Genomic DNA, 72,089 nt, shown 5'->3' on the forward strand with positions numbered 1-72,089 from the left:
AAGAAGCAACAGTTAGAACTGGATATGGAACAACAGGCTGATTCCAAATAGGAAAAGGAGTATGTCAAGGCTGTATATTGTCTCCCTGCTTATTTATCTTATATGCAGAGTACATCATGAGAAATGCTGGGCTGGAAGAAGCACAAGCTGGAATCAAGATTGTTGGGAGAAATATCAATAACTTCAGATATGCAGATGACACCACCCTTATGGCAGAAAGTGAAGAACTAAAGAGTGTCTTGATGAAAGTGAAAGAGAAGAGTGAAAAAGTTGGCTTAAAGCTCAAGATTCAGAAAACTAAGATCATGGCATCTGGTCCCATCACTTCATGGCAAATAGATGGGGAAACAATGGAAACAGTGACAAACTTTATTTCGTTGGGTCCAAAATCACTGCAGATGTTGACTGCAGCCATGAAATTAAAAGACACTAGCTCCTTGGAAGAAAAACTGTGACCAATCTAGATAGCACATTTAAAAGCAGAGACATTACTTTGCCAATAAAGGCCATCTAGTCAAAGCTATGGTTTTACCCAGAGTCATGTATGGATGTGAAAGCTGGACCATAAAGAAAGCTGAGTGCCAAAGAATTGATGCTTTTGACTTGTGATGTTGGAGAAGATTCTTGAGAGTCACTTGGACTGCAACAATATAAAACCAGTCAGTCCTAAAGGAAATGAGTCCTTCAAATATTCATTGGAAGGACTGATGTTGAAGCTGAAGCTCCAATACTGTGGGCACTTGATGTGAAGAACTGACTCATCTGAAAAGACCCTAGTGCTGGGAAAGATTGAAGGCAGGAGGCAAAAGGGACAACAGAGGATGAGATGATTGGTTGGCATCACTGACTCAAAGGACATGTGGTTGAGTAAACTCTGGGTGTTGGTGATGGACAGGGAGGTCTGTCATGCTGCAATTCATGGTGTCGAAAAGAGTCAGACATGAGGAGTGACTAAACTGAACTGAATACACTCAAATAATTCCTCACTTCAACTGGCACATGAATTTCCTCTTCACCAAAAGGCTCTAATCTCCCTAAGATGGGTAATAAAGCTTTTATAGTAGATTTTTTCTCATTACTAAAATGTTCCTATGATTATAGAAAATACTTTAAAATTTCCTATCCTTAAAATATCTTCTTTTGATATTACATTCCACTCTAGATATTACCCATTTTTCTCTTTTCTTCACAGAAATTACCTAAAAGAATTATATATACTCATTGTCTTGAATTCATTTCTCTTTGTCCTTTCTTGAATTTGATCCACCACACTTTCACCCCTACTGTTCACTGGAACTGCTAGGTATTCAAAAACACCTAGGACCTCCCTGTGGCTTAACCACTAATGAATCTCGCCTTCCTCTAACTTGACTTATTGGCAGCATGAGCGTTAGCAGCAGCAGCTAATTCCCTTCTCCTGCATCAACTTTCTCTCTCAGCTTCATAAACTTCTAGTTTTCCTCCTCCATTTTTCAATCTCCATTGTTAATTCCTTCTCATCACCCCAATATTTAAAGGCTGCAATCCCAGGGTACAGTTACCAGAATTCTTTTCTCTAGTTGTACTCATTTCATTGTAAACTCATCTGTTCTCATGGCTATAAGTACTGCTTATATCCTCACAATCCTCACATTTATATTCTGAACCTGGACTTCTTCCCTGAACTTCAGACTTATCTCTCCTCTTGCCAACTAAAATTTTTCCATTTGATTGTCTAATTACAATCTCAACTAAATATGCCCTAAACCAAACTCCCGATCTTTCTTGCAAAAGTGGTTCTGTCACTGTTTTTCCTATGAAGTGCAGCTCCCAATTCTGGGTTCTTAGGCTCATCACTTCACATTCATACTTGAATCTCATCTTTTTTTCTCAAACCCTTATTTAATCCATCAAAAATACCTTCAAAATACAGACTCACACCATTTTTCTTCACTTTCACCCCTATCATCCTGGTCCAGCCATTCCCCCCTGCCCCTGCCTCCTAGATTACTTCAATGCATCTTGACTGCTCTATGCTTGCATTCTGAGCTATTCTCTATCTTAATGCTGAAGTAGCATTGTTATTCTCGGAGAAGGCAATGGCAACCCACTCCAGTACTCTTGCCTGGAAAATCCCATGGATGGAGGAGCCTGGTAGGCTGCAGTCCATGGGGTCGCTAAGAGTCAGACAGGACTGAGCGACTTCACTTTCACGCATTGGAGAAGGAAATGGCAACACACTCCAGGGTTCTTGCCTGGAGAATCCCAGGGATGGGGGAGCCTGGTGGGCTGCTGTCTATGGGGTCGCACAGAGTCGGACACTACTGAAGCGACTTAGCAGCAGCAGCAGCATTGTTATTCTACTCCTTGTTATCTCACCTTGCTGTAAGTATAAATCAAAGTCTTCATCAAATTATTATTATCTTATTAATAGTTCAGGCTCAAAATATTGCATGGCACTCAACAAAAGGCAAAACAGAAAATCCAATGACAAACTCTTTCTATTCTCCTGTTCTTTTTTTTCTTTTACCATGTAACTTCACTTAAACTTAAGAGAGATACTGCATGGCTGTTACAAACACCTCTACTACAACATCTCATCCTTTGGCAATGATGGTGGGGCCAGATGAAAAGAAAAAGGTGAATAAGAGATCAGAGAGACTACAACAAGTCTAGGCAATAGAATAACATAAGTAACAGTTAATAACAAAACATTCTTGGGTTTATGCTGTCAAGATGTAGCCTAAAACAAGATAATTGTTGCCCAAAGGCCACTTAGGCATGTTTCTTTCATGTTCCTTTACACAGTTTTGGCAGTTAACACGCTGTCCATTAAAAACAGCATCTGTTAGAAAGCAATCACTGTTTTTAGGGATACTTACATTATATTAAGTTTAGCCCCCAAAATTTGATTTGTAAGTATTTTTTTCACCCAGGAATTTTTGAGTCCTTTTCTCTGCTGATGGAAGAAAGGCAGGAGGCAGATGGCTGAGAACACACAATCTGAAGTAAGGCCGCTGAGGTCACACAAACTCGAAACAGAAACAGACTATTTGTTAACATTCCATAAGATTGCTGGGAAATGATTGTGATTGTTTTCTGTAAACACAGAAGACCCTCTCTTCCATTTATCTTCTTAAAATAATTTTGTACAAACCATTTTCTTCTTCAGTCTGGCATCCTCTAAGCTTACACTGGGAGTAATTCAACAGAGATTGTAAAAAATTGTTGCTGGGCTACTGTGTCTGAAAATGTGTATAATGCTCTTGATGGTAACAACTTCTGTCCAAGGATCTCAAATGACAAAAGAGGCAACAAAACTCATCCTTCCTGGACACACAGTCTGCCAAACATGAGCCTGGAAGATTTGAAAACATTAACTCTTTCTGTCCAGGCTCTGTGGATGTTCACACCTGGTAGCAGTCCAGAAGTTTCTCCCATTATCTCTCTCCCCTTAGCAGTGACTTCAGAACTTACTCTGCTCAGATTTCTGACCCTGTCATTTTTCCCTACTGTGGGAAATGACTCTGTTGTCGACTATACCCCCAAAACAGAACTTATAAAAAGGAACTTTTTCAGTTGTCTTCCACTAAACTAACTTGAGCACATTCAATTCCTCTCCTATTTTATTCTTTTCTAATATTAATACTCTCCAATTGCTACTTGATTAGAAAGCATCAGCATGAAAACATGCTCAAGGGATCTTTCTCCTTATAGAACTTTCTCCAGCAAATAGACGAATAGATATTCAAACCTTTTCTTCTCTTGTCTGTATCTCTTTATTTCCATCCAAAGCCAAACTTTCTACTCGTAGTCTCTATGTCTTCACCTCCTTCCTTGTGGCCGCAGCTCTACTTTCCCCAAGGCCTCCCTCATTTGACCTTCTAATCACTATTTTGACCTTCTAATTGAACTTGTCCTTGTCCCTAGGTTCCTTGATTTCTTAGTGTCATTTGGCCTCTCTCTTCTTAAAGAACTCTCTTGCCCTGACTTTTGCAACTATATATTCTCCTGATTTTCCTGTGGATGGCTTTTCTTATTCTCCCTTGTGTAACTCTTTTTCTCTGTCCTGTTTGATGCTGTATTGATATTTCTTGGGGTTCTTGCCTAGAGCCTCTCTTTTCAATATATGTATTCCCTGGAAGTCTCACTTCAGCAAATAAATTTATAATATTGTTTCTTTTTCTTTTCCCTTTTGTTGCCATAAAAATTTATGTGCAGGGAGCCTGACTCTCTTGTACACTTTGTGAATGTTTCTGGAAGCCTTCTTTATATTAGGTGGAATTAATATCCTTTTCTGATTATGAAAACAAAAATAGCATCTTCTTGGATGAATTTTGGTTTGGAGGACTCTTGTAGGTTTGTCCAAATCAGTTCTCTTTAGGTCTTACTTCAGTTTCACCTCTCTTTTTCCTTTGGGATAGGTTTAGCATGAATGATTTAGCACTTCACCAGCTTACTGCACTCACTGTGTAGATTACAGCAACAGATATGTTTCCAGCCATACAACATGGCAGACAACTTGTCTTGATGGATTTTCAGGAGTATGAACTGAGGTTCTTTTTAAGGAGACCATACTCAGAGTTTTGACATAATGTATCAATACATGATAACCCTGTAGTCAGAGGAGGTGGGATGAGATGTGTGGACAGGGGGTCAATAGTTTAAATGAGTTGTAACTTAACCTTTAGGCACAAATTCATAAACTGGGCCTGAAAGGTGAACTTGTTGATCTTAGATATTGATAATTGTTTTGTAATACTAATACTAAACTAGCCACATTAATTAGTGGCCCTCAGTGACGCCACCTAGCATAAAGACCTTCCATTGGCTTTACTCAGTAAAGAACTCACTCATGAGAATGAGTTTCCTTTTTGCAAGACCTTGTCACAAGGGGCCCCTTGATATGGATTAAAAAGCTATTGAAATAGAAATAAATGACCTTCTGAGCACATCATAAACACATAGATCAGGTCTTCCAAATACAGGCTTACATTTTTCACACATTACCATATGTTCTTCACACATTGTACACCTCTTATTCAGAATCTTGGCCACCACTCAATTCCTCTCACCTGCCTTAAACTCCACAAATATATGTTTTATACTTTTATGTATAGTGCATGTACTTAGGCAAGCCAATATCCCCCTTTCAAAGAGATTTATTCACTTGGGGGAGGTCTAACTTCCATTCACTGAGTGTGCATAACTCAAATGAAAGCTAGGTTGGGTTATGTTTTTATGTCTTGGGAAGAATAAACTTCTTAAATGCTTTACAAGGCTTTTACTTTGGCACGGGGACAGGACCACCTTGTGCACTCCAAGCCTGTAAAATATGAAATCGTTGATTCATTTTGGTTTTTGAAGGCTTTTTTTTTTTTTAAACAGAAAAAAAAAGGATAATCTCAGCATTGTGATGTACTACATACCATAGTATAGTCAAGGTAATTAGCGTGTTTGAAATGGAGGCCACTAGTAACAAGAACTTTAAATTGAGGGAAAAAATGTCTAGTGTGGAGCCAAAAGCTATTGTCTTGTTAGGAGCCAACACCATCTATTGTTTCAAAAAATGTTCAAAATGGTAGTATGTGAGAGAAGGAGCTGAGTTTTGTTAACAAATGAAGTTGAAAGTGCCTGTTTCATGTAGCAAGTGAACCTGAGATGAAAAGCCCCACTGGGGTGGAGAAAAAGGTAAGTTTTCCACATGGCTGTACATATTTTTAATAAATAAACTAAGGTAATTTATTCTTCTTGTGTTCCAATAGCCACCTCTCTGCCACCTTGCAGTTCAATTTACAGAGACTCTGTGACACGTTATTTTTATCTTTGTAGTGCAAACATATAGTGGCACAAGGCAGCAATAGAAATGCAAAATCACAGCTTTTCTAATCCAGATACTTAAAGTTTAAAAGTGTCTGGGGCTTACTTTTCTTAGAGACACACTATACTTTATGGCCAGCAGCAGGAGGTACTCCTGCAGGAGAGCCAGGAGAGGCTATAGGTCTTCTGACTTCTTAGATGTCCCTTCCATCTGAGCCAAATAATTTCTCCTGAAGCCACCTTTTCCACCAGCTTCACATTTGTCTGCACAAGGAGATTGGAGTAAGTCTTGAATTAGATGGTAAATTGGTGAATTGACTCCCTCCTATTTTATTTCTGAACCTAGGCTAAACAGGCTCAAGTTGTTCATTGTTTTGGAATTGATATATGCAGGTTTATAAGACATCTGTGTAACCTATACATTTGAGTCAAACAGATCAATAGAGTAGAGGGGTAGAAAGTAAAACCAAATAAATTATCAGCCAACCTATTATTTTCAACAACCAGAGGAGTCAGACCTCAGCATCTGGTAATCCTATGTAAACAAGTCCACGGAGTCTTCAAATTTGACCTGGAATCTACCACTCTAAGGAGAAGGGGCTCATGTAACATTCTCACACATCAGCCAAGCACAGCTCACCTCACTCAGAGACAACCCTGTTGTGGGCTGTATCATTCACATCCATCTTGCACAGGTATACAAATAATAATTTTCACTGCATAATATGACCACAGCCCCAGTCAAATAAACCTTTCACATGACATTGTCAATAGCCATGAAGCCTGCTTCATATAGACTGTGGGAGTCACCCAGGGAAAATGAGGAGAAATTAGTTTATTTTACATATTACCAAGACTGGCATGTACTCTTTTTTATGACATAAGTGTTTGTGTGCCATGATTCTTGGCTACATGAACATTAAATTCCTTTATAATTATGCTTTTTATGTATTCATGTTGGGGAGTAGCTCAAAATATTTGGATTCACACATGTTGTACAAAAGGTGGCTTTTCACACAAAGAAATGCTCTAATTATATACAACGCCTGTCTCAGATAGGTGGTATGAAAGGCGATGAAAAGAAGCTATTGCTTGCTTTCTTAGGATTTATTGTACCCATTGGTCTATTTCATCATGAAACGTCTCTGTGACCAGAACATTAGGGGAAAGGAAAAAAAGTATGTATTTCAAAGTGTGTTTCCCAGCTAGGGAGAGGGCATCCTCTACCAAATAAATCTTAGATCAAAACCATCATGAATCCTCTTGTAGATGGCAAACTCAGAGAACTATGCTTTTCAGCTAAGCAGAAGGATGTCTATTTCTCTAAAACAACCCTTGGTCCAAGTGGCCTATGAGGATGGATTCAGACCTGCCAAGTTTCCATTGTGCCCTTGGCTTTGTCATTTTGTCATCCTCTGGTTGACATTCACTCAGCAAGGAACTTTAGATTCAGATTTGCCCCTGCAAGGATTTGGCGACACTCCTTTGCTACCCTCATGCATTTCCTTGGCCACACTGAAATACTCTTGCTGAAGGAACTAAGTCTTGCCCATTCTTATCTCCAGCTTTTGGTCTGATTTTTCAATCATGTGACAAATATTTACTGCATTCTTATTATATGCTAGGTAATAAAGGCTGAGAGTACAATGATGAACAAGATATAGTCTCTAATGGAAATGATTATCTGGCAGAGGTTACAGGTAACTGCAAAGACAGTTATCATACAGTATCATAAGTGTCATGAGAAGACACAGTTTGGGTTTTATGTCAGCAAGGAGAACAGACACATAGTCAGGAATGGGGCCATTAGTCGCGAATGTGTGCAACAGAGTATTCCTGGAGAAAGAGCCATAACCTTTGTGTCGAAATAACAGGATAGACTCTGGACACAGTCTGGAGCTGTTATACTGGACTTTTTATGACCTTGTGAACTCAACTTCCCATTTGCCACACTAGTTCATTTTCAAACATTCATTCTCAAACTTCACTGCTCCTTCTTCCCTAAGTCCTATGATAAGGTACTTAGTTTATTGAATTACCCACAACTTTACATTGAGAACAATGGCTCATGTAACACAAAGGAGACTGCCATTGTGAGGCTCACAACAGTGGCTGGTAGGGTATCTGGGCAAAGTACCAATATCTCCTAAACTATGGTCTTCCTTTTCTCATTCATAACATAGTTTATGTGTCTTCTCTATCTTCCTCTTCTATTTAAATACTGAATATCAAGTTTTCCTGATTTATTAAAACAAATGTTTAGAGCAGTTTTAGGTGTACAGCAAAATTGAGAGTAAGATTCAGAGATTTTTTCTCATATATCCTCTGCCCTCACACATGCATAGCTTCCCCCATTATTAACATCACTCACCAGGGTGGTATATTTGTTGTAATTGATGAACCTTCATTGACAAATCATAATTGCCCAAACTCTGTAGTTTACACTGGAGTTTAGACTTGACAGTGTAAATGCTTGGACAAATTTACAAGGACATGTATCCATCACTATACTATCACTCAAAGTGTTTTCACCTCCCTAAAAATCCTCTGTACTCCACCTATTCATCTGTTTTCCAACTCTGATCCTGGCAACCACTGACCTTTTACTGTCTCTGGAACTTTGCCTTTTCTAAAATATTATAGACTTGGAATCATACAGTTCAGATTGCCTTCTTTCCCTTAGCCATATCCACCTGAGTTTCCTCTGCATCTGTTCATGCTCAGTAGCTCAATTTCGTTTAGTGCTGAATAATATCACACTGACTGGATGTCCCAGTTTATCCATTTGCGTAATGAAAGACATCTTGATTGCCTCCAAGTTTTGGCAGTTACTCACAGAACTGCTTTAAACATTTGTGTGCAGGTTTTGGTGGTCACTAAGTTTTTAACTCCTTTGGGTAAATATCAAGGAACACAATCACTAGGATTATATGGGAAGACAAAGCAGAGCTTTATTAGAACCATCAAACTGTCTTCAAAAGTGACCACATCATTTTACATTCCTACAAGCAATGTATGAGAGTTCTGTTGCTTCATATGCTTGTCAGTATTTGATATTGTCAGTATTCTAGATTTAGGAATAGGTATGTAGTAGGAGAAGGCAACGGCACCCCACTCTGGTACTCTTGCATGGAAAATCCCGTGGACGGAGGAGCCTGGTGGGCTGCAGTCCATGGGGTTGCGAAGAGTCAGACATGACTGAGTGACTTCACTTTCACTTTTCACTTTGATGCATTGGAGAAGGAAATGACAACCCACTCCAGTGTTCTTGCCTGGAGAATCCCAGGCACGGGGGAGCCTGGTGGGCTGCCATCTATGGGGTCTCACAGAGTTGGACACGACTGAGGAGACTTAGCAGCAGCAGCAGCATTTCACTATTGTTTTAATTTACATATCTCTAATGACATATGATATATTAATAGATTACCTTTCATAAACTTATTTATGACCTGTATATCTGTTTTTATAGTTCATTTCTTTTCTCAAATAACCAGTTTTGGCTTTTGTTAGTTGTCTCTTTGTTATTTTTGTTTTCAGTTTTCAGTTCAGTTCAGTTCAGTTCAGTCGCTTAGTTGTGTCTGACTCTTTGCAACCCCATGGACTGCAGCATGCCAGGCCTCCCTGTCCATCACCAACTCCTGACAAACTCATGTCCCCTGAGTTGGGCTTGCCATCTAACCATCTCATCCTCTGTCACCCCCTTCTCTTCCCACCTTCAATCTTTCCCAGCATCAAGGTCTTTTCAAGTGAGTTGGTACTTCGCATCAGGTGGCCAAAGTATTGAAGTTTCAGCATCAACATCAGTCCTTACAACATTCAGGACTGATCTTTAGGATGGACTGGTTGGATCTCCTTGCAGTCCAAGGGACTCTCAAAAGTCTTCTCCAACACCACAGTTCAAAAGCATCAATTCTTCTGCACTCAACTTTCTTTATAGTCCAACTCTTACATCCATATATGACTACCGGAAAAACCATAGGTTTGACTAGACGGACCTTTGTTGGCAAAGTAAGGTTTCTGCTTTTTAATATGCCCTCTAGGTTGGTCATAATTTTCCTTCCAAGGAGTAAGCGTCTTTTAATTTCATGGCTGCAGTCACCATCTGCAGTGATTTTGGAGGCCCCAAAAATAAAGTCTGACACTGTTTCCACTGTTTCCCCATCTATTTGCCATGAAGTGATGGGACTGGATGCCATGATCTTAGTTTTATGAATGTTGAGTTTTAAGCCAACTTTTTCACTCTCTTCTTTCGCTTTCATCAAGAGGCTCTTTAGTTCTTCTTCACTTCCTGCCAGAAGGGTGGTGTCATCTGCATATCTGAGGTTATTGATATTTCTCCTGGCAATCTTGATTCCAGCTTGTGATTCATCCAGCCCAGTATTTCTTATGATGTACTCTGCATATAAGTTAAATAAGAAGGGTGACAATATACAGCCTTGACGTACTCCTTTTCCTATTTGGAACCAGTCTGTTGTTCCATGTCCAGTTCTAACTGTTGCTTCCTGACCTGCATACAGATTTCTCAAGAGGCAGGTTTATTTTTTCTTGGGGTTTATTTTATTCTTTAGACTGTTAAATCATTAATTCTCATTAATTTTTTATATAACTTAATGTTATAAATCTCCAATGAATATTGCTTTTACTGTATGTTCTAGGTTGTCCATCCATATTTTTTGCTGCAGGAGGAAACATAACTGGAAGGGTGTACTTGTCTAGTTTCTGGTTCCTTGTTGTTTTAGTCACCGATTTTTATTTGACTTTTATTCTGAATTTTTTGTCTGGCTTTAACTGGTCAAAACCTTCATGTTTGGGGATTTCCTTTGATTTATATTTTTTATCTCTTTTGAATCACTCCTTCATCCAAGGTGGACTAATAGTCAACAGCTCAGTTCTAGTCTTAGGTCTAGATATGATTGTATTAGTTTTCTAATGCTAATGTAACAAGTTTCCACAAACTGGCAGCCTAAAACAACACAAATTTACTATTTTATATTCTGTCAGTCAAAACTTTGACTTCTTACTGGTCTTAATGGGCTAATAGCAAAGTGTCAATAGGACTGCTTTCCTTTTAGGAGTCTCTTAAGGAGGATGCAATTCCATGCTCCATTGCATTGTTGGCAGAATCTAGTTCCTTAAGGTTGTAGGACTGAGATCTCATTTTTGTTGCTCGCTCTTACTGAGAATTGGGGCTTCTCTGATGGCTCCGCAATAAAGAATCTGCCCATCAAAACAGGAAATACAAGAGATGCGTGTTTGCTTTCTAGGTTGGGAAGATCCCTTGGAGTAGGGAGTGCCAATTCCACCCCGGTGTGCTTGCCTGGATAATCCCGTGGACAGAAGAGCCTGGTGAGCTACGGTCCATAGGGTCACAAAGAGTTGGACATAACTAAGTGACTACACACACACTGAAAATTGCTCTCACATTTATAGGATACTTACATTTCTTGACCAGTCATCCCCTCTCAACCATCTTTAATACCAACAATGAGTTTTATTCCTTCATGCTTCTAATTTCTCATGTTGCATCTTCTGTTTCTTCTCTCTTACATTTTACTTTTAAGATTCTTCACTTTTATTATTCAAATGAATAGATTAGGCTCACCTTGAAAATCCAGAATAATCTTGCCATTTCAAAATCTGTAACCTTTCACGTATCAGCAGAATCCCTTTTTCCATATTCACAGGTTTGGGGGCTTAGCGTCTAGATGTCAAGGGTGGAGGGGATTGTTCTGCCTGTCATAATGATTTTTACCTCTCTCTGCCTCAGTTTTTTCATTTGTGTAGTGGAACTGGCATGCTGCGATTCAGGGGTTTGCAAAGAGTCGGACACGACTGAGTGACTGAACTGAACTGACTGACTGAGTGGAACTAATAGCTCTCATTTACATTGTTGGGAAGATCCACTTACTGACTTGTAAGGATCAATTGATGAGCTTTATATAATCTGTATACTTGAAAGTAATATACAAATTTGAGATACAAATAATATTGCTAATAATATACTTGGTAGACATTGGGTCTTATTTGACATTGAGTCTGCAGTGACTAGCAAAGGCCTTAACTCTCAATAACTCTTTGCTGAGTGACAGCATGCATAATTGTTCTTATCATTATCCTTCACTGGGACAGATATCACTTTTGTGGGACTTTAAGGTTTTCTAATGTTTCATTTCAGTTCAGTTCAGTTGCTCAGTCATGTCTGACTCTGTGACCCCATGGACTGCAGCACACCAGGCCTCCCTGTACATCACCGACTCCCAGAGTTTACTCAAACTCATGTCCGTTGAGTTGGTGATGCCATCCAACCATCTCATCCTCCCACCTTCAATCTTTCCCAGCATCAGGGTCTTTTCCAATGAGTCTGTTCTTTGCATCAGGTAGGTGGCCAAAGTATTGGAGTTTCAGCTTCAGCATCAGTCCTTTCAATGAATATTCCTGACTGATTTCCTTTAGGATGGACTGGTTGGATCTCCTCACAGTCCAAGGGACTGTCAAGAGCCTTCTCCAACACCACAGTTCAAAAGCATCAATTCTTCTGTGCTCAGCTTTCTTTATAGTCCAACTCTCACATCCATACATGACTACTGGAAAAACCATAGCTTTGACTAGACGGACCTTTGTTTGCAAAGTAATGTCTCTGCTTTTTAATATGCCGTCTAGGTTGGTCATATCTTTTCTTTCAATGAATAAGTGCTTAGTCCTAAAGTTCAGTGCCTTCTTTAAGATATAGAGTATAAAATTATTCATGCAAAACTAGGTACATGGCCTTGGAAACACCTTTGGAAATGAGGAGCCCCAAGATTTAATTTTCATTAGTTTTCTCCCAAATCTGCCTCTTATCTTTACTGTTGTTCCTTTTGTCCTTTCTTGTCCCACTGGTTTGCTCTTATACTTTATTCTGGCTTTATTTTTTTTTTATTGGCGGGGGGTGGTTTATCTTGGCTTCAAACCTCATTCCATTGATTTTCATATTGTTTCTGGCTCGGTTTGACAGTAGCTATGTAAGAAATGAATATATAATTAATGTTTTTAGCATATATTTGTTAAGTGCCCCCAATATGCCAGGTGTTGGGCTCAGAGCTATGGGCACTATGATGACACCTTATGTCACATTTCATAAATTTCCAGGTTTCAACTGAGCGTAAGATAAATCCTGAAAGCAGAGGGTCCCAGGCAGGTGATTTACTTAAAGTAGTGAGGAAAACGAACTCGAACAAAATTAGATCTATAAGAAGATATGACTCAAATCCAAACTGGCAGAAGTATAAGCAAAAATGGGAAAGGAGAATATATATAAAAGTCTAGAGGAATGGAAGCAAGACAGACCTTGGACATGTGAGGAGAGGGTACAGGAGCTCCAATCAGAAATCAGGTCCTGAAGGGTTAGGACAAAAGGTGAAACCAGACCACATGGTGCGCGGGAGGCAGTGACTGAAAAGAACTTCACAGGGCAGCATGCCAATTCTGAAGTTGCTCTTTATCAACTTACCTTGAAATCTTAATTTGACATCAAAATCTCTTTCCAGAAATTTTCATCAGTCTTTTCACTTCGAGTGTCAAGACAAACTTATTAATCTCTCATAGACATTGTGATGTTTGACACATATTATATTACTGGGATAAATGGAATTATTAATAGAAATTCCAGGGAACTTGAAGTCTCCTGGGAAATATATTTAAAATGAGGAGACAGGATTACTTTATTTTCTGGAAAGCCTTTTAATAAAGTCACAAGAAGCACACAACATATAACCTTGGCTGTATCTAACAACACACATTCTATGCGTAGTCTATGTTGGCACGCAGTATGTACTTGTTTATTAATAATTGAGTGGGGTTTCATATATCTGAGGCATTTTCACATGTTTTAAAATTCTCAGAGTTAAGGAAGGTGGCATTTCTTATTTTGCTTGGAGTTTGCTCTTGCTATCAATGATTTATTTTCAGAAGTCCTGATACTATTTTGTTCCAGAAACTGTGCTATATGAGGAGGACACTAAAACAAGGAGATTATAATCCCTGCCTTAGAGATGTCTCCAGCACAGATCATCAAATAGAGGAATGCTCCATGTCTGGTGAAACATACTCTCAAGAAGGAAAGGCCCTTCCGTCTAGAGATTTGGTGGAAAACTTTCCGAAGTCTGACATTTTGGTGTTATGTCCTGAAAGGTGAGTGGGCATTTGTCAGGTGGACTTAGTGAAAGTGGTCATTATGTAATCAAGGTGAAAGGGGAATGGGATTGGGGAGCAACCGTATGAATGGGCATACTGGTGAAAATTTGCAAGTAGTTTAGGTATTTGGAAGGACAGGAAACGATGACTGTGTAACAGATGATAAGGTTACAAAGGTTAAGGGCTTGACGTGGTGCCAGATCTCGGGGACACTGCTATCAACTCTTTCCTCTTCTGACACTGGACTGCTTCCTAACTGGCTTGTTTGTCATAATGCCCCTTCATCCTTGGTGTCTGGCGTATCACGGGCACTCAGATATTGCTGTGGAAGGATAAAAGCCTGCGTAGATGAATACGACACTGCTTCTGAACTCCCTGAAGTTTCTTTTTCTACTTTAGGGCAGTGTGGACAGATCCATTTATTTTTATGTCTTATTGTCCTCTCTGCTTTATCCTCACATGCTTTCTCTCTCTCTCTCTCTCTCACACACTCCCACACACTGGTTACCATCAGCGTCCATTCTGATTGATAAATTGTTTATACTTCTCAACTGTAAGTGCACTCAGGAACTTTAAGGCCAGTTAGTCAACACTCTCATAATGAACTCTGGATGTGTGAGCTGGAGAACACGTGAACAGAAAATTCTAGTTGCAACTTTTAACAAGTTCAAATCACCCATAGTAATTTTGACTGTATTTCAATAATCATCTCTTTTATGATTCAGCTCAACTAAACTAGAAATGCTGAGGAAGAAGCATAATATCTCCTCTTTGGAGACCTTTCCTTAGAGCTATTTTTTTCCATTTGATTAAAGCAAGACAATGAAGAAATATCTAAAAATCAAATCTAATTATCCCTTAGACTGCATTAACTTTGATTAAAAAGAGGAAACTTGCTATATTTAAGAAAACATTAGATAATCTCTTTGTAATTTTTCTGACTGCAACATTTCAATAATACATTGGAAAAACCTGTTTTTTTCAGTGAGTTGTTTAGCTACCATAAGGAACAATGAATATTTATAATCTATACATTCTTTGTGTAGAAAGGAGACACTCTGAATATCAGTTGATAAAACATTTTGAGTGCAGATTTGAATAAGTTTGATGGTTGTTTGCTCTCTTTGTTAACTCTGACTTCTCCAGATAGCAAGTCTTTCTTTAGGTCTTGTTCAGCCTTCCTGCAGTCATATTTTGCTATTTTATATCCCAGTCCCTCAGAGTTTTGCTCTCAGTGGAGTAATGGAATTCAATCTGTAAACAAAATCATGTTACCTGGTGGAAGCACGTAAACATGTAAGCTGTCCATCTGAAAACCCAGAGTCACAGCATTCACAGTGGGAATTTGATGTTCTGCTTAAACAGAGAGAAGTACACCTGTTTGTCTATAAAGAAAGTACTTGTCTCCAGCTGATGTATGAATGAAAAGAAGAGAATCTGGCCACGGCTTCCAGTTTTAGGGACAGATGGAGGTACATGAGCCATTCTCAGACTGTAGACCTTAGAATTGTGTCTTCTTTTGCCCCCTGAGGAGTAGAAATTTCTTTTTCTTCCTCTGGAAGACATGTTAGACCTCAGAAAATATCTGTGACCCTGTGGCATTACCATATTTCCAACGATGTTTTAACTTATACAGACCATCTGAAAAGATTCCTTTACGATGATCTTTCCAGCTGCTTCAGATGCACACAAAAAAGATAGATGAATCACTCTACTAACAAGGGTATTTTCTTAACAGCATGGATTGAATGGGAAGGGTGGAGGGAGGTGGCAATGAAAAAAGAAACTTGATTGCTTCTGTTTGAAATAACTATCTGATTAAAACAACAGCAACAATAACAACACTGACAAAGAGGAAAATATACTTTGCCACCAAAAAAAAAAAAAAACCACAACAATTTTCACTTTGGATGGACCATTTCCTTTGAAATGAAAAGAAAAAATGAAGCAGTTACACCATGGGTGTCCCTTGCACAAGATGTATCCAACCTATAACTTCTGATTACTCAGAAATTCAGGGAAAGTAAATCCAGATAGGATTAAGAAAGCCCCCAGGGACTAACAAGTGGGAGAATATTTACTTGTTTGTACCAAATAGTTGACTGAATAAGAATAACTATTAGCTTAAATTGCAATAAACACAGTTATTTAACTGAGATCTAACAGTTGCATTTTTTTTTCTCCTAAGCAGCCTCTGAACAGCATCTTCAGAGTATCTCATAAAAAGGATGACTATGATCTCTATATCTGAATAAGAGATTTGTTTTCTAGCATTTTTCTAATCCTTTCTTTTGTTCTATAAGATGCTACTTGTTAAAATATAAGAACAAACACTCACAAAATCATCTCCCTCTATTTGCACAAGAGTAAAGGTTTACTTTACCTAGAAATACTTAAGTCTTTTATAGTAAAGTGATATTTTTAGAAACAGAAGACCAGGTTCTAACTCAGAATTAAGTTTTGCAGTCATTGGTCATCTTCACCCTCCCCTCCTCCTATATCCTCTGGGAGTGAATCTGTTGATATTAAGGTCTATTAAGTTAGATCAACTGTACATTTAACTTTTTTTCCTTATTATGCTTTCTCTAGGATATCTCATTAAATAATTTTTTAGTCAGAAAACCACCTAGGACTTCTAAGAAGCAATTCTTTAGAAGAATGAACGGGACCTTCTGGACTATATATATATATATATATATATATATATATATGATAGTAGGAAGAAGCAAGAGGATCTATTTGGAGAGAATGGAATGGAAAGAGATATTTGTGAACAGGGTTTAGGATATTAGTTTCACTGAGAGTAGGGACAGACCCTGTAGAAAGGGTTGTAATTATATCTTTTGTGTCCAGATGTATCTAGGTTAATAATTAATAGTACTAACCTGGAATCTTTTTCTCCCTAAATTATCCTCTCCTCCTTTCATCCAGTTCATGGAAGAGGTATGAAAAGGCAGAAAGTAGAAATAGTCAGCTAATCTTTGGGGCTTTTTACTTGCCAGTTTATCTGTTTGATTTTTAAGCACCCCATAGAGGAGAGAGAAAAGGCAGCTTGGATAAAATGCCTTAACTAGAAGCAGTTGACAGAGCTGAACTCAATCTCTTAAGACTAGAGAGATGTGTCTTAGCCTGGAAGGAGAAAGCAAGATTGCATGTTCAAACCCCTATGGAGTAGGTATTGGGGCCTCAGTCACCAACTGGGATGGTGAACAGGGGCAAAAGTCTCAGAGAGGAAAAGGCTATGAGGGGTATTTGAAAAGGTGGTATTCACAGATAAGCTCAGGGAAGCATTCCATGTGTGAAATCATGAGAGACTCAGCAGACTAGAAGGAGTCATGTGGATTAGAGCTGAGGGTATCTCAGTGACTTTCTGTATAGTAAAAGCTTGAGGAGCAGAAAGGTCTCAATCCTGAATTCCAGATTGCTCTTCAAGTCCCCAAAAGGAGACAGAAACTTACAAGTGGGACTGAGCTTAAGTTTTCCATCATCTCTGTGGTAAAAATGAGTCTCAAAATAAAAAATTGAGTTTTACAATACATGGGATTGTCTATTCCTTGATCAACTGAATTTGTGTGCTGTGTTTCACACTTTCAACAGGATCAGAAAGAACAAAGACTCTAATATTGGAGTGATGATACAGGGAGTGGAGTTGAGAAGGCAAAACGGAAAAGTACCCCTATGATGTGGCAGGTACCTGAACCATCCTCTCCTGATGCTCTTCAGTCAGCAAACACCTTGAGTTGAGTAGGTCAGAGACTGAAAGGATTGAGCACTAATTGCTTCAGTCAATATTGGAAGGTGAAATGTAGCCCTGAGGGTACAAGATCAGTGCATTTCTTTGAAAGTCAGCTGGGTGGCATGTAGACCAGTGAAATAATCACAGCAGGAGATCAGCATTGACTAGTAAACTGTGTGGGGCCAGTCTTCATCATCCACTGTGTTGCATCAGACGCAAAGGTGGTTATTAGAGACACTGGATTTCTGTATGCTTGGGACTGAAAATCTGTAAAATCTTCTTTTTAGTTTGTGCAAACTGCCATGATTGTGAACAAACTAGGGAGGGCTGTGGAACACCAAGAAGAAGAAACTGGGCTTATTTTTATAAGACAAACAATGCCTGAGCTACTGATTGGAAATATGTTTGTATCTGTACTCAGATTTTGTGAAGCAATTCATATAGAAATAATTCGCACAAAGTGGTTGTCTTCAGAGAACTCTGTTTCACATGGCAGTACTGATTTTCTGAATATCAGAAGATCTATTTGGGCCAGTTGGCCTTCAATTACTTCATATAGCAGATAGAAATTGAGTTCATTTTAAGGTTGTTGGCTTTTTGAACCAAGTAAAGATTTGGGGTTAAGAATATTAGATTGGAGACTGGGCTTCAATTTTTAGAAGTCGGATAATTTTGGGCATGATCTTTCTGACTGCTTCCATGTTTGTGAAGTAGACATAATAGTATTGCATGGTGATGTAGAAAGGAACTATGAGTACAGGTTGACATTTTGGTCTCCAAGGAAGTATGATGGAAGTACAGAGGAGGAATCATTAATTCTTCCCCAGGGACAGAATTAGAGTAAGTGACAATTGACCTTGGGATTAAAGGTTTTCTAGAATATCACTGACCACCACAACCATAATCACAACAACAAAAAGAGGCATTTTTCACACACATAACAGATTAAGCAAAGCAACAGAGGTATGTATAAATGAGACCATGAGCTATGTGCACTAAAACAGTCCTGAATCAGTGCACACTCATCTGTGTTTGGCATTCAGCAATCCAGTAACATGCATTCTATCAGAAGCACCCATAACTCTGCTGAAGACATTGTATCTGTTCATGTGTGGGACAGGCTAAAATTGCTAGAGAGTGAAAGCATCCAGCAGCAAAATACCTCTTTGGAAGCAGGTGGGATTGGGCATTGGCTAATAGGGAGGAGAGTTTCTCATGGTATTCCAGGATTCTCCAGTGAGACTGAACCTTAGTTGCCCTATTTTAAAAACTGCTTTATAATGCATATCTTACTGGTTCTTCCCTCCGCCCCCCGTCTCTTCTTTCCTGAGTGTTTGTGGTGTTTTCTGGGGACATCTTCAAACAATAAAGCAATTGCATACAACTCTCTGTCTTGTGATGTGAGAACATTGTGTCTATGTTCATGAGAAATATTGGCCTGTAGTTTTCTTTTCTTGTAATATCTTTGTCTGGTTTTGATATTAAGTAGTACTGTTGGCCTCACAGGATGAGTTAGGGAACACTTCCTCTGTTTCAGTCTTCTGAGAAAAATTGTAGACGACTAATATAATTTCTTCCTTAAATTTTTCATAGAATTTACCAGCAAACCTATCTGGGCCTGGTGCTTTCTGTTTTGGAAAGCTATTCATCATTGATTCCATTTCTTTAATAGATATAAGTTCATTCAGGTGGCCTATTTCTTCTGTGGAGAAGAAGATTTTGGTAAATTGTGTCTTTCAAAGAATAGGTCCATTTCATCTAAGTTACTATATGATCAGGCCACCCAAGATGGCTGTTCTGTTGGTTTCTACACATATCCTGTTCAACCAGTCCCTGCTTCACCTACGCTCTACTCACAAGACTGACCTTCCCTCTCAGTAATTGGCTATGTACTTGCCCTGGATCCACCTAGTGACTGTTCTAATTGTTAGATCAGAATGTCTCCACTGTGATAATTTATCAAAGGATCAGTGCAGGGCCTGCTCCTAGTTGGTTTCTCTGGTAAACAATGAGCCAACCTGATATTAATTCCCCCCGTAACTGGTAATTTCCTTCTTCTTCTGGTAGAAGAAGATTACTGGCACGTCCTGCCTGTCATCTGCCAACTATGGGGCAGAGTTTTTCCAGGATCCTCCTGCTTTCCAAGTGTAGGATCCTCCATCTCCTAAAGCACTGATTTCTTTGTCACTGACTCCAGGCTCTTTCTTCTATCTTGAGGCTTGCAGGTCTGCCGTGTGCAGACCAACTGTTACCATATCTGTGGGTATTTTGCTTTTCATAGTAGTAGTGTTAGTTGTTCAGTCATGTCTGACTCTTTGTGACCCCATGGACTGTAGTCCACCAGTCTCCTCTGTCCATGGGATTCTCCAGGCAAGAGTATTGGAGTAGATTGTCATTCCCTTCTCCAAAGGATCTTCCCAACCCAGTGATTGAACCTCAGTCCCCTGCATTACAGGCAGACTCTTTATCCTTTGAGCTAGAGGGAAGACCTTTATAGTATTCCTTTATTATGCCTTTAATGTCAATGGGATCTGAAGTGATGCCCCCTCTTTCCTTTCTGATATTGGTAATATGTGTCCTCTTTTTCTTAGTTAACCTAAATAGAGGCTTATTGGTTTTATTAATCTTTTCAGAGAACCAGTGGATTGCCATTTCTTTCTCCAAGGGAAGGATTTGTGGTTTTCCTTTGTTTATTTCATGTTTTCAATTTCATTGATTTTTGTGCCAATTCTTATTTATTTTCTTCTATGTAGTTTGGATTTAATTTTTTCTTCTTTATCGCACAGAAATTTAGATTATTGATTTTAAATATTTCACCTTTTCTAATATATACATTCAATGCTATAAATTTTCCTCTCAGCATGACTTTCACTGTATCCTAGATATTATAAATTGTATTTTCATTTAGTACAAAATGTTTTAATTTTTTTCTTGATATTTTTTTTTTGACCTATGTGTTATGTTTATGAGCACATTGTTTAATATTCATATATTTTGGAATTTTCTAGTTATCTTTCTGTTACTGATTACTATTGATTGATAAATTATTGATTGATAGTGTAATTCTATTTTGGTATAAAAGTGGTCATTGTATGATTTCTATTCTTTTATATTTGTTAAAGGGTGTGTATGGCTCAGAATCTGGTCTGTTTTGGTGTATGTTCCATGTGAACTTCAGGAAAATGTGTATTCTGCTGTTATCTGATCATGTTTATCACATCCAGTTTATGGGTGGTGGTTTTGAGTTCAAATATTTTCTTACTGATTTTCTGTCTACTGGATCTATCCATTTCTACTGGATCTATCCTTCAAAGAGGATATTGAATTCTTTAACTATGCTAATGCATTCATGTATTTCTCCTTATAGTTCTATCAGTTTTTACCTCATATAGTTTGACATTTTGTTATTAGGTGCTTATATGTCATTAGGTGCTTATTATATATTTTTGTCTTTATCACTGTCTGATGCCCTTCCTTACCCCTGATAACATTCTTTACTTTAAAAATTGTGTCTGTAATTAATCTAGCTACTTCTTTCTTTCGATTAGTATTCAGTTCAGTTCAGTTCAGTAGCTCAGTCATGTCCGACTCATTGTGACCTCATGAATTGTAGCACACCAGGCCACCCTGTCCATCACCAACTTCAGGAGTTCACCCAAACTCATGTCCATCGAGTCGGTGAAGCCATCCAGCCATCTCATCTTCTGTCATCCTTCTCCTGCCCCCAGTCCCTCCCAGCATCAGGGTCTTTTCCAATGAGTCAGCTCTTTGCATCAGTGGGCAAAATATTGTAGTTTCAGCTTCAACATAAATCCTTCCAATGAACACCCAGGACTCGTCTCCTTTAGGATGGACTGGTTGAATCTCCTTGCAGTCCAAGGGACTTTCAAGAATCTTCTCCAACACCACAGTTCAAAAGCATCAATTCTTTGGTGGTCAGCTTTCTTCACAGTCCAACTCTCACATCCATACATGACCACTGGAAAAACCATAGCCTTGACTAGATGGACCTTTCTTGGCAAAGTAATATCTCTGCTTTTTAATATGCTATCTAGGTTGGTCATAACTTTTCTTCCAAGGAGTAAGCGTCTTTTAATTTCATGGCTGCAATCACCACCTGCAGTGATTTTGGAGCCCAAAAAAGTCTGACACTGTTTCCACTGTTTCCCCACCTATTTCCCATGAAGTGATGGGACCAGATACCATTATCTTAGTTTTCTGAATGTTGAGCTTTAAGCCAACTTTTTCACTCTTCTCTTTCACTTTCATCAAAAGGCTTTTTAGTTCCTCTTCACTTTCTGCCATAAGGGTGGTGTCATCTGAGGTTACTGATATTTCTCCCAGCAATCTTGATTCCAGCTTGTGCTTCTTCCAGCCCAGCATTTCTCATGATGTACTCTGCATATAAGTTAAATAAGCAGGGTGACGATATACAGCCTTGACGTACTCCTTTTCCTATTTGGAACCAGTCTGTTGTTCCATGTCCAGTTCTAACTGTTGCTTCCTGATCTGCATACAGGTTTCTCAAGAGGCAGGTCAGGCAGTCTGGTATTCCCATCTCTTTCAGAATTTTCCACAGTTTATTGTGATCCACACAGTCAAAGGCTTTGGTGTAGTCAATAAAACAGAAATAGATGTTTTTCTGGAACTCTCTTGCTTTTTTGATGATCCATTGTATGTTGGCAATTTGATCTCTGGTTCCTCTGCCTTTCCTAAAACCAGCTTAAACATCTGGAAGTTCACGGTTCACGTACTGCTAAAGCCTGGCTTGGAGAATTTTGAGCATTACTTTACTAGCATGTGAGATGAGTGCAATTGCGCGGTAGTCTGAGCATTCTTTCGCATTACCTTTCTTTGGGATTGGAATGAAAACTGACCTTTTCCAGTCCTGTGGCCACTGCTGAGTTTTCCAAATTTGCTGGCATATTGAATGCAGCACTTTCACAGCATCATCTTTCAGGATTTGAAACAGCTCAACTGGAATCCATCACCTCTACTAGCTTTGTTCGTAGTGATGCTTTCTAAGGCCCACTTGACTTCGCATTCCAGGACATCTGGCTCTAAGTGAGTGATCACACCATCATGATTATCTCGGTCATGAAGATCTTTTTTGTACAGTCTTCTGTGTATTTGTGCCACCTCTTCTTAATATCTTCTGCTTCTGTTAGGTGCATACCATTTCTGTCCTTTACTGTGCCCATCTTTGCATGAAATGTATTAGAATGATATATTTTTCTTCACTCGTTTAGCTTTAATCAATGTATGTTTTGGCCTTCCCAGGTGGCACTAGTGGTAAAGAATGCCTGTTAATGCAGGAGATGTAAGAGACGTGAAGACGCCAGCTAGAAATGAATCAGTGGCTGAATTGTGTTTTGAAACTCAAGGAAAAATACACACACAAAGAACCACATTTATGCACCATCTCACTTCTAATTATTTCTTTCTTCCCTCTCTCCCTCCTTTTTCCTTCCTTTCTTCTTTTTTTTTGTATTATTTCAATATAATTTACCTATCAGTAATTTTGTTTCTTTTTTTCCCCAACTAGAGGGCATATAGAGTCTTGTCAGGATAAAGTATCAAATTTCTCAGTTTGCTGATAGTTCTCGTGAGCCTTTATGTGTGTAACTGAAATAATACCATTTTTGAATCATTCGTCTTTTTGAACTTCACAACTTTTTGAGTCCTGGTTTTTAATAATTCAAGAGATATGGGATATTGGTCAATGTGAATGACATAATTTCATAGTTTTTACCATTGTTGTAATAGTTTTTAAAAAAGGTTTTGTGACTAAAATTTATCCTAAGTTATTCATTCCTAATATTGCATATGCTTACAAACTTCACTCAAACCCAAATGATCTCTTTCAGGATATTTGCACAGCTGTGACAATTTGACATATATCACTTCTCCTTGATTTATAATTTTTGTTATTTCTTCAGTCAATCAATCAAGTTAGTCAATAAGTATTTATAGAGTTTCTATTTGTAATGACAGGTCTCTAGGCTTAAAGATCAGGCCTGCCAAGGGAATCCTTCACAGGGCAACCAAAATTCTGATTTACCCACACTTTCAATAAATCCTCCAGCAGGTTGCTGGTTGCTTGCTTTTGGTGAGCAAGCACAGCCATAATGAAGTCCCCAAACAGTTTACACTGGCAAAGGAACACTTCTCAAAGAACCAGATGGGATCTTGTCCTTGGCAGCTGGGGAAATTATATAGGATTTAAGGCCCTCAAAGCTTTGTCCCTTATCTGTATCAGTCATTCCTCTGAGAAGATAAAAATGTAAACCTTAGCCACATTAAAGATATTTGTATTTTGGGGGAATGCTGGTGCCTTTCTGAGAATCACATCTTCATCAACCATGTAACAATATATAACACACGTTTTGCAAAACTTGGCATAAACACTAGAGATACAATGACATGGAAGGCACTGAACTATGGACATCTCAGAATCCAGGGGCATTCAGTGTGTGTGGTGTGTGTGTGTGTGTGTGTGTGTGTGTGTGTGTGTGTGTGCTCAGTTGTGTCCAACTCTTTGCAAACCCATGGATTGTAGCCCGCCAGGCTCCTCTGTACATGGAATTTTACAGGCAAGAATACTAGAGTGGGTTGCTGTTTCTTCCTCCAGGAGATCTTCCCAACCCAGGGATAGAACCTGCATCTCCTATCTCCTGCATTGGCAGACACATTCTTTACCACTGAGTCACTTGGGAATCCCAATCAGGATTGAAGTGCTTCTCAAATGTTTGGTATCAGGAACTCTTTACAGTCTTAAAAATCATGGAACACTCCAGAGACTTTTTAAAATGTAGATCATAGCTACTTATATTTACCATATTATTAAAAAAATGAGGACTTCTGAAATGTTAATCACTAATATATTTAAAATAAAAATAATTAGTCCATTACAAGTTAAATGTGATACCCAGGAAGCCAAAAGAAGTGCATGAATAAGGAATATTTGTCAAGTGGCATGAAATATGAGAGGCCTGCAGTTGGGTCGTAAGATTTACCAACCTAGTGGTTATCTATGACCTTCACAAGAGCAGTTTTGGTGAAAGAGTGGGTGTGAAGGCCTGGTTATAGTGGATTTATGAGAGATTAGGAGGATTGAATAGACTGAGTACAGACCACCCTTTCCAGGTACTCTGTTACAGAGGCTAGAAGAATCAGTGTAATAGCTAATAGGAAGAGCAAGTCCACTGAACGGTGTGTTTTTTTTGGTTTAGATTTTGGTTTTTAAGATGGGAGAATTAATAGAATGCTTACATGTTGATGGGGATGAGTTAGTGAGGAGAAAAGGCTGACAGTGTAAAAGAGATGCGAAAAATGTATTCATGCCCTAGAGAATGCAACAGGGCTTGGGGTCTAGTACGCAGGTGGGAAGATTGGCTCAAGAAAGACCACAAAAAATATGTCTTTCAAAACACCCAGGAAGGCAGACTGAGTATGAATGCCAGTGATGGGTGAGGAAAGGCAGTGGTGGAGTCTAAGCAAGTTCTCTTCTGATTGCTTTGCCTTTGTCAGTGAAGGAGAAAAATCATGAGCTGAGAATGGAAATGGGCATGTCAGTGGTTTAAAAAAAGTATGTGAGGAAGAGTCATCTAAGAGCATGGGCTAGGAATGAACTAGAACAGTGATTTTCGAAGGGCGATCCTCAGGCCAGCAGTATTTACATCACCTGGAAACTTGTCAGAAATGCAAATTCTCAAGACTTATTTCAGACCCACTTCCAAACCTTCTTCTATGGATGAACTTGGCAAATCTTCCAGAGAGTCTGACGTACGCTGACATTTCAGAGCCACTGTATGATTTTTGAGTCACCCTAACTACCTTGAATGTCAAGAACATGCAAAGTGAGACCAGTCAGCTATTGTATCGTAGGTTTTTCTCCAGCCAAAATCAGATTTTTTTCTTCGTGGAATAGGTAAATAGTTGGACTTACAGGTTATGGTCATTGTTTTCTAAAATATTAACTGGCAAGTCTATAAAAATTACAGTAATAAATATTGTTATGGGCATCCTCCCACCAACATTCATGTTAAAAGTCCTAACTCAATACCTCAGAATGTGAGTATGTTTGGACATAGAACCTTGAAAGATTTAATTATGACATCATTAGGATAGGTTCTAATCCAGAATGACTGGTGTTCTTAGAAGAGTAATTTAGGAGACAGAGAAACATGAAGAGGAGAGCATGTGAAACACAAGGTTTATACGGCTATTTATAACCAAGGACAGAGGCCTCAGAAGACATGAGCTCTGCCAACACCTTGATCTTGCACTTCCAGCCTCAAGAACTACGAGGCAATAAATCTTTGTTGTTTAAGCCACCCAGTCGGTGGTATTTTGCTTTGGCCATCCAGACAAATGAATACAAAGATGCCAGGAAAAGATTTCTTTTTCTAAATACTTAAAGTAAAAATCATTGACTTCACTTACCAGATCAGTACTTTAGCCAACTGACTTACTTTAAGTATCTTTAATCCTTTCTGTAAAAGGGAATTATAATAGCATCTATGTCAAAGAGCTATTATGGAGGCAAAATGAGATAATTCATGTAAAGCTTGAGCTTAGTAAGTAACCCACGAAGTACTCAAAAATATCAGTCTGGAAAAAAAAAAAATGACATCACCTCGCAAAAGCACGTGTGCTTGGCCAGGAGAGTCCTTGTCTACAAATCCACAGTCAGAACTCAAATTGCAAAGTCCCTGGAGGAATCATCTGTCAATCTGAGGTGTGTGTTCCCGAGCCTTGTGGCGCTGCCCTTTTCTTATTCTCTGGGATCGATTTCTGAAGCAGCCTAAAGGCCACCAAGCAGGGTTGGGACACCTGGATTGATTTTCTATGGGGACATGGTGGGCCAAGCCCTGTCTGGTTTCTAAACTGATGCTATATTATTTCCTGGTCTCTTATGAAACTGAGCCAGGAAAATAATTTTTATAGGACAGTTAGATTTTCTCTCGTGTAGGTTTATTTAGGGTGCAGGGGAGGGGGACAGAGAGGTACTGAGAGTGACTCCTTTTCATTTCATTTCAAAGCGTATTTTGTATTTCTCCATTTCAAAGTGTCATCACTGAGAAAATACTTAATTGACAACATGATAGTTTCTTATAGCAGACTAAGTCTACGCTTGGGGTGCTATTTACTGTGATCATCACTTCCAAGTGTGGTGCCTTGTTGTATTTTTCCTCCATGAGTGGTTATTTGTTGGTAATGGATTTCTGTAAGCCAAATTATATCCTCCCTTTAAGGATCATTTTGACTGTGTATCTACAACATTCTTTTCAGAAAGGGCTAATTATTATTGACAAGGATGGTAGAGAGACAGATTTTCCCTGTTCTGGGCAATTAAATAACCTTTTGTCCTAGATTACTTTGCACAGGCCTGTCATTGAACCAGTATCCTTGATTTGTGTTTAAACTGAAATAAAAATAAATGTAGGAAGTCTCGGTTTATGCAGAGACCTGTACTCCTATGATCTTAAAACCTTTAAAAAATTTGGCAAATATACCGTTTGTAGATTTCAGACTACTCTTAGGCTCACTTTGTATAAAATAATTATCTGTAAATGCTGTATTTGTCCATTAAGGCAGAAAACCAAACCAGTGGCTTATGACCGATTCAGTACTGGATGTCTGAGAGCTTTGTTCACTTACCAGAGTTTTAGTGATTTTCTTTTGGTTTCATGAAACCTTGGTTTAATAAGGATCTCCATCCAATATTTTCTATATTTGCTCAAAATTTCTTTCCAAGGTAGTATTGGAAAGAAATTTAGCTCTATTTTTGATATTTTCTATTTATGATATTTTCTAGCGCTATTTATGATATTTTCTACAGTGATTAGTGCAATGTTTCTATATTCACAAATCTATTTAATTTTCCTTTTTGATGTAAGATCCAGATTCACATTGTTTTACCCCTACTCCCAAGAGCTCAATTATTATTTCCACAGTGTTCTGTTCTTCCCTGATTTGAAAGGCCTTTCCTACATAGTGTTTTCTCATTTATGCTAAGTAATCTATATCAGATGTCAGCCTGGTTCCACGATTTGTAGCTCTATACTTTTATCACTACCATTCTACCTAGGAACCTTATATTTTTATATATGGTAAGGAGAATCCTCTTCTATTACTCTTTATCAAAACATGTTGTTTATTCTGAGCTGTTTATTATTTCAAATACACTTTGACATTATGATTTCTTACATAATCCATGTTTTTGATTATAAAAATTATCACATGTAGAAGGTTATCAGATTAAAATTGAACAGCCTTTTTAATGTTTTAATCCTATCCTAGGATTAAACAATGAACAATTCTGTGAGGGTACTTATGGACCTTTTTCTAAGCATTTGCATATTATGTGCTACCAAAATAGAGATTTTGTATTTACATGAATTATAATAATATACAAACATATTTTTTTCAATATATATCTATTAAACACTTACCCATTATGTACCAGGTACTTGGATACATCAGTAACAAAGACAAGCTGAGGTCACTGGGTTGTAGGGCTTACATCCTAGTGGAGAAAAGCAGGCAATTAAACAACACACATAATGTACAATGATGCCATTTAATATTGTAGAATGTGTTTAAATGCTATGGAAAAGCAAAGTAGAATAAAGAGGGTGAGAAGTTATTGTATGTGGAGTAAAAAGTGTTGCAATTTTAAATATGATGTTCAAGCCTCTCCCTTGAGAGAGTCAGATATGAACAAAGACCTATAGATGGTGTCTCAAAAGTTGGTATTAGCATTTATATATTGAGGTATTTTCTTGTGGGCACATGTTCTTTGCATTGCTCTTTAATATTTTACACTAACTAATGGAGTACAGAAGATATAAAAGATACAGTGAGCAACATTTATTTACTAAACATAGAAGTATATAATCCAAATTAAGAATATATTCATTATTTTCTAACATTAGGGAGATATATTGATTTTATTCTCTTTAAAGCCTAAATGTCTTATAAGGTTTACTACATAATTTTTCTTGGAGTTATTTGCTGTTTAAGAGAAGATTTAAGCCAAAAGAATAAATACATAACCGTAGCGTTGTTTAATCATTTTGCCTGGTGGTGAGCCGGTTTGCGTGCTGTGGGTGGTAGGAAAGTAACCCTTTCCATTGTTTCCCAAATCTTATACTCTGCCTGTTTGTAATCTGGCCATGCTCAGCAAATAAACGTTTGCATACATTTCAAGAGACACAGTTTTTTCTTTTTGAAATTCTGTGAGGTTGTTCATTTTCTCTCCTGAGTATTTGTGTAGACTTTGTTTATTTGTTTGTTTTATGTCCTCTCTGCAACATTAGTGTGCCATGCTGCATTCAACAAATGGCGAGGGAATTCAATATAAGACTTTTCCAAATTCAATATTTTATGTGCAAATCATGGATAAGCATTCTCTCGAGCATTATGTAGAACACTGGGGATTTGTCTGAACTCTTTGCTCAGTTTAAGATTTATTGATACCCTTCCCACCACGTTCTCTCAGATTTCCTCATTCACTTTCTAGATGCCTGTTTTTACAAAGACCAGCTAAGTATTGCCTTCTCCACAAAGTCTTCATTACCTCTTCAGACCCAGAAATCTCTTTTCTCTGAACTCATGTGCGTGCATGGGTGCTAAGTTGCTTCAGTTGTGTCCAACATTTTGCAACGCTATGGACTGTAGCCCTTCAGGCTCCTCTCTGTCCATAGATTCTCCAGGCCAGTATCCTGGAGTGGGTTACCATGCTCTTCTCCAGGGGATCTTCCCAACCCAGGGATTGAACCCAGGTATCCTGCATTGTAGGCAGATTCTTTACCATCTGAGCCACCACTACACCCAGACCACATTTCCAGTGACACCTTCCAGAATGCCATTTACTGCTTATGCTTTGGGGGATTGCTATTTTGAGTGGTGGCTCTCTGACTAGATTCCAAGCATTTCTATTTATATCTAAGATGACTTTTTATTTCCTTGCCCACATCATCCAAACCTAGAGATCCTTCTACAGAACAGCTGCTCAACAATCAGTGTCCATTGTTTAGGGGGTGATGCCTAGTTCACACTTTCAGGGAAGGGTAGGCAGGGTGGCTCTTGTGTTCTGTTTCAGGTAACACATGAGTTTCTGCTCCACTCTGATTCCCTACCTTCTTATACTTAAGTTTTTAGAGTGATGTTGGCAAATATCACAGCTGTGCCTGGTGGGCTATGGTGAATGCATAGTCCACTATGAACACAAGCATTTCTGAAAAGAAAATATATCAGGAAGAAGCCCAGATTCTTCTCCCTTCTGTGCTCAGATTCTTTACAAGATGGAGCAAATGTGCTGTTTTACTTAATCTACCCTGGAAAGGAAAGTGACGCTTTAAAGTTGATATTATAGTGTCTCAAAACCCATTGATCCAGAATCTACATCACTTTTATAAATCAAATCTGCTAGCAAATCATTATCCCCTGACATTATCAAACAGATTTCCAAAATTCATGTTAGTTATATTTTATCAGATGGGGTCTGTGTTTTGAAAGAGTTTATTATAACTATATTTGATAAAAACAAGTATGTAGAAATAGCATGTTTTGAAAATATATTTTAATGTTATGGCTTCATTATATAGATCAACAGATCATATATAGTAAACAAATAGCTACTTTATAATAACACTCAAGTGTTTTTACTAAAATTTAAATAAAATTATATTTTGTTCATCATCCAGGTTGCAGAGATGTAGTACTTTCAATATGATTCTGAGGTAAGACTTTTATTTTGCTGTCAGATTTTATACAAAACTCAGTTCAGTTCTCTAATTCCCAGGGAAGGTGGAAATCTCATTGGATTTGAAATTTATGGATGAGTTTTTTTTTTTTAAGTTTATGGGAAGTTTGCTACAATCAGATTAAAATAAGATACCCAGGAAAGAATTCTGTGCACAGTCCTGAGGCTTGTTTAATACAACATATATACAGCTCTAATTCTCAGAGGATAGCTTAGAAATGTAAGAAAGTGAGACCTACAAACCTCTTTTTAAAATGATACTGCACCTACCTTAGAATTGTATCCTTCTGGAAGATTATTTATTGAAATAATTGTAGAAGTTGACAATTTTTTCCAAGAAAGTTAGAAAAGTTTCTTTTGTGTTTTATTTATAGTAGAGACAGTCTGAGAAAAAGGTCTCCATTGACCTAGATTTGCTGTTTTCCTCTATGCCAATAATTCAAAGAACCCAAATTTATGCTTATGACACCATCTCATCATAAATAACAATATTCCTGCATGCATACTACAGTGCTCTTCAAGAAGCACAAATCATTTTCACACACATTTTCTCATTATCTTCCTACGCTATTACCCCTAAATTTCAGGGATGTGGAAATTGAGGTAGAGAGCATAGAGAGTAGTGGAATTACTTACCCCCAAACCTGTACTATGCTAAGTGAAAAGCTCTGGAATGAATTCCCTAAGTGCTCTCTGTACTGGCAGTTCTGTTCTTCCCCATAGCTTTGCTGGGATGTGTTTCTGTATAAAGTACCCCATGCTTTAAATAATTGAGTGTATGTGTGTATATATTTAGGCCAATTGAACACTTACCTAATTTATTTACCGTAGCCACAATGTCTCATTTGGGAGATTAATACCTCACCAATGCTCATCCAGGAAATGTAAATTATTTTGGTTAAAGGAAAGCTGCTTCCTTTATGGATTTATGGAATTTGACTGTTAGAATCACAACCCTGCCATCTTTACCATTGGCATGGGCTTTGTTAATTTATTTTGCCAAGGGCAAGATTTATACACATGAACCACTTTTATTCTAATAATGAATGCATTACTTTCCCTCAAATGTACAGTGAAAAATTACTATGAAGTCATTACACTGGCTCAGCTGATGGAACTGAGGTGAGGAAATAGTTCTTTCAAAAAAAATTTTTTTTTAACTATCTTAAGTGCTCAGTCTCTTACAGGTGTGGGAGTTGTACTCACAAGCCATTCTGAAGAGAAATCTCATTCAACCTTCTGAGGAGACATCTTACTTACTCGCCATTTAACCCTTTTATGTAAGTAATTGGCAAGTTAAAAAGTCCAATTCCTAGACTCCTTTGCAGCTAGTTTCTGTCTCTTAGACACTCTTAGATGAGATCCAGAAATCACAAGCAAGGCAGGGGCCATTTTCTTGCCGGTGTTGCAGCTGGCAGATAAGTTCTGACAGTTGTGAGGGGTCATAGTGGTGCCACACAACATTTTAGGGTCTAGCTGTCAGTGTCCTGAATGGGAAGGGCTGTAGTCACTGCAGTGACTAGAATCAGGAGCAGTAGCTGCTGCCTGTCATTTAGGTTTCATATATAGTGGCATGACCTTAAAACTGAAAGTTTAAAAGTAGTCTGTTCTTCCAGCCCTTCCAAAAATTTTGTAAGCACACGGATCCTTGATTGAAATCACTTTCTGCTTGATATGTTCTCAGTGGTTTTGGAACTTGACTGAAGCAATAACTGTTCTCTCATTTGTAAGTGCTGAGACGTAGATAACAGAGAGCTGGGTTATTTTAGTGTGGAAGATCAGGCCTATTTGGGTACAAGTCCAGGTTTTGCAGGTTAACTCTGAAATTTTGGCTCTATTTTTCATCTTAAAAATGAATCTCAGAATGCCAACTTTACAGGGTTTGTGAATACTATAAAATAATGTTTATAAAGTGATGAACTAGTTTGACTTGGCTATGATAATATTTTAAAAAATATTTTTACTAAAATTAAGTTATAAGAATACTTATCATCACAAATAATTGGAAGGTAATATGTAGGATGAGCTCCAGAAAGCAGCATGGCTTAACTATGTCAAAATGACTCAATGATGTAAACAGGCCAATGGCTTTTTCTGAAAATAAAACTTTATTGAATTCTGATGACTTTTGTGCTACAATGGCTGAGGGTTGTCACAGAGATTGTGGACCATCAAGTCAGCTAAGCTACTCTCTGGCCCTTTGCAGACAAGTTGTCTCTCTAAAGAGTGACACTGCTCTCCTTAGCAGTCATTTCATTCTAAGGAGGGATTCCTTCATGTCCACAAATGGGTGCCAGCAATGATCAGAACGAGAGAGAGAGAGACAACTGTGTTGCCCAAGTATGGCACTGTCTGTCCCTTCGGTTTGAATGCACCAAATTAGATTGCACAGTCACTCCTGGACCAATAACTGTTGTCAGGAGTTCCCTTTAGCATGAATGGCTTTGGACGAAACAGAATTCCACTCTGGAGCAAATATTGACTGTGTAATTTCTTATCATATTTACCTGCATTCTTATCATTATAACACATTGTCACTAAGTTGTTTTTACATCATTACAGACTCTTCTGCATCACCTGTTTGAAGAAACAGGCCCCCTTCTCTATTAGCTTGGTGACTGATGCACAATAGATATTGAATAATATGTTTTGGAAAATTGGAGGTCCTATAAAAAACCAGAAATGTTTATTCAGCAACCATACTATTTACCACAACACCCAACAAAGTTGTTGATAACATCATAGGTACTCAGTCAGTATTCCTTTCTTTGCTCAGCAATGATGATGCTTACTTGGGTAAAGCCAAATGAGCACCTGGCTGGGAGTTGGAAAACATGTCATTTCATACCAACTCAAGCTAAGTCTAGAAGAAATTAATTTCTCCACTGATGTATAAAGGGCTATGGTTTAGAAAATATCTGAGGACTATTCTGACCATTAAATAAAACTATTCAATAATCAAAAGTTTTATATTTGTCTAGTATCTTAGAAATATATATATATTTGTCTAGTGCATTAGAGTTTTCAAATTGACTTCCATGTGTATTAGTAGGAAACTTGTTTATTTCTTGGTAGATACTAGGAATGAAAGTCAACCAGAGGTGGTATATAAACACTGTCACAGAGCATCTTATTCATTTATTTATTCAGCACATATTATTCAATGTCTACTGTGCATCGAGTACTGAGCTAAATAGAGAAGGGGCCCTGATCTTGTAAGAGTTTCTTTCAAATAGATGATGCAGAAGAGTCAGTAATGATGTAAAAGCAACATAGTGACAATGTGCTGTAAAGATAAGAAAGCAGGTAAATATGAGAAGAAATTACAACAGATCAGAGGGTCAAACTAAACCTCTGTGAGGGCATCTTTCATCTGTTAAGATGTGAACATGTAAATCTAGAGAAAGAAAGTCCCTTTCCTTTTTATATATTTTGCCTGATTTCTAGGTTCCATTGGCATAGTTATAATTTTACATTTCTCCCCTAAGAGTTTTCTCTGTTAAAAAGCTCTTACAAAATCTTCCCTTGGGAAAATGTTATTTGTTGGAAGAAGGGAGGTTGGGGAAGGGGAAATTTTAAAGTGGTTTTTGAGTTAATAATTATAGAGCTATGTTTCTGAAGGTTGTAAATTCATCTTCAGCCATTATAAAAGTTAAGCTCATGTTTTCTAATTTTGGGAGCATATTTTAGGCAGTAGAAACTGAAGTACCCAGAGACCTATAGCAATATCTTTATTTGCCAGTCAGATTGCATGAAGAGTCACAGAAACAGCCAATCCTGGGTAACATGATTTTTTTAAGCTCCAGAGAAAGGAACAAAGTAAAAGAAGCAACAGTAGTATCTTCCAGTGGGGAGTCTAAACCAAAAATGGAGTACTCATTTGTGGAGTGTCCCTGCATTTCCTGTTTTCTCCTCTTTCCTGAAATGTTGTTGATGATGTTACCATTGAGTTAATCCTTTTGTCTCAAGAGTAAGTGTCTTATGTTTCATTTAATGAACTTCATTAATGCTTCTTACTCTTGAAGCCCTAAAACCTTGTTTCCATTTTTAATCTGTTTTTCAAAGCACCTTATAAGCATATTTAGACATTTGAATATGTTGTTAATATGACACTTGCAAAAAAAAATATGTTAGTCTAAGAAATACAAAAGCAGTGTGGGAAAGAATAATCCTGCCTCCAGGCAAAATTGACCCAGTTAATGTTTGTAATGATTGGTTTGCAGGGATTTTTAGAAAAGTCAGTTTGTCTTATCTGTGTCTGAGTCTACATGGTGCAGAAGCAAATGATTCATTCAGTTGATATGGTGACTTTCTCCCCTGCCCCAGAAAAAAGTCAACTTGGTTTGTATCACAGCTCCCATGGCAAAACTCTGAATATATAACTTAATTCCTATTGCATAAATGATTAATTTTTTTGAGGTCATAAACATATTTTGAAAATAAAAATAAAAAAGATGAAATTGATTGGAAAATCATATAAATAATAATAGTACTAAAAGATTTTGCATGCTTACGGTACATTAGGCTCCACCATGCAAAGATTGTTTGTGTAGATAAACTCTTTAGAAATTCTAAATCCAGATGTTAAATAGCACCCATACCCTTTGATGACTACACCCCTCTCCATATTGACATGAGGAAGGGAAAAAGATGATCATGACTATTACCATTTGACAGATCACAAAATTGAGCTTGAAGGAGAATTTGAGTAACTTTCCCAAAGTCATAAATTCATGAAGTTGGGTTTCAGACTCAGGTCTCTATAATACCAAGCTAGAGCAGGACACTTACTCCAATGTGCTTTTGCATCATCCATCATGTCTGGCACATGGGAAATTCCTGCAGTTATTTGCTGATTGAATGAAATGACAGTAATACACGTGAAAACTGAATGGAATTACTAAACTATCCTTCTAACTTCCAATTCTTAATTATTATCCCTCTAAGAGTTACAGTGCAAATGAGGTTGGCAAACTTTTTTAAAAGAACTAGATACTAAATATTTTAGGCTTTTCAGGCTATATGATTTATCATAACTCCTCAACCTCATTCTTGTAGTACTAAGGCGGCCTTAGAAGATATTATAGTAAATGAATGAGCATGGCTGTGTTCCAATAAAACTGTATTTATAAAAATAGGCCAGCTTGTGAGTCTAGCTTGTTGATCTCTGCTCTAGATAAGAAAATCATTCCAATTTCTTAATAAATAAATAAAATAGATACTTTTGTCCCTATGATTTGCAGCACTTGCTTCCTGTATTCCTGTAGGCTGTGCTCACTTTGACTTGAAGTGTCATCGTATATACCCTTTCTGGTATTTATAACTTTCCCTCTCATGGCCTGCTAACTGAAATTATGGGCGTTGATTACAAATTACAAAGAACTGTGATTTACTCTAAAATGCATTTACTTTATGTGTTATTCTTTGAATAAAGCATGGATTAGGATAGGTTCATCCCCTCATTTAAAAATAGCATCTTTTTATTAAAATTTTAATTTTCTAAGCAGCTCTGACATTTCTCAACAGTTCCTTTATCAGAATCCCCTCCGCTGCATCCAGCAGCCAAGCTAAAATGCTTTTTATTACTGGTCTTTTTTATTTCTCTATATGACTCTCTAAAAGCAATACCCAGCTAAGTGTCACCCAGGCAACCAGTCCACTTAAATTACCTTCTCTCTTGCCCTGAGCCTGTCCTCAGAAGAAAAGATGCACACCCAAAAGCCTTATTTGAAACTTTCAGACAGGAAGCCAAGCATTTGGGGAGTCACTCTGGACTATTTGTACGGCTTTAAACACAATCAAGGATAAGAAAGCAATATGGGTAGGCGGGAGAAATAAAAGGTAACACACAGGTTGGGATACCTTGTATTTGATAGCATTTTTATAGCCTGTAAAACATTCCTATATCTTATTTGGTTTGTCACAGATATCTTCCTGAAGTTTGAGACCCTTTGAAATTTTGAAAACATGTAGATTCCAAGGGGGAAAGTGGGCTATCAGCATACTTGGGAAGCTACCATATTCTAGGAAGTTAGAAATCCTTTGACATCAAAACTCCGTGGTGTTTCTATATTATCCCATGAGAGAATTTTGTGCAAGTTTAGTGTTAAGCCTGAAACTGTCATAAAGCTTATTACTAAAATTATATATAATATATATGTATATATTTTGAAATGACTTAGCATGCACACATATGTATATATTAGTCATGACTATATTGTATTTTCTTGATGTTTGCTGAACAGTTATATGTAATTGTCATGCATAGTCTTATTTCTACGGAAAAATGATTTTCTGCCTAACTCTAGGCACAAAGTCTATTTTCCCATGCCAGTAGTGGCAGCACATTACCTAGTGAAATTCAGACAGAATCTCCATGGGACAGTAGATAAAGGAGTTCAGGCAGTATAAACATGACAACTCACAAGTAAAGAACCTCTGCACTTCTGAGTAACAGGAAATATTTTTCAAAAATTTTCTGGGTAAGTGATAGTAGATAAATGGTACTCATGTTACATAACCTTCTTCCCTGCTCATGGCAGAGATTACACCTGCTACCTGCTGTAACCAGAGAAGGAGATGGTGTAACATGAGTGTCATTTATTTGCTATTACGAATTTTAATATCAGAAGAGTCCTGGGTCAGCCATTAACTTCGTCTGTTGACAACCTTCTTTGTCATCCATCACAGAAGTGACCTCAGAATCCTTAATACAGCACTCTGGGCCTCCAAAGCTAATCAGTAGGATTTTGTTTCACAGCTGAAACCTGCTTGCCAACCTGCTGTAGATGTTCCGAATTGGGTACCAGAGGTCAATTTTCTCATTAATAGGATGGGTTCTGGAAGTGATTCATTCTTGCAAATACATGATGAATGTGAGTTGGGGCCTATTTCTATGGTGAAAAATTTTGTTACACAAAGAGGTCATTCAATTTATATTAACTATGAGTTATACCAGTAGCCATACTTAATTCACTTGTACTTCATTTGGGTCTTCTGCTTTTTATATTTCCCTTTAGCCCTATTGACCAGAATAAATAAAAACAAAAACAATGAACTTCAGTCTCATTTATTATGCTGAAGGTGGCATCTAGAGATAAAGTGGTATGAGGGATAAAGTGAGAGAAATTTTTCCATTAATTTCATAAATGGTTCTTTCAAATTGCTCCTTATTTTTTGCAACTGATTTCATTTCATAAGCAGTATTTCTGTGAAATCTTATTTCTACATTTACTTTAGATTTATAAGGAGGCTTTTATTTCTCAGAGATATTTTCTTTTTGTTCTGTTTCATGTTTGGGGTTTAGTTTTTGTCTTTGTCTTCAGATGTGTTCTATTCTGACATAGCTATTAGAAACAACTTGACCATGGAAAGGGGCTTAGCAAAAATATGAAGTATCTTGACCCTGAAATCAAATAGTTTAAAAACTGCATTTGAGATTTGTCATTTAATACAAGTCCCCAATTTTGAAATTAGCTATTTTCTAGAAGTTTCCTAGTAAATCAGTTGTTTAACAATTTTACTTTGATTTTTAGACTAACTTCTAAAGCCTAATTAACACATGATATTGTTTAAGAGTTCGTATGTAATGAGGAAAAATACAATAGTATAACAATATGAATACAATTGGATAAAACAGTGTTTTATTTATTTTGAATTTGTATAGCTTAATAAAAAGCCTGCTTAATTAAAGAAGAAGGAAGGTACAGTTGAGATATTTTGCCACGTGGCCTATGGGATCTTAGTTCCCTGAGTAGGGATTGAACCTGTGTCCCCTACAGTGGAAGCACATAGTCTTAACCACTGGATCTCCAGGGAAGCCCTGAGATATTTTATAGAACTTCTGAAATAGAATTCAAGTATTTTTAAGAATGTTTGCACAAGAAGATTTTTTAATTGTATGTAATTACCTTTGAAAACATTTTATTTGCATTAATCTTGTATTTTCTGCTCAAACTAGGGCCATTTCTAGAATTTAAAGGAAAAAAAAAAGCAAAGGCAGAATGGAACAGGAATTTTAAACATGTAAGTGAGGAAGAGTTGAAAAATAGGAGGAAATAGGAAAGATGTCTAAATGTATTTGTGAGTTTGAATCAGGTGAAATCAACAAAGTTGTAAATGATAAAAGTCAGAAAAAAGCAAAACATCTATGCATAAAACCCTTAATTGAAAGGAGACAGGATGTTGAGAGAAAGGTACTTTGGATTACAGTTGACAATCCAGTCACGGTTGATATCAGTGGCTTAGGATGAGCTGCTACCTATCTCCAGTGAGGGATGCAGATGGTATGGAGGGTATAGCCACTTTGGAAGACATTTTAACAATTTCTTACTAAAATATACTCTTAACATATGATCCAGCAATCACATCCTTTGGTGTTTACCCAAGGGAGCTGAAAACTTATGTCCACACAAAAACCCGCATACAGTTGCTTCTAGCAGCTTTATTTTTAATTGACAAAGCTCAGAAACAATCAAAATGTCTTTCAGTAGGTGAACAGATAAATAAATTGTGGTCCATCCAGAAAATGGAAAATTATTGAACACCAAAAATAAATGAGGTATCAAGCCATGAAAAGACAGGAACATTAAAGACATATTACTAAGTGAAAGAAGTCCATCTGAAAAGGCTATCAACTGTATGATTCTAACTAAACATTCTGAAAAAGTAAAAATGATAGAGCCCATAAAAAGATTACTGGTTGCCAGGAGTTGGGAAGGGGATGAGTTAGCAGGTGAAGCACAGAGCATCTGGGGGACAGTTAAACTACTCTGTGCGCTATCATAGACATGACCACGTGTCGTTACACGTTTGTCCAAAGCCATCAGATGTGCAGCACTAAGAGTGAACCATAATGCAAACTGTGGACTCTGGCTAATTATGATGTGTTCATCTAGGGTCATCTAGTAACAAGTATGCCACTCTGGTGAGTGATGTTGATAGTGAGAAAGACTATAAAAGAGTAAGGGAAGGGCACATACAGATAATCTTTGTACCTTCCCTTCAATTTTGCCATGAACTTTAACTTTTTTAAAGATGATATAAAGACCAAAGAGAGTAATCCATTATTAGTTGTTCATAGCTGAGGAATGTCAAGCTATTAAGTTTTCATTATCCATTAAGTATCTGCATTTGATAAAAAGATAATGAATGCACTGGTCGGTTTTGTGCATATATGAGGAATGGATCATTTCATCTCTAATAGAGCCTTACAACAGATATTTCACTGGCATATATAAAAATTGAGTTCCATACAAAACCCGTTTCCAGGTTAGGTTGACTTACTGCCTTGTTCTTTGCATTAGTATCTTTTTAAAAATAATGTTACTCAACCAGTTTCCTTGGTGATGAACACTACTATTCAAAAGCTTTTTTCTTCTCTTCCAGAGTGGAAATCTGATTTTTGTTCAAGAATTTGTTATCGTTGGCACAATGCAAGCTTATTAAATTACCTCTGAGTTTTCCCTGTGTTTCTTAGGAGCATCAGACAGTTGTCCATTATGAGTGACTGCATCTTTCATGTGTGATTAACAGGAAAATTCTACCTGAAATATCATAAGTTTCACAGATCCACTACTTGAGTCATTGTCCACAGAACTTTTTATTGCTTTCAATGAGCTACTTGAGGATAATCTAATAATTCAGATAAATGTACTATTAAACTACTATTGATTACATTCATTTTCCTTCATCCACTGTTTCTTGCAAATATATATTATATATTATATACCAGGAGCCCCCAACCTCCAGAATCTAATGTCTGATGATCTGAGGTGGAACTGATACAATAATAATAGAAATAAAGTGTTCAATAAATGTAATGTAGTTGAATCATCCTGAAACCATCCCCCTCCTCAGTCTGTGGAAAAATTGTCTTCCATGAAACTGGTCCCTGATGCCAAAAAGATTGGGGACTGCTGTTTTATATAATATATAGTGTAAAATATATGTACATGTGTGCTAAGTTGCTTCAGTTATATCTAGCTTTTTGCGACCCCCTGAACTGTAGCCCACCAGGCTCCTCTCTATATGGGATTCTCCAGGCAAGAATACTGGAATGGGTTGCTGTGCCCTCCTCCAGGGGATCTTTCCAATTCAGGGATGGAACCCAGGTCTCTTACATCTCCTGCATTGGCAGGTGGGTTATTTACTACTAGTGTAACCTGGGAATAATACATATATATATATATATACAGAGAGAGAGAGAGAGAGAGAGAGAGAGAGAGGAGAGAAGATTTAAGGGAAAGAGATTAAGAAGATATTACCTTTTTCTGAATTAATTTTATAAAAAAATCTAAACCTGCTGTCTAGGTACTCTTGGCCTTTCTCAAAATAATCACTTCCTTACTATCAGAAACAAAATAACCAAAATGATTTTGTTCAAATCTAATTATTTTTAGCTTGTTTTCTGGCTCTGAAGCCTCCACAGTGAATAGTCTTGACATGTAGAACACAGCTACCACGTTATATTTTATTTAAAGAATTTTAGAATAGTCAAGAACACCAAGGTCTCCAGATAGATTATTTCTTCCATATTTTCTGAGCAGGCGCTCTCTTTAAAGTGACAAACATGGTCATAACAAAAAAAAAAACTTTGAGAAATTATGACTTCTTAGCTTAATTAAAATTTGCTAACTTAAGGACAGGATTGTATTTCCAGTATATTGTAAATGCATGTTATAAAATGGCATGGTAATTTCCCTAGGTATAGTTTGAAGATGTAGTAATTGTTTCTAATTTGTTAATTGAATAAATATTGTTGGATACAGGTAGAGTTTGTATGGGCAAACTAAAATAGAGATCGACCTTATTATTGAGTAATAATTTGCTAGTGTTGAAGAGATGTTGGTGCCTTAAGAATTTCTGTGAATAGGCATAAGAATATATGTGCTGATTGTGGGTGCCTGATGCTCATATCAGGGCAAGTGATAGAATTCTCTTTGCATTGTGTTTGGGTGGGAGAGTGTTATAGCAGGGAGGTGACTGGACACTTGGTAGCGGAAGTGTCTTAGCTGCTGAAGCCTCTGCAGCAGGTGGATAGGGCCACCCATGTGGCCATAATTAGCATGCCTTCTCCAAGTTCTGCTGGCTGGACATACTCTGTAAGCTAGAGAACAGAGAAACGGCTCGAAAGCCCCCACAGGTCTCAGCACTGACCTGAAGACATCTGAGATTCCTCTCTTTCTTAGCACTTGGGTGGAAAGAATTAACATGTCTTCTAAAAATACTGAATAGTTTGGTTTCATAACATTTAAAGGATACTGACTATTTAGTGAACAAGATAGTGTGTGTGTGTGTGTGTGTGTGTGTGCACTTTGTCCTTCTTGTCCTATGCTTTAGTTAGTAACCCAAAGAACTGCATTGTCGTCATTTGGAATAATGATCCCAATCTTATGTAGATGGAATGTCCTAGACAATCACCATAATGTCCTGGATCCAACAAACCTTCTGTGTGGCAAAATGAATGCTGCTGAGCAAGGATAAACCTTTGGAATATGTAGCCAATGACATCATGAGATTTGAAAAATGGGTAAAAAATTCAACAATTAAAGATAATTATCTTTAGTTTAATACTTTGTTTTATATTTAAATTTCATCTTCTGGATTTGGAAAATAAATAATTATTGGTAGAAGGAATCATTATGACAAAAAAAAAAATTAGACTCATGTATTGATGCTTGTTATGTGTCAGTCACTGGGTCCAGCTTGCGATACACTTATTTTCTTATAAAAGCAACTATAAAGAATGCTCAGATAGAGGAAGTGTTCTTAACCTCCTTGCATTGCTGGTGATACCACAGAACAGAGTTAATCCCTTTAGTCCAGACCACACTATTAGGGATTGAAGGCAGAACCTTCATTACCAGAGCACTTTGTCATGATCATTGTTTACAATTTGTCCAGTTATCGTTACATTGCTAAGGATAGTTTTCTGTGAGAATATGAGAAGTTAAGAATGTAAGAATGTTTCTGTGTTGGCTCATGCAGTTTCCTCTACCGTTGTTTTCTCTGTCGATTGAACTCCCTTATAATAATTCTTCCTGATCAGTCCAAAGCTACAGGCTCCAAGAAGTTTGCCTCAGCATCTCCTAGCCATTCTCATCCCATTTGTTGGAGTGATAGCTCAGGAGCATGAACCGTGTTTATCATCTTTGAATCCCCACCCTTCAGCTCTTACCCGTTGTAGGTACACAGTGAACAACGGTTGTAATTTCAGATTATTCCACAGTGCTGAATGTAGGCAATACAGTGTTTCTTGATTTTCAGAGTCATACCCAGCTATAAGTGGAGAATCGGTTGGGAGTGTAGGGGAGAAGGGAACACAGAAAAGGAAGCTGGCCACGAACACGCTATATTTGGATGACTTTACATTTGTGCTAGAGGACAGACCAGAGAAAAGCTTGTCTTCTTCGGGGAGGTGAATGGCCTAACAAAGAGATTAAATGACCTCATCTGGAGTGACTTTGGGCAGGAGACAGAGTATCTCTAACCTCAGTTCTTTTATTTTTTCTGAGTTTGACTAGTGAATATATTGTTATTTCTTACTTAGTCAGGTGTGTCTGTCTGTAACTGACATACAACATTTGCTTCATGATTAATTCTTGTTTTCCTCTTTCTCTTATCCCTCAAGGACTATTCTGGGCAGAGATCATATCAGGTAATTTAGTATTTTACAGCAACATTTTACCCTACGCCAGATTTATAGATCAAGGTTTGACTTCTTTGTTAGATTTTTCTTTCTAATCCTGTGTGATTGTTTGTTTGTTTTTAAGTGACAGCTTAACTAACTGTATTGTCAAAAAAAGAAAAATATTGTTTCTGTGACATCATTTATGTGGCCAAATTATACATATACCCATGTAACTTGACTCATTTATGCACTGAAACACAGGCCTTTCAGCTGTAATACACTTCTACTCATGCAGTCACCAGGTATACAGTTCTTTCAGCAAAAGTTTAGTTTGCTATTTAGCAACATTCTTCCAAACAGTTATCATTAAGGTTCACAGACAATTCGTTAAGAGAAGGCATAATTGAATAGGATCACTTTTTTTAATGGCCAACATAAAAAGAAAAAATACTTGAGTTTATCAGTTTAAGCAAGATTGTTTACAAATTGTTGTGAAGATCTTTGTGACCTTGCTTTTTTTTGTGGGCAACTGTGGCCCCTACATTTGTGGAATTTAAGGAAAGGTAAAGCAAATTGGTGTTTGACACATCATAAAGTTTATGAACAGGGTAGACATGGGTTTGCTCACCAAACCTCAGAATATTTGAAAGTTTATACAAGTTTCTGAATTCCTAACATATTTGTAATGAGGACTGAGGTACATAATTGACTTCTTGAAGTTAACACAAGATAAATTCTGTCCTCCCACAAAATTTTCCAGAATGTCCCTGTCAAAGTTAAAAATGTACAGAGTAGCCCATCTATCTCTAAAAAATTCCATATCTCTTTTTCTTAATAGAAATGAAATACTTCTTTGAAATTAAAAGTACTTACGGTGAATTTTTTCAAATTAATCTCTTACATGTATAATTTGCAATTATTCTAGCTTTTTCATTGAATGGTTCTTTAAATTCTATAGTGCTTTATAATTTTAAAAGTTTCAGACCCTTGATATCATATAATCCCATTATAATTTGCAATTCTAAAGGCAGGAGCAGGGCTCAAAATCTGAGTCACAGTAGACTCTTAATGGAGGCTTGTTAAACAAATGGATCAATGAAAGGGAGAAAGGAAGCAAACTTCAGAGACAGGAAAGCAAGGTGATCCAGTGGATTGCAGTGCAGGCTTCCTATTCATAAATTTTAACCAGTGACTGTGGCTTTAATTCAGTCATATATAGCCACCACTCTAGTGTGGTTCTTTGGTCACTAGGTCATGCCTGACTCTTTTGCAACCCCATAGACTGGAGCCCACCAGGCTCCTCAGTCCATAAGATTTTCCAGGCAAGAATACTGGAGTGTGTTGTCATTTCCTTCTCCAGACAATCTTCCCAACCCAGAGATAGAACTCACACGTCCTGCAGTGGTAGGTGGATTCTTTACCACTGAGCCAAAAGTACAAATGAGGTAATAAAATCTGGGTGAAATTGGTGCTTTATTGACATTGATTTCACTACTTTTATTAATTATTTTAGTTACTTTATTCACAATTACATTTTTTATTTTGTTTACTTTATTCACTGTTGTTGTTCCTTATGCTTTCTCATTGGCCTTTTAGTTGTACCTACTGACTTCGAGTGAAGCCCACTGTGGCATGGCCAGTTACAGCTAGCTGTGGTTCTGTCTCTACTGTTGGTTGCAGCTGTCACTGGGATAGCAACCTTTGGGTCATCACCTGGGTCAGAATCCTCGTCTGGATCAGAGGCTATGTTTTATCCTGGAATGAACACTGCTTATATTTCACAGTCTTTTTCTCTAAAGGCAATATTAAATGACACTAAAGCTTGAGATTTTAAAATGTCTCAAAAGCTATAGGATACATGGTTTGGTACTTAAATTTGGTACTCATATATGGCACACCCAAAGGTCACATAATTATGAAGTAATTCCAAAGTAACAGTTGGGTCGATCCCCTGAAAGATAATTAGAAATAAGTATCCTAAAGTTGTCACTTATTACATGCAACTTCCATGAATTTATCTTTGTGTATGTTATTCTTCTTTAAGGAAGAAAATTCAAAAGAGATGCTCATCTTAGAAGCAGAGAACTTTAGAAGTCTCTGTTTGCATTCTTTTTAGTTTACTCAGACCCTGGCTCTTTCAGGTTCATTCCTAAGTTTCCTTTTGGAGAAGGAAACGGCAACCCACTCCAGTATTCATGCCTGGAAAATCCCATGGACCTAGAAGCCTGGTGGGCTACAATCCGTGGGGTCGCAAAGAGTCAGACACGACTGAGCAGCAGCATCATCAATCCAACTCAGACAGGGGCATGAAATCTATGTTGCTAAAGTACCAATACCTGCATTTGGGTTCCCAATTTTTTTGTCTGACCTTCAAACCTGCTTTATAGAAAGAGCTTAGCTCTTTAACCAATAGAGTCCTAGAAAAACATGTCTCCCTCAGAAGTATGTCTTCACAGGTCAGACAGTCAAGAAGACGTCAAATACCAAATCCAGGGTAGCTTTTCAGGACAAAGTGTGAAGCCAGTCTTGAATCTACAGTCTGTTCACATTTTCAAACAAACAAGGTTACCTTTTGAGGAGAAGCTAGTTACTTTTAAAAATTTTGGTTAGGAAGTAATAACACCTATTAAAAAAAAGACTAATCTACAAGTAAATGTTGAATTTTTCATAGGCTCTAGCAATCGCTATTATTATTGTTCAGTTGCTAAGTCATGTCTGACTCCTTGCAACCCCATGTACTGAAGCATGTCAGACTTCCCTGTCCTTCACTATCTCCCGGAGTTTGCTCAGACTCAAGTCCTGATTCAGTCATGCCATCAACTATCTCATCCTCTGTCACCTGCCCCCTCTCTCTGACCTCAATCTTTCCCAGCATCATGGTCTTTTACAGTGAGTCAGCTCTTCACATCAGGTGGCCAAACTATTGCAGAATCAGCTTCAGTACTTCCAATGAATATTCAGGGTTGATTTCCTTCAAGATTGACTGGTTTGATCTTCTTGCTGTCCAAGAAACTCTCAGGAGTCTTCTCCAGCACCACAATTCAAAAGCATTAATTCCTCAGTGTTCACCCTTCTTTATGGTCCAACTCTCACATCTGTACATGAATCCTGGAAAAACACCATACCTTTGACTCTACAGACCTTTGTTGGCAATTTTTAATATATTGCTTTCTAATATACTGTCCAGGTTTATCATTGCTTTTCTTCCATGGAGCAAGTGTCTTTTAATTTTGTGGCTTCAGTCACCGTCCACAGTAATTTTGGAGCCCAGGAAGATAATATCTGTCACTGTTTGCACTTTCTCCCTCTATTTGCCATGACATGATGGGACAGGATGCCATGATCTTAGTGGTTTTTTTGAATGTTAAGTTTTAAGCCAGCTTTTTCACTTTCCTCTTTTACCTCCATCAAGAGACTCTTTTACTCTTCACTTTCTACCATTAAAGTGGTATCATCTGCATATCTGAGGTTGTTGATATTTCTTCTGGCAACCTTGATTCCACCTTGTGCTTCACCCAGCTTGCATTTCACATGATGTACTCTGCATGTAAGTTAAATAAGCAGGGTCACAATATACAGCCTTGATATACTCCTTTCCTAATATTGAACCAGTCCATTGTTCCTTATCTGGTTCTATCTGTTGCTTCTTGTTCTGCATTCAGGTTTCTCAGGAGACAGGTGACGTGGTCTGGTATTCCCATCTCTTTAAGAATTTTCCAGTTTGTTGCGATCCACAAAGTCAAAAGCTGTAGTGTAGTCAATCAATATTGTAATGAACATTATAAGACAAACATTATCTATCAGCTTATTAAAATCAGTAGCATTAACCAAAGGGATTTACAAATATTAAATATATTTTCCCATAAAAACATAAATAATGTACCCAGGTTCTGACTTTTTTTGAAGGTCGATGTGAAGCAGAAGAAATATTCATTACTATTTCTGTCTGGATCAAGATCTGAACCAAGAGAAGTTGATTCATTTACAAACAAAGCTATGAATCATTCTGTATTGTCTGATATATTTTCTAAATTTAGGATGCAATTCATTATCTAAATCCTTGCACGTTTCAGGATTTTTGCCCTTTGTTATTCAATGTGTAAAAATAAAATAAAAAGTCTCTAAATCCATAGCACAATGTAATATGATAAAAAGCTCTTTGTTTTAGAAAATTACATGTCAGTACTGTGTAATCTATGGCACCAATTAACCAACAACGATAATTATAAGTTTTCAAAAATCTAGCAAATTTGTTGCTATATTTTGGAGATGATGTTGATTGTTTTCATATTCTTTTGAGATTTTTTTCCTTTACTTCATTTTATAAGTGCCCCCCCTTTTAAGGGCACGAAGTTATTTATTGCAATAGTTGTTTTAGGAATTGGCAAACTGTGAAACCCTAGATGGAATGGCAGAATAGCTCCTCAAGGAGGGAATGGACTTTATTTATTCTTGGTGAGTTCCAAATACACAAAAATAAAGGGCTTGCCAGTTGCCAGTGGGAAGTGAACATAATTATGACTTCACAGCTGCTTCTCCTAAAGAAAAAGGTGAGAGAGAGAAAAAAAGTAGAGTCATGCTATTTTGTACTGCATCTAAAAAGAATATGCACAAAGGGAATATATTTATGCCAGATATAAGAAACCATAATCAAAGTAATACTGTACTACCAAACTCATGCCAAGAAATTCAGAAATCTTAACTTGGCAGACTATAAATCAGAGATGTGCATCTACAGTAGTGTAGTAAATAGAGCAAAGTATGGAAAATCGAGGACCTTAAATATGTTCCTACTAACCTATCTCCCCTGACGCAATCTTTCAGCAAAATTGTCATCATCTGCTTTACTGGCTTGACATTTGCAAAGTGACCCTGATGAGCCTGACTCCAAAGTGGTTGGTCTCAAGGAAGGACCTTTGGAAAATTTTGCTTGAGACTTTGGATGTTAAACTTTATGAGTGCTATGAGATAGCCAAGGTTACTATTCACTCCTGCCAGGATTGATACATTGTTTAATTTGTAAGAGTTTCTGGCAACTTTTCCTGTAAATGATTGCACTGTAACTATTTTAGACTGTTGTAGGTTATGTCTTTGTCACAACTACTAGACTCTGCTCTTGTAAAGCAGCCAGAGGCAACATGCAAATAAATAGCAAGGAGGCTGTATTCCAAAACTTTATTTACAAAACAGGCAGCAAATGGATTTGGTCCTAGGGCCATAGTTTGCAATCCTTTGATCTAGAAACTTCTGATTGTAAAGCTGGAGCTGCAATAGCCAAATGGTTATGTGAATTTTTATCAACAGTAATATTTAATGCCATTGGGGCTTTTAAGACTAATTACAAAATCTGAGTAATTTCCTTAAGATTTTTTGTCAGTGGAGAGATAGGCACCAGCAAAGAGCAATCTTTTATCAAAAATACTTGCTTCTTTATAAAGTCATTCTTTCAAACAACTCCATATAGGAGTTTATATTGAAGCCCAATTTCCAAATATTTGTATCTTCATTGGTTCTTAGCAGATGTGACAAATAATAAGAAAAGATGAAAACTCAACCTGATTTCAGTTTGGATTTTGGGGCATGGAGAAAGAAGATGCTGGCTCTATCAGAGTTAATTGCAAATTTGCTTCAGAAATTCTCATAAAAAAAAGTCTCTTTAATCTGCCTTCTCATTCATAGGCTTCTCATTCAACCTTCTGAAGAAATGTCAAATTATCTGAGTGATAACTACAGGTGAGTCCAGGGTAATGTCTTTCCTTGGTTTTTCCAGTAATCTGCTATTGACCTCTATATGCCACTTAACTTCTATTTGATCTATTTCCCAATTTATAAAATAAAGGAGAATAAAGAGATGTCTGTAAAGTGGTTTGAAAGCCCGAGTAAAAGGCCCTCTGAAACACATGATGGCTGAGCTTCAAAGAGTCAGGAGGATACTCTGGCTATTGAGAATATATTTTAAATCGTGTAAGTGGACACAATGGTAATTTTGTGAATGTCATATTACTCAGCAGTATTCCAGAGGGTCAACTAGATAAGGATGACATAAAAGTTCAATATTAAAATTAAGCCTTTTAATTAAAATAGATTTAAATAGAATATATAGAAGGAATGAGTTTTAAATTGAAAGTTGCTATTTTGTGATGTCAAAATAGATATAAAATCATGTAGACATTCTCAGTCTGTTTTATATAGTTGAGTTATTCCAGCTTTTTAAACAAAATTATGTTTCACTTGCTTTTTTTTTTAAACTCCATTTTCCCTCATGTTGTCTTCTTTCCTTTGGGAGACATAACCTTGAACATTTTAAATAATCCCAATCATACTATAAAATTAATGTCATAGAAGCAGCATAAGGTGGTGGAACTATACTGGGATCAGTATCAGAATATGGGTCTGTATCATTTGCATTTTCTAACCTTTAACTACTCCATCAATACAGATAATAATAATAAGTTTGCAAGAGCTCTTACAGGAGACTAAACAAGATATCAAATGAGAAAATATTAACAGTATGGATGTTCAGTAGCCAATACTCAAATTTGAGTCAGAGTTTGAATGAAGAGTGCTGAGTAAGTGAAATACTCAGACTTGGTAATTTCTCTAATAGAAAAAAGAGAAGGAGCAAATAATCATAGTTTTCTTAACAAACGAAGAGTTAGCATTGGGACAGCAATTTTCATTGTGTCTTAATATTTTCAATGAAAGATGTTTAAATCTCTTGCTCCTATCAAAATGGTGAAGATGAAAAGAATGGCCTTTCGTGATTCTAACTACCTCCTTAGAGACCCTTTCAAGGCCCCATATGAAATCTGGATGATAATTGAAGCATCTCTGAATCCAAAAAGACTATGGATTATCTGGACATTAAAAAATGTTATAGATAGACTCATAAATATACCAACATACCTGAACTCATCTCCGAAGCAGACAAGGGACCTGCTTAGAAGTAGGACAGAGGTAAAAATGGGAAATTGTGTAAAGCAAAATGAATACTCAAAATAACTGTAATGACTGAAATCACACACACACATGCAAGTTAAATAACAGAGCCATGGCAAAATGGTCATAGCTGGTGTTGGTGGGACCCCCATTTGTTGGTTGGTCTTAGATGAATTTTTATACAAATGAGGTATACCCAGGAGGTTATGGGGCAGAATGCTTAGGGGATATGTGGTGTTTATGAAAGGAAAAGAAGGGAGGAGGAGAGAATCAAACTTAAAACAAGAATCACCTGATGTAAGTGTTGGAGTTCTGAGATTTTGTTCCCATTTATCTGGTGGTAAGAAGAAAGACATGAAGAAAAGTGATTTTGGCACTCATAACTGATTTGGGATGGACACAAGGGAAGCGCAGAATAGTTTGTGGATATTTTTTCCTCCCCTTTAATTATTTTAATTGTACTTTGGATAAGCTAAAAATTGGTTCTGAGAGTCTAATCAAGCTGTTTTTGAACAAAAATGTAGAGTTGATCAGTCTGGGGAAAAATACTTCAGCTACTTATACTAACAGTGCCCATTCACTGGGGTTTTAGGATATAGGCAGTAATTGTTTACAGAATTTTATATACTTGCTTCTTTTATTCTTCATCATATTTCCATAGGGTTGATACTATCAATATCTCCATTTCCAGATGAAGACAGAGTCCTTGGAAGTCAAGTATCTTACTTGAGATCACACAGTCAATAAGAGAATGCACCTGGAATTAGAGCTAACACGGCCTTACTCAGGCTCATATCCTGTCTGGTGGGAGTGCTGAATCAAGAGTGAGAAATGGCAAGTCTGGTAAGAGCAGAGGGTGATTCCAAATGGATCCACTGGCACCCATAGTACTCCTTGGGATGCTGGGTGCACAGTTCCTAGATTTTATAGATGCCCAGACCCAGTGGGTCACTATTTAGTTATGATCCTGCATTGCCTCCTAAAGGAATGTGAGTCTGTACTTCCCATAATAAGACAGACTAAATCAGCAGAGGGGCCCTTTAAGGATTCCCTTCCTCCTCCACACTCTGTCACAGTCTACTTGCAAGAAGAGACTTTCCAAAGGAAGAACTCAAAGCACTCAAGGTGGCCATGAATTTCCCCTTGACTCATAGACAGGTAAAAGAAATTTGACTCCTAATCACAAGGAAGCAGGAAGTCTCCTTCATGTCTTTTGATCTTTTGTTGCTCTGAGGAGGCCCACATATCATTGTTTTGCCATTTCAGGACATTAAACCCATTTGTTCCTTTATATATCTGCTAATCATAGATGCTGAAATGAAGAAATACAGCCTAAATAAAGACGCCGGCAACAGCTTGCAGGAAGTATTAAAAACAATTCTGCAGAAGGTTAGGAGCCTGGCCTTCTCCATTGTTTTAAAGGTACTCTCTTTGATTGGCCACAAGGTCACTTCAGTACAGACAACAGCAGAGACTTGGAGAAGTATTGAGCACTAAATTTTCACAATGAGTCAGCTAGAGGTTATTAAGTACAGAGAATGCCAAAGACATAATATACTGAGAAGACGGGAAACTTGTGCAAGTTGCTTCCTCCATGTCCTGGCAGGCCATTGTCTTTTTGTGCCACTTTCTGTCTCTGGTTTCTGTGGGCTGTGCCTGAGCAGCTAAGAGGAGGTACCTACAGAAAAGCTATGAACTCGGAGGCTGGCTCAGCCAAGTCTGCCCAACAGGCTAGAACCAGAGATGCAGGAAGTCCCTCTCCAAAGGTGTGTGATGACAGGCTCTGATACATTGTCAAATCACCCATCAGAACTTTAGGGAGGCAGAATAGTGTTCTGGTTAAACTCCAGGGTTTGGGGGACAAATAAAATTGGAGTTAATTCCTGATTCTTCATGGGCTAATAATGTAACCGTAGAATAACTCTTTTATCTCTACAAGGCACAGTCTTATTTTGCAAAGTGGAATTTGTATCAGCACTTTCTATATAGAAATGCTATGAAGATTAAATACCTGATACAGTGGCAGGACTGTAGTGATGACTTCATTCATGGAGGTTATTATTATTGAGCACTTTTTATGTGTACATCCTTTTTCAGAGCATTGGGATAAATATAGAAGGAAAAAGCATGCAATTCACTCTCAGGATGCATGCATTTAAATAATAGAAGAAATTACATAATCCAAAGAGAATGTAAAATTGTTTACCCTTAAAATGTTGATAATATCCTCAGTGCCATAGTATGTATAGTCAGATGACTTAAATGTTTACATCTTATTCCAGGTTTATCTCTCACCCTCTGATCCTTTTGTTGACACTCTCTTATTTGATCATTAGAGAAAGAAAGGGAGTAATGGGAGATTTCAGTTCATTGCAAATACTGTACACAAGGATAAACCCAGGTTTTTTCTGTACTGGATATAAAGGATGCTTTGAGGGGGCTCTTTTAAGAAGGTTGCAACCATTTTTCCCACAGAAATCATAAAGAGGTCAGTGTTTTATAATCCAGAGGAACAATAGGCAGGAAAGGGCCTCTTCCTGCCCATGAAAACAGTGATAGGCTTGCAAGGTCTTCCACGGTAGTCAGAGCCCCAAGAGGTTAACAGCCCTTACTCCCTAACTACGTGTCTTCTAGAGGTACTTCTCTTCTTGGATTCTTTTTGGCTTAAGAAATTATCTTTCCCCTCACTTCACTTATCCTCCCCAGTCCTGCTTTTCTTTCTGCTCCCCTCTAGTGTCTGGCTTTGTTGCTGACCTCCGTGGAGCCTCTCAAGGGCACTTGGCAGAGTTGTTGTCTCCGGTTCAGGCTTTCTCCGCGTCCTCTGACCAGTAATAGAACAAAGGACAAAAGGCCATCTCTTCATGTAACAATATCTCTTTATTTAAGCTTTGTTCTGCTGCTTTGGGCCTGTTCTCTCTAATTCACCAGATTTGCACTTAAGAGATTGTCCCCTTTCTCTTCTATAACCTCCCAACTTCTAGAATGAGTAGCTGGCTATGTTGCATCTGGTTTTCTCACTTCCAATAAATCCTTCAGCACTCTTTCTTAAGATCTGGGGATAATATGGGCAAATGGAAAAATCAAACCAATGCCAATCTCTGTTTCTAGGCCCCCTGCTCTGGCTTGGTGGCCAGAATCCTGGATCCTGCAAGTTCCCTCCTAAACCACTTCCAAAATCGGACAAGCCTTTGGAGCTGTGAGGGCTGGATTAGCTGGTGGAGGAACTGGCACTCCTAAAGGACCTTCTTTCTTAATAGCTCCTTCCTTAATGGGACCTGGAAGTAGTTCTGGAGGCCTGCAGAAAGGACCTATCAACATTCAGGGATGTCCACTCTTATCATTTTAGGGAATTCTTGTGAATTCTTCTTCTAGTTCTACTTCTCACTGCTCCCAAAGTCCAGGGCAAATCTAGCCCCAGCCCACCACACACCTCCTCCTCCCCATGGTTACTGCCACCATCTTAATTCAAGTGCTCACTATTTCTCCATGGAAGAATTCCAATACTTGTGTTAGTTTCCTTGCTACTTGGCTATAAAAAGAGTAACACAAGCTGAGTACAGAAATTTATCGTCTCATAGTTTTAGTCTAGAAGGCAGAAATCAGGGTGTTGGCAAGGCCATGATTCTTTTAAGGGCCATAGCAGAGAATCTGTTCCATACCTTTCTCTTACTTTCTGGGGCTGGCTTTCCTTAGCTTGAAGCTGCATTATCTCTAATTGTCGCCTCTGTTGTCACAAGGCATTCTTTCCCCATGTCTTTTCTAATTTTTCTAATTTTTCTGTAAAAACAATAGTTATAACAAATTAGGACCCACGCTAATGACCTCATCTTGACTCCATCTTCAAAGACCCTATTCCCAAAAAAGGACACAATTACAGATACTTAGGGTTAGGACTTCAGCATATATTTTTTATGTATATGTGTCTTAGTCACTCAGTCAGGTCTGACTCTTTGCGACCCCATGGACTGCAGCCCATAGGTTCCTCTGTCCAATGGGTTCTCCAGGCAAGAATACTGGAGTGGGTTGCCATTTCCTTCTCCAGAGTATTTTCCTGACCTAGGGATTGAGCCAAGGTCTTCTGCACTGCACCCAGATTCTTTACCACCTAAGCCATCAGGGAAGCCCATGAGTGGTATTGAAAGCAATCAATACCCTAACAGGTCTCCCTGCCACCAGTGGTTCCTTTCTATACTCCATTTCTGGTGTACTGCCTAGCTAGCTTTCTAAAACACAAACTAGATCATATTTGAATTTTAAAAATATCCATTAACTCTCCATATCGTTCACATAAAATCTTGAGGATTGCATTTCAATTCCTTTTCATATTAGATTCTTCCCATATCCCTTTGTGACATGTTCTTTCATTTTCTCTATCATAGAATCTGTGGGCCTATCACTGTGACAATTAAAACTTATAACCCTGGTATATTTTCTTGCTCACTCAAGCCCCATCCCCCTTAAAGTGAATCAATCCCTCCTAGTATTTTCCCCCTGATAACCCTTTGTTTATGCTACTACTAGGAATTTGTCACATTGTACCATGATCTTATTCATACAGATTTCCCAATGTCTAGTACTTATCTGTAAATAAATGATGTTGAATAAACTGTCCCAGAGAGGAATAAACTATTTGGTAATCAACACTGCAAGTATCTTTATATATATGTGCTCTTCATGAGTTCTAGTTCCTAATAGTAATGTGTCAGTATAAATGTCTTATTCAGATAGCATAGTAGCCAAGCAGTCAGGTTTTAGAACCAAACTTCTGCAATGACAAGTTTTGTGATTTTGTGTTCTTCATATAACATTCCTATTCTTTAATAGGAAGCTGTAAGATGAAAATATGAGTTTCTAATCTCTAGAGTTATTGTGAAGATAAAATTTGGAAAATCTTTAGAGAAATGACTGATACAAACAAAATGGCTATCGTCAGTTTGGTTCTGTTCAGTTCAGTCGCTCAGTCGTGTCTGACTCTTTGTGATCCCATGGACTGCAGCACGCCAGGCCTCCCTGTCCATCACCAACACACGAAGTCTACTCAAACTCATGTCCATTGAGTCCTGTGATACCATCCAACCATCTCATCTTCTGTCATCCCCTTTGCCTCCCACCTTCAATCTTTCCCAGCATCAGGATCCTTTCAAATGAGTCAGCTCTTCGCATCACGTGGCCAAAGTATTGGAGTTTCAGCTTTAGCATCAGTCCTTCCAATGAATATTCAGGAATGATTTCCTTTAGGATGGACTGGTTGGATCTCCTTGAGGTCCAAGGGACTCTCAAGAGTCTTCTCCAACACCACAGTTCAAAAGCATCAACTCTTCAGCGCTTAGCTTTCTTTATAGTTCAACTCTCACATCCATACATGACTCCTGGAAAAACCATAGCCTTGACTAGATGGACCTTTGTTGGCAAAGTAATGTCTCTGCTTTTGAACATGTTGTCTAGGTTGGTCATAACTTTCCTTCCAAGGAGTAAGTGTCTTTTAATTTCATGGCTGCAATCACCATCTACAGTGATTTTGGAGCCCCAAAAAATCAATCACTGTTTCCTTACCTATTTGCCATGAAGTGATGGGACCAGATGCCCTGACCTTAGTTTTCTGAATGTTGAGCTTTAAGCCAACTTTTTCACTCTCCTCTTTCACTTTCATCAAGAGGCTCTTTAGTTCTTCTTCACTTTCTGCCAGAAGGGTGGTGTCAACTGCGTATCTGAGGTTATTGATATTTCTCCTGGCAATCTTGATTCCAGCTTGTGCTTCTTCCAGCCCAGCATTTCTCATGATGTACTCTGCATATAAGTTAAATAAGCAGGGTGACAATGTACAGCCTTGACATACTCCTTTTATTATTTGGAACCAGTCTGTTGTTCCATGTCCAATTCTAACTGTAGCTTCCTGACCTGCATATAGGTTTCTCAAGAGGCAGGTCAGGTGGTCTGGTAATCCCATCTCTTTCAGAATTTTCCACAGTTTATTGTGATCCACACAGTCAAAGGCTATGGCATAGTCAATAAAGCAGAAATAGATGTTTTTCTGGAACTCTCTTGCTTTTTCAGTGATCCAACGGATGTTAGCAATTTGATCCCTGGCTCCTCTGCATTTTCTAAAACCAGCTTGAACATCTGGAAGTTCACAGTTCACGTATTGTTGAAGCCTGGCTTGGAGAATTTTGAGCATTACTTTACTAGGGTGTGAGATGAGTGTAATTGTGTGGTAGTTTGAGCATTCTTTGTCATTGCCTTTCATTGGGACTGGAATGAAGACTGACCTTTTCCAGTCCTGTGGCCACTGCTGAGTTTTCCAAATTTGCTGGCATATTGAGTGCAGCACTTTCACAGCATCATCTTTCAGGATTTGAAATAGCTCAGCTGGAATTCCATCACCTCCACTAGCTTTGTTAGTCGTGATGCTTTAAGACCCACTTGACTTCGCATTCCAGGACGTCTGGCTCTAGGTCAGTGATCACACCATCATGATTATCTGAGTTATGGAGATCTTTTTTGTACAGTTCTTCTGTGTATTCTTGCCACCTCTTCTTAATATCTTTTGCTTCTGTTAGATCCATACCATTTCTGTCCTTTACTGAGCCCATCTTTGCATAAAATGTTTTTTTGTTTTCTCTAATTTTCTTGAAGAGATCTCTAGTCTTTCCCATCCTATTTTTTCTCTATTTCTTTGCACTGATCACTGAGGAAGGCTTTCTTATCTCTCCTTGCTATTCTTTGGAACTCTGCATTCAAATGGGTATATCTTTCCTTTTCTCCTTTGCTTTTCACTTCTCTTTCTTTTCATAGCTGTTTGTAAGGCCTCCTCAGACAGCCATTTTGCTTTTTTGCATTTCTTTTTCTTGGGGATGGTCTCGATCTCTGTCTCCTCTTAATGTTACGAATCTCTATCCATAGTTCATCCAGCACTCTTTCTATCAGATCTAGCCCCTTAAATCTATTTCTCCCTTTCACTGTATAATCGTAACAGATTTTATTTAAGTCATACTGGAATGGTCTAGTGGTTTTCCCTACTTTTTTTAAATTTAAGTCTGAATTTGGCAATAAGAGTTCATGATCTGAGCCACAGTCAGCTCCTGGTGTTGTTTTTGCTGACTGTCTACACATGGACGTCACCAGATGGTCAACACCAAAAATGGCTATTATCTATTGGCTATTATCTTTATAATCACTATTTCTATTATTTTTGTTACTTACCACTTGTTGAATCGACATTACATATGTGGTTCTGAGGTTTATTAAATAGCTTTTTTCTCCCACCAGAGATTAAAATGAAAGGTAGATACGATGATCAGATAGACAAAATTAAACTTTAAGCTTTATTTCTGACACAATTGTTGGAGAACATGGTTTAGATGTCTAGTAACAAAAGCCCTCCCAGTACCCCAGTCCAGAACTGAACCTTTCCACCCAGTCTCAGACAAAGCTGAGAGTGTGAGTCTCTCTGCATGTATCTAGATCCAAAGAAGAGATGCATGTATGCCTAATTCCTTTTGAAGTTTCTCATCAGATATGTCATCTCTCTTAACCCTTTCTCTTCTCCCCTACCACTTTCTAAAGAGTGAGTGAGAGTGAAGAGAGAGGTCCAGAGAGCTATTCTGCATGGAAGTCAGAGGAAAAGGGAAAGATAAATATCCTCCCTAACATATAACATATCTCCTCATATTGTATGTTCTACTTATATTAACTCTGTCCTTTAAAACAAACTTAATGACATAAGTATATTTATCACCTTCATTTTAAAGATGAAGAATCTGAGACACTGAAAAGTTAACTAATTTACCTTAAGACAACCTAACACCAAGTAGAAGTAACATAAATTGAATCCAAAGTTATTTGTGATGGTACTTCACCTCTCATCTGTCCAAAAAACTAAAACTAAAAATATATCTCTATGTATGGAGGAATTTTATATCTCTTAATTGTTGAATTTGGACCTTTACAATGCAACAAAAAGTACTACTTAATAATGGTTTTCCATACATCCTATATAATTTATTATTAGTAGGTTCACGGAAATGCATATAAAGATACACAGTGGATCATGGTTAATATCCAATATGATGCTTTTGACTTACACCTCATAACATAAATTGGAAAATTTTTGGCACTTTGTGGTTAAAGGAAATTAAATGCTTTCTCCTTAATGAATTGATAAATCCCCTTTCATCATTTTTGCTTCATATTATTTATTGGCCCTCACGTGTGTTTCATAATATTCTCTATTTCATGGCAGTTCCTATTGGAGTATTTCCTTGCAGAAAATTATCTGACTGGGTCATTTGTTCAGTTTTCATTTAAGAGCAAAGTATCTATTACTGTGTTTCTAGTCCTAGTTTTTTCCTTTTCAGGGTTCTAACTATTCTTGTACCTATTTGCTACTGCTACCTCAAGAATGGGCTTCCCAGGTTGTCCTAGTGGTAAAGAACTCGCCTGCTAATGCAGAGGATATAAGAGATGCAGATTTTATCCCTGGGTCAGAAAGATGCCCTGGAGAAGAAATGGCAACCCACTTCAGTATTCTTGCCTGGAAAATCCCACGCGTAGAGGAGCCTGGCAGGCTTCAGTTCATAGAGCCGCAAAGAGTCAGACACAACTGAAGCCACTTAGCATATGCCCTAAGAATGGGGCTTCCCAGGTGTCGCTAGGGGTAAAGAACCTGCCTGGCAATTCAAGAGACATGAGAGAGTCAAGTTCAATCCCTGGGTCAGCAAGATCTCATGGAGAAGGCCACGGCAACCCACTCCAGTATTCTTTCCTGGAGAATCCCATGGACAGAGGAGTCTGGTGGGCTACAGTCCATAGGGTCATACAGAGTCCGACAAGACTGAAGTGACTTAGATGCACACATGCACACCAAGAATCACTTCCGGTCTCCTACCCTATGTTTTTGCACAACCTTCCCTTCCACCCAGCCCCCTGCCAGTGTTTTCTTTCTTGGTTAAACTGTAAGCGATGTAAAGACTACAGTTTTATATGTCTTGTTTGCTACTACAACTCTTATGCCTAAGCCAATTTATGCATGCCCTAAATTACTTATCATCAGATGAAGGTGAGATGATGATGATGGTGATGATGATGAAATTATTCTTTAGCTTTTTTTGTAAGATTACAGTCACTCCCAGTCTGAAAGAAATCTTGCTGTTGGGACTGTCATTTTGTATCACATGATCAAGTGTTCTTTCAGCTCTAGGAGCCAAGAATTTTTCTCTTTATTTTTCTTCTTAATTCTCTGTGGGCTACAGATATATTTTACATCATTATGCTAAATTGCAGTTAAGAAGGTAATATATCATTGCCTCTCTTCAACCACTTTAAAATTGACATGTTGAATTTATCCTGTAATCTAGTTGAGCCCTGTGAGGCAGAATTAGATCATGGTGGTCTTGAAGTGTGATGTTGGGTTTTGGAATAATAGCTACAACTTTCTCCTTTTAAAAGTGATATCTGGTAGACTTTTTTAAAATGGGAAATTAACAATAGCTACCAACACTACATTGCCCTGTATCCTATGAAAGATATTATGCATATACCAACAGAACCTCTTGATCTGTGTTCTCATGTGATAGTGATTGCAAAGTTTTATTCATGATTCCATTTGAGTGCCTGATGTAGACTGGATTTTCAACAAATGGTAAATCTATTTAATAGTAATTCTGAAAACAATTTTATAACAACATGAGAATGAAGGATGGTGACCCTCCTGCTATTACAAATACATATATGTGCTGTGTGAGGCTCTGAATACAATCTATAAATCATATGGAAGGGATTGTTGGAAATTTTTTCATAATCATGTGTGTAGTACAAAAGATTAGATTTTTAAGAGAAAAACTTTGAGTCACATTGAAAATAAGATGCAGAGTCTAATTTCATCAGCATTTAACATGGGGCTCATTTTGGTTTTCCCAAAGAAAGAGGAAGCAGCAACTGAAAATTTGGTCTTACAGTATCTTTCTCTTTCTCCTTTGATGTACATTAGTTCCCATGGAAACTATGTTGGGATGGCTTGAGAGCGACATCTACAAATGCAGTGTAAGGTCATTTTTATCTAATGCTTTGAAATTTAAACCATGATTTGTGATATACAGTGAACTCCCCTTAACATATTCTGAAGGACTATGAAAAGACACTATTCTGAATGCAGAAACAAGACATGTGACTACATTATGCAGTTTTCAAAAAGTTTGACATTGTTCTGTGTGTAGAAAAACAGAAAGAGCCTCATTTCCCAGTATGCCTTTAGGAATCCTTAACATGAAGGGTAGGAAACACCCATTCTGCCTCCTTCTTTATTGCTGGTAGTCAGTGAGATCACTAGGTAAGGGACAAGTAGTCAAGCTTTAAATGATGCAATAAGTAGTTGCATGTAGACTGTGATAACACTGCAGGGGTTTTCTTTCATCCATACAGAGTCTACCATGACTCCTGGCCTGCCCTTGTTAGGGCACTGATGTGATTTTCTTTATTAATTTGCCAGAGCTTCACTTATAAATTCCAGGTATAATTAAAGGTAGATATGTTTCTAAGGAGAGGACCTAGAGTGTAGAATAAAAATGGTTTGAGGTTTAGTGGAATCTGATCTTCTCAGGCTTCTAAAGCACTCTTTGGAGAAGAAAAGTCTAGATGCTGAGTTAGGAAGTCTGGATTCAAATCCTGACTCATTTCCTTTCTAGTAATATGCCTCGATCAAGTTGAAACTTATCTGAGCCTTGGTATCATGATCTGAAGAACACAGTAAAATTTTAAATGGATAAGTGTGTGAAAAGGACAGAGCATAGAAGAGAGAGCTTAATGTTAGTTACATGATATGTGGAAAATTCTGAAAGAGATGGGAATATCAGACCACCTGACCTGCCTCTTGAGAAACCTGTATGCAGGTCAGGAAGCAACAGTTAGAACTGGACATGGAACAACAGACTGGTTCCAAATAGGCAAAGGAGTATGTCAAGGCTGTACATTGTCACCCTGCTTATTTAACTTATATGCAGAGTACATCATGAGAAATGCTGGGCTGGAAGAAGCACAAGCTGGAATCAAGATTGCCGGGAGAAATATCAATAACCTCAGATATGCAGAAGACACCACCCTTCTGGCAGAAAGTGAAGAAGAACTAAAGAGCCTCTTGATGAAAGTGAAAGAGGAGAGTGAAAAAGTTGGCTTAAAGCTCAACATTCAGAAAACTAAGGTCAGGGCATCTGGTCCCATCACTTCATGGCAGATAGATAGGGAAACAGTGATTGACTTTATTTTTTTGGGGCTCCAAAATCACTGTAGATGGTGATTGCAGCCATGAAATTAAAAGACGCTTACTCCTTGGAAGGAAAGTTATGACCAACCTAGACAGCATGTTCAAAAGCAGAGACATTACTTTGCCAACAAAGGTCCATCTAGTCAAGGCTATGGTTTTTCCAGTGGTCATGTATGGATGTGAGAGTTGGACTGTGAAGAAAGCTGAGTGCTGAAGAATTGATGCTTTTGAACTGTGGTCTTGGAGAAGACTCTTGCGAGTCCCTTGGACTGCAAGGAGATCCAACCAGTCCATCCTAAAGGAGATCAGTCCTGGGTGTTCATTGGAAGGACTGATGTTGAGCTGAAACTCCAATACTTTGGCCACCTGATGCGAAGAGCTGACTCATTTGAAAAGACACTGATTCTGGGAAAGATTGAGGGCAGGAGGAGAAGGGGAACAACAGAGGATGACATGGTTGGATGGTATCACCGACTCAATGGACATGAATTTGGGTAAACTCTGGGAGCTGGTGATGGACAGGGAGGCCTGGAGTGCTGCGGTTCATGGGGTCGCAAAGAGTCAGAAACGACTGAGCGACTGAACTGAACTGAGGAAATAAATATATTTGCATTGCATGAATGAATGAGTTGTAAAACTTTGTTTATACCTGTCTTTGTTCTCGTTATAGTCCTTTATGTAGAAAGTTATGGAAAAGTACATCTCTTGTCTCACATTATAGTCAGATGTGGGTCAATGACTATCTGCATTTTACTGTCACCATCTGGAATATGTAGCCTCCAAGGTTACTTTTGGAAATGAAATGATCGGATGAGGCACATGGGCTCCTAATTGCCTCCACCCGAAGAGATCACCTCCACTCAGGTTACATTGGTCCCACCTAATTGCAAGGCTAGGCTGGGAACTATTAGCAAACTTGTCAGTGATTGGTACACACTTACTCTGTCTTCCACTTCAAAAAATATGTTTCATAAATCTTCTTGTTTAAAACTGATAATTGTAAAAAAAAAAAAAAAAGAAAGAAAATCGTAAAACAAGCATATTTCCAAAAAATGGCAAACATTGCATTCCCAATAACATTCTTGTAAGACCTGCTGTCCCAACACTGCCAATTTTATCTATGTTGAGAAAAAGAACAATACATTCTTGGTTGATAGAGTAAGTCACATTGCTTCATGTCTCCTGCCCACAGACTTAAACTTTAAGAGGCGTATAAATAAGCAACTTAGCATATGTGACCTCCTGACCGTGAAGTGTTAAATTCCAGGAACTATATTACTCCACCACTTTTATTTGTCTGTGGGAAATCATTTGATTTATGTCTGGTCCCAGGATACAATAAAAATGTGCAGGTATGCTAGCTAGAACGATTGGAACCTGTCAAATAAAAATTTTAGTTGCTCTTAAAATCTACAAATAAAAGTAATGTTTGATTAAGAATACTACCACTTATATCATACTTTTATCAGTATTCAGACACAAAACATATTCTAATAATTCAATTTCAATATAGTACAATGTACCACAGATTTTGGAGAAAAACAACCTCTTCATGATGAAAAGAAAGTTTTCTTATTTGCAAAGCAGTTAGAACAGAAAAGCAGTTCTAGCCAGAAGGAGCTAAACCAGTACAGACAAGGTGGATTAACAGAGAGATTCAGTCAGCCCAGCAAGGTCTGAAGTTTCTCAGGTTTGGCTTATTTACATTGACCATTCATTCTTACTTTATGGGCTTCAGAACTTAAAATGCAGTCCAGCTAGGATTGTAAACCAAAGTACCATAATGACCTACAAGACTGTTGGAAAGGAATTCCCATCTAGGCTTTCAGATTGAAGAGGCTGGGATAATTCCAAAATGATTCTCAGCTCTTGGATATTTTAGGCAGGGCCACATCGATGCAGAGTGAGACTCAAAAGTGACCTGAAGAATTTCCATCTCATTAGCACTTCATTTACAGAGTACCTATGTCAAGCCTCAGTCTTGGTGTTCTTGTGTTAGCTTAAACATAAGGGAAATAAAATCAGCTCTAGCCAATACACGGCCGAGTACAGATTCTGTTGTCTATCAGTTCAGTCGCTCAGTCGTGTCCAACTCTTTGCGACCCCATGAATCGCAGCACGCCAGGCCTCCCTGTCCATCACCAACTCCTGGAGTTCACTCAGACTCACGTCCATCGAGTCGGTGATGCCATCCAGCCATCTCATCCTCTGTCGTCACCTTTTCCTCCTGCCCCCCATCCCTCCCAGCATCAGAGTCTTTTCTAATGAGTCAACTCTTCGCATGAGGTGGCCAAAGTACTGGTGTTTCAGCTTTAGCATCATTCCTTCCAAAGAACGCCCAGGGCTGATCTCCTTTAGAATGGACTTGCTGGGTCTCCTTGCAGTCCAATAGTCATGGTTTAAGCATGCTCACACCACCATTGAACTCAGACCACTCAGTGTTCTTCAGAGGATGAACTATATCTTTGAAAAATTTTATGAACGTAGTATTTCTTTGCCATTAAATGTTATAAATTTGTATTTCAGTTCACTTTTTAAATCGGATTATTTTTTAGTATAATTGGCCTATAATATTATATTAGCTTCAGGTGTGCAGCACAATGATTTGGTGTGTTTATGTATTGCAAAATGATCACCACAATGAGTCTAGTCAACATCCATTACCATACATAATTACAGCTTTTTTTTTCTTGTGATGAGAACTTTTAAGATCTATTCTTTTAGCAACTTTCAAATATACAATACAGTATTGTTAATTATCACTGAGATTCCCAGGTGGCACAGTGGTAAAGAATCTGCCTGCCAGTGCAGGAAATGCTAGACATGGGTTCGACCCCTAGGTCAGGAAGATCCCCTGTAGTAGGAAATGGCAATCTGCTCCAGTATTCTTGTCTGGGAAATTCCAAGGACAGATAAGGTAATTATCAATACCATGCTGAACACTACATCTCCATGACATATTTTATAATGAGAGTTTTTTCCTTTTGAATCCCTTCATTCATTTCAGCTATACCCTACACTTCACCTATGGCAAATGCCTATCTGTTCTCTGTAAATATGAGTTTTTTCTTTTTTCTTTTGGTAGGGTAGGAGTTGGGTGGATGATTAGATTCCACATATGTGAGATTGTATGGTATTTGTCTTTCTCTTCTGAGCAGTTTCCCTTAACATAATGCCTTCAAAGTTCATCCATGATGCAACAAATGATGAGGTTTCCTTCTTTTTTATTGCTGAATAATATTCTATTAGGAGTGTGTGTATGTGTGTATAATAAATATAAAATGTTCTTTATCCAGTCTTCCACTGTTGGACACTTAGGTTGCTTCCATGTATTGGCTATGGTAAAAAATGCTGCAATGAGCATGGGGGCAAATATGTCTTTTTGAATTAATACTGTATTTTCTTTGGCTAATACTCAGAAAAGAAATGCTAGATTATATGGTGGTTCTGTTTTTAATTTTTGAAGAATTCTTCCTACTGTTTTCCCTGTTGCTACACAAATTTATGTTCCCACCAACAGTGCACAGGGGTTGCCTTTTCTCTGCATCCTCACCAAGTCTCATTATTTCTTGTCTTTTTCTTGATAGCCATTCTGAGATGTATGAGGGGGTATCTCATTGTGGTTTTGATTTACATTTCTCTGATGATTAGTGATGTTGAGCATCTTTTCCTGTACCTGTTGGCCATCTGCATGTTTTCTTTGGGAAAACGTCTAAGATCCTTTTCCTTTTTTTAATCCAATTTTTGTTTTTTTTACTATTGAAAGTATGAGTTCTTCATATATTTGGGACATTTGTTTGCACGTATTTTATCCCATTTAGCGGGTTACCTTTCGATTCTGATTTTGCTGGTGGTTTTCTTTCTTTGTTAGTTTGATATACAACCTGGTTTTGGAACAACAAAAATGATTAAACAGAATCATCACTTGGGTGTTAGGTCTTAATATTTTTTTTTGGAGCAGATACAACTGCACTCTGAAAACACCCTTCACAACTTACAGTTCAAAACATTTTCTCCTTGGAAACCTTTACAGCTATCAGACAAGTACTGTGCTTTTTATTCATCTGGTGTCCCCCTGTGCTTAATGTAGTACCTGTCATGTGCAGATGCTCAATGTTCAAGAATGAGAAAAAAAATGAGCAAAGAAAAATGAAATTTTCCTGAGTGCATCCATAGTTGATTTCAGACAGTCCATTCAACACTCCCTGTTGATCAAAACAAGACCTCAGTCAAGCTGCAGACCATGTAAGATGGCACAAGTTAAGTCATTACCAAGCCTATGTCAGGCTGCAGGAAAGCAAGAAGTGCCAAACAGCAGCCAGGGTCACTGAGCAGTTTATATCAGAAAGTAGTTTTAGCCAATTGCTGGCTAAAGTTCCTGTCATTTCAGGAACACAGGGCTTTATGGTAAGTTCCCAGTGATTTTCAACCACTTGCATGTCTAGGAGTGATCAGGTAATGCAAAGTAGCGGGCATTTGCAGTCATAGGCTTGACACACTATGGATCAAATTTGCTTTTTATATGTGACTCTCATAGACCAAGACTAACAGTAGTAATTTTCACTTTTATAACCCACTTTGACTAAAGGTCATTTGAGATTAAAAACATGATGTGAAAAAAATCAAAGATCAAAATGATTACATACATAATGCACAAACCATACTTGCGTATGAACTCACATCCCTATATCCACATAATGAAACACTCATATAATTCTACATTATATATGATATATAATAACATATATTCTGTAATATATATGGAAGTGTGTCTGTGTGTGCACATATATACAAGCAATACATATATATGGAATTATATACATATATATGGAATTGTATGGGTGTTGTTATTATGTGTGTGTATACACTGACACCATTCCCTTACTTACCAAAAATTACTTAGTATTTACTGTATCTAGGTACTGTGCTAATAGGCACTTAAAAGACAAAAAAAAGTCTTTTCCAGTCTTTGACTTCAAGAAAATCACAGCTTACTAAAGAAGACAGAATTATAAACTCATAAATGCAGCTTAATCAGTGACATAGGACAATGTTTCTTCGAAATGCGTGAGGAAAGAATGTTTCAGTCACCAACGCCTTCCACTTGTCAAATGCAGATCTTTCTTCCCTTAATCTAAGCCTATCCATCTTCCAAGTAATGAGTCTGTGGATAATTTTTACCTTACTAAAACCTCAAAATGGTTACAAGTGTTGGGGGAAGGTTTAGAGTTACGCTTCTGCAAGCTCTAACACCTTTTGCATTTCCCAGCATCATGTGAAAATTTGTTCCTCAAACTTTGACTTTTCCGCTTTTGAACTTCTTCCCTTTAATCATCTTGCGTTTTGTGAAATGAAATGGCTCATTAATGGTTTTCCTATGCTTTTTCTAAGTCATCACATTTATAAATATCTTATTGACATTCTGAGATGGTCTGTAATGCTGGATATACCTTGAAAGTAAATATACACCCATACATATGAATGTTCAGATGACAAAAATTATAGCAGAACTATCTGTATCGAGATCTATGAGTGTCTGTATGGTTAGAAAATATGATATATTCTGAACATTCTGTCTCAGGGTTTTCATCTGTAAAAAAGATCCTTTCTGTTTAGAATTTCCATGCATTTCAACTAAGATAATATGAGTAAGTGGTTTATGAGGTAAAATATACTATTCAGATATATGTCTGGCCAAGATGTGAGGGCCATTTGGCCGCGTGTCCATCTCTCACAGGTTCTTAAAAGACTAGAATGGTTTCTACAGGTGACAACAAAAGAGGTGAAGCATTTATTTGATATTTACAGTTTTCTTCCAAATTACTTTTCCACTTATTTCAAAAGCTCATTTATGCCCCCTTTCCTGACTTCATTGTATGTGTTCTAGTTTCTATCCTTGCTTCTATATTTGAACTTGATCCTTTCTCTGGTAACAATATTGGTTCCTCCTAAGCTATACTTTCACGAGCAACCCCATCTAAGTTGCCTTCTGGCCATCTTTCCCAATTTGATGCAGCATCCTCCTGTCATGAATCTATCCCCTCCTTTGGAGTCCAAGCTTCTATGGACATTGGATGTTTTTGCTGGGCTTGCCTGACATTTCTAAAAGGCAGCAGATAGTCTACACTTTTTAGAATTATCCAACCTTATTGAACAATGAGGGCTTCCCAGGTAGCATGAGTGGTAAAGAAGCCACCTGCCAATGCAGGAGATGTAAGAGACATGGGTTCGATCCCTGGGTTGGGAAGATCTCCTGGAGGAGGGCATGGCAACCCACTCCAGTATTCTTGCCTGGAGAATGCCATGGGCAGCAGGGCCTGGCAGGCAATGGTCCATAGGGTCACACAGAGTCACACATGACTTACTTAGTGCACACACACACACACACACACATTGAACAATGAAGGTGCTTCCCAGGTGGTGCAGTGATTAAGAATCTGCCTGCCAATGCAAGAGACACAAGAGACATGGGTTTGATCCCTGGGTTGGGAAAATCCCCTGGATGAGGAAATGGCAATCCACTTTGGTATTCTTGCTGAGAAAATCCTATGGACAGAGGAACCTGGTGGAATACAGTCCAGGAGGGTTTAAAGAGTTGGAAACAGCTGAGTGACTAAGTACATATAGCATATTGAATAATGGACAAAATGCCGAGCATTTACTTTCCAAGATGACTCTGAGAAGGGTGGGGATTTCTGGGATTACTCACTTCAAACAAACAAATGAAAAACTCTTCCATTATAGACTCACTTGGGGTAGGAACCTTGATGGCTCATAAGATAGTTGTAACATTGCTTCCAATGCAACACTGAAAGAAAAAAGAAGATATCAATATTTGGGTCTGCTTAGAATCATGTAGACAGCTAAAAGATATGCTCTTGGTGAAAAGATCTTTACAGGATGCATTTTAGTGTGATATTTATCATAATAGACTTTTATTTCAGAAAAACCTGAGTTTGAGTTTGGTCATGATATTTAACAGATCTATGATATAGGGCATGTTACTTGGCCTCGCCAAGTTTCTGTTTTCTCACATAAAATGTTCCTGGTTGGCTTCCCTTTTGCTTCAAATGCAGAAAGATACAAGAGAATGTGACTCTACTACAACAATAAAAAAAAAGAAAAAATGAACACATTCTTCTTCTTAAGAACATTAGAGAGAAGAGACTTCCAATCCAATCACAAGAACTGATTTTCAAAGGCTGAGAAAATCCCTCCAAAGAGAGATGAAGCAAATTAAAAAATTTCTCCTTTGAAAGAACATGGAAGAAAGAGGTAACTGTCAGTGATGGCATGCTCAGTTGTGTTCAACTCTTTCAGACCCTTTGGAAGTAGCCCAACAGGCTTCTCTGTTCGTGGGGCTTTTCAGGCAAGGATACTGGAGTGGGTTGCCATTTCCTTTTTGAAGGGATTTCCTGACCCAGGGATTGAATCTGCCTCTGCTGTGTCTTCTGCATTGCAGGTAGATTCTTTACCTGCTGAGCCATCAGGGAATCCCATCAGTGACAGCAGGTAAGGAGAAAATAGCCCACATTTTAACACATTTTTAAAGGTCAAGTATGAATATGTATGACAAGGTAAAATCCCCAGGACTTCCAGATACAAGTGGCGTCTATACCTTCTCAAAAGTGTTTTTCACATGTTCCCAATGGTGCTTACAAGAAATATCACCAGCACAGGGATAGAAAGGAAAGGATAAGGAGGAAAACTAAGTGACCTCCCCTCAAGTAGAAGTCATAAGATTCCAGGAAAAGGACAGGTAACCACATCACACCTCCTACATTCTTCAAAAACAAGGAATGCTTAAGGATTCCTTTAACCATATAACTGCAAGCTTTTTATGTTAAAAGTAACAAAATGTTGCTGAAAGAAATTGACTGAAATAAATGGATATATACATGTGTGTGTGTATGTGTATATATATATATATATACACACACACATATATATATGTATATATATATATATATATACAAACACATATATAGAGAGTCTTCAAAAATAATTTCTATCTCTTTCCTGCCCTCCCCCTCCCCCCTGCCACCAAATGTTCTGGAATTAAAATGGAATTTTTTTATATGGGACATTGAGATCTTCTTTTTCCTGGGCCCTCTCTACAGTCTCAAATCATTACCATATCTTAAATATGTATTCTGATGTATCAGCCTCAAAAGTGGGCACCCTTGATTTCACCTGGTGAGTGCATCTGTGGAGCCTTGGCTGTATGCATCATGTCCCAGGTGAGACATATGTGGCAGCTCCCCAAGTCCCTCTTGTTAACACATAGGTAGTTTAAGAGCTGGAGCATATTTTCTGTTAAGAAGTCTTGGCTTCAGCTCCTCTCGCTTGTGCTGGTCTCTTTCAAGGTCCCTAGATGGGGCCCTAGCAATGTATTTACCTGATCATGGTTACTGTGAAATTTGTAAAGTAAAAACATTTTAACCACAATTATGTAAAACCACTGTCTCTTTCCACTCTGTCCTCCCCTTTCTCATACTTCCCTTCATGTCAAGTAGGATTAGAATGACAAAGGTTTTTTTTTTCCTTTCTTTTTTATTTAGCTATGGAATTGGAGACATAATTTGATGTTTTCAGTCACACCCAAGTAGAATTAGATTGTTAGTCTGGGTTTGAATGTTTCCCAAGAATATTTTTCCCATCCCCTGCATTGCCTTACCTGGCATACTGATATAAAGGTGTTGGAGTGGAGACCACATCATGATATGAAAGTGAACTATGTATCTGAGCAGTAACAAGTATTTGGGGAGTGACAGAGAAGAAAAGTTTGAAATATATGGAGCTAGAAGCTAGTCTTGGGAAGATTCTTCTAAACTTCAGACATGGAAATTTTTAAGAAGGAAGTTGAAATTGAGCTTTTTGTAGATAGCTTATCAAAATGGAGTTTCTCTATTGGGAATATCCTGGAGAAGGAAATAGCAACCCACTCCAGTATTCTTGCCTGGAAAATCCCATGGACAGAGGAGCCTGGAGGGCTATAGTGCATGAGGTTGCAGAGTCAGACACAATGGAAGTGACTTAGCATGCGCGCACGCATGCTATTAGGAATATACCAGAAGTGTATACAATTGTATTCCTGCTATATATATTTCCTGGGAATTGTGTAAAGCAGAAGTTATCAGAATTCTTGTAGTTTTAGGCATAAGACTGGAGCAGTATTATAAAGAGAGGATACCTCCTGCATGAGTGCCTCCCACTCTATCTGATCATATTGAGTATATCTGACATATCTCTTCTAATGGAGCCTGGCAGGTCCTGAAAAGAACAAAGTGTAAATTTGCCACATACATTGTTAGCTGCCTGAAGGAGCAAGTGTCCCAGTGACAAACATCTACACACATTAATCAATAAGTCACCGTAGGTAGTATATAACAGCAATTTGTTTGCATAACTATCTAGTTCAATGCAATATAGATGCATTTGAATTTCTCCTTGTATGCCATTCTTTGAATTAATATTATATATTTTCAAGACTATTGATTATGTTATTAAGCAATATAAAGATTAAAGATTATGTCTGTATACTGTATATCATGATGCTAGGCATGTGAGTGCTTTACCATGAAGAACTACTAATTATTTTTTCAATAATATTGTAAGTTTAATGATATAATAGATCATTGATATAAAGAATGACATTTCAGTTCAAACCCACAAGAAAAGGAGAAATTGGGCAGTCTAGACACCAGATGAAAAAGTTTGAAAACAGAGGGAACAACAAGAACAAAGCCCTATAGAATGTTAGAGCAACCAAGAGAAGCCTCTTCAGTTAGAAGTGTAAAAACACTCTTAACCTTGCAAACACAAACAATTCTAAGCCTGTGAAAGTCCTTTATGACTCTTCCAAATTTCTTTAAGCATATGAATGATTATTTGTAATAATTTGCCACCAAATATGACTTCTTGGGTGCAAACTTGATTTTTGCAACTTATTTAAAAGATTGTTTAACTTCTGTTTTAACATTCTTCACAAGAATAATAAGCCCCATCCTACAAGACTTCCAGAAAGACGACTGAATATGGCAGAATCTTTTTGTTCACTACTTAAGATTGAATATCCCATTCCTTAAGTCAGAATCCATTTGTGGATTCGTTTTATTTTGTAGAGGCCATATATAAGTGATATCATATAATATATTCTTTCTCTATCTAACTTATTCCACTTAATGTGATAATCTCTGGGTCTATTCATGTTTATTCTTTTCTTTAACTTACCATCTTTTTGGAAAATTGTATTTGTTTATTATTTATTTATTTTTTGGATGTACTGGGTCTTTGTTGCTTTGCATGGGCTTTCTCTAGTTGTGGCGAGGGGGGGCTACTTTTTGTTGTGGTGCATGGGCTTCTCATCACAGTGGATTCTCATATTGTGGAGCACAGGCTCTAGGCACATGGGCTTCAGCATTTGCAGTACACGGCCTCAGTAGTTGTGGCTCATGGGCCCTAGAGCACGTGGCTTTCAGTAGCTGCAGCATGGGGCTCTGTAGTTGCGGCTCTCAGGCTCAGGAGTTGTGATGCATGGGCTTAGTTGCTCTAAGGCATGTGGAATCCTCCCTGACCAGGGATCTTATCCATTGTGCCATCAGGGAAGTCCACTTGTTTATTCTTGATAGTACTGTCCAGCTAGTTACTATAGCTTCCTGTGGGGAGTTTCCAGTAGAGGCTGGACCAGTGATGTGGGCCTTTGAGGAGAAGACTCCTACATCCATGGTGGTATCCTCTCTGACTTGCCTTGTTGCACATTTAGTCCACAGATAGCCTCTCATTT

The 72,089-nt window shown here is 37.9% G+C and overlaps 1 long non-coding RNA gene across 2 annotated transcripts; it reads left to right on the forward strand.

Moving 5' to 3' along the window:
• Window positions 1-25,882: 25,882 nt before the first annotated feature.
• On the forward strand, window positions 25,883-52,039 carry LOC132344888 (uncharacterized). 2 transcript variants are annotated; one of them, XR_009493955.1, is made up of 7 exons: window positions 25,883-26,447; window positions 30,421-30,456; window positions 31,657-31,759; window positions 43,111-43,137; window positions 48,790-48,843; window positions 50,711-50,892; window positions 51,359-52,039. It is a non-coding gene; the product is annotated as an uncharacterized lncRNA (long non-coding RNA). The 2 variants fall into 2 exon arrangements; XR_009493956.1 differs by having other exon boundaries at window positions 50,741-50,892.
• The last annotated feature ends 20,050 nt before the right edge of the window (window positions 52,040-72,089 follow it).

Source organism: Bos taurus, chromosome 3 (genome assembly GCF_002263795.3).
Source record: "Bos taurus isolate L1 Dominette 01449 registration number 42190680 breed Hereford chromosome 3, ARS-UCD2.0, whole genome shotgun sequence".
In the NCBI taxonomy this organism is placed as follows: Eukaryota; Metazoa; Chordata; class Mammalia; order Artiodactyla; family Bovidae; genus Bos; species Bos taurus.